Source organism: Pelobates fuscus, chromosome 7 (genome assembly GCF_036172605.1).
Source record: "Pelobates fuscus isolate aPelFus1 chromosome 7, aPelFus1.pri, whole genome shotgun sequence".
NCBI lineage: Eukaryota > Metazoa > Chordata > Amphibia > Anura > Pelobatidae > Pelobates > Pelobates fuscus.
Window position 1 is genome coordinate 167364546 of NC_086323.1, and position 72089 is coordinate 167436634.

The following is a 72089-nucleotide window of genomic DNA, read 5'->3' on the forward strand; positions in this document are numbered from 1 at the left end:
ACCCAAATGCTATATCTGTCATGTAATTATTTTGTAGGTCACTGTGTAGATTTAAATATGGCAATTATCTTACTTATACAAGTAAGCAAGGTGCATGGAAATGCCAAATGTCCATCTGGCAAGGCTGAGGTGGATTAGAAGTAAACAGTGAATTGAAGTAGTAGTAGGTAGTGTTTCCACATCAATTTGCAGAGAACTCTAAACTACAGGGTGAACAATGTTTGAAGATCATGATAGGCAAACTCTTCATTAAACTGGTAATTCAGAGAGAATTGCAAAAGAATAACAATTTTTAGACTGGTTGTATTGGGATTTTATTTTTTTCAATTTGGCTTTTTTGAATGACACAGTGAAATTCCCAGATAATTCCACCCAAATTTCCCAATTTAGTGAATAGTCATGTCACACATTTCAAGACTGGCTATTTTAACCTGAAATGTGCAATTGTCAGTATCTACATTACTATTTAAGTGAAAAATCCTTTTAATATCAAACAATGTTAAATCAGTCTGTGAAGAAAATTATTTGTTTTTTTAAATGAAAGTTGCCAGCACCTACCTAGATAATAGTACTCACACTAAATTTGTGTAATATAACCCTAGTTCGGCCATCCACTAAATGGTACTAATCCAAAAAAGAAGTAATGGTCCAACACATCACTTCAGGTGAAATGCATTTTATTGAGGTTCCACAACCAAACAGCAACAATTTGGCCTTAATGTCTTTAGCAAGTTTGATAAAGGTCTACTGTAAACATGACTTTAAAGCATGTGAATAACTGTTAAAAAAAAAAAAAAAAGCACATCTTAAAATTACGGTAATTAAAAAAGAATAGGTTTCAACTTTTACCTCTAATACAGCCTTAACTATTCTGGGAAAGTTGCCACTATATGTTGGAGGCATGGTTGAAAGTATTTGAAACAAATCATTCTCAGGAACATGTATGAGGTCCTTTTTGTGTTTGTTTGTTTGTTTTTGTTTTGTCTTGTTTGTTTGTTATGTTCGGTGATGTCCTATTTGTCTTTAATATTAATAAAAATGATGTCAATAGATAAATTGGCTTAAAGTTTTGTGTATGTCATCAAATGTTTCTATAATTGAAAATTTATTAAAAAAAAAGTATATATTTTAAAAAACTCTAAAACATCAAGAACTTCATATATATATATAGTCTTCAATATTCCATATTTATCAGTTAGCATCATGCTGTCCAACAAGTAGTACTCATCAAACATTAGCCAATTATTTATTGTACAGTGGTGAGGTGTAGGTCAACAAATTCCAGATAATATGTTTGACCTGCTTCATTCCCACATCTTGGCATTGTGCATGGTTATTTAAGACGTGTGTGCAGTTGTTTGGCAGTAGAACCCATTTCATGAAGCTCTAAATAAACAGTTCTTGTACAGAGCTTGCTTTCAAAGCCAGTCTGGAACTCAATAGTGAGTGTTACAATAAATCAGGGAACAAAAATCTCCACAAGCCATTGAATATGTTTCCCTGGCGAGCATAAATTCACCCATGGAGGATATACAGTGGCTTGCAGTGGCTAGTAACTTTTAAGGCCTGGGTAGTAGCATACGATCTCAAACTTTAAGCTGTTCATAGACAGATGCTCTTCACAATAAATGTGTCTATACTTTACATGTCAATAATAAAACACAAAGAGCAATGCAGAATGAGATGTTATACTGCCAAAGATTCTCTACTGAATTTGAATGGCTGTTTGTTAAATTGTAGAGTACAATGATTTTCAGCCAGCTACTTAGCCAGTTTTAAGCATTATGCAGCTATTCAGCTGTCTAAGCATCGTGGGAAATTTAGCAGCAACATCTGGACTGCCAGAATTGTTGAATCAAATTGTTACCAGCATTTATTTATCTCATGAATAAAAGATTGATATATTAGCTGCAATTCTATTCCTGTACGCACTGCAAGGTACACATTTTCAGATGATCCATGTTGCAATAATTAGAATTTTGATGAGAAAGGGGAATTATGTCCAATAAATCCGGATTGTAGGATTTGCTGTAAGTGTCCTATAATCTCTGCTATATCATTTGTTGATAATATCACGGGAGATCTGAGAAAATCTAAAGACAGCTCAGAAACTAGCTCAGCAGGACTACGACTGTGTCTGCACATCTCTGGGAGTTTTTCGACAGAGTGACCTCAAAAGAAATGGCTCGTGAAGAATCTCTGCAGAACCTCACCGCTGGAGATGCACAAACTGTCAAGGTTTTCATGCCACGGATTGGTTATACTATCCTGGCTATCATTATGGCAATATTTTGTACTGTTTCGCTGATCCTGAACATCACAGTCATTATAGTAACTTTTAAATACAGACAACTCCGACATCCCATTAACTACTCTTTGGTCAACCTGGCTGTCGCAGACCTCGGAATAACAATATTGGGAGGAATGCTGACTGTAGAAACAAATGCGGTTGGCTATTTTAATTTGGGAAGGGTTGGTTGTGTAATTGAAGGATTTGCCGTTGCTTTCTTTGGTAAGTACATTTAATTTCTAAAAATTGAAGTGTCATGCAGGAACTGATAAAGTTGCATGTTAAAAGTAATATGTCATCTATACATAGCGCCTCCAACTGGAAGGAAAAATATAGACAAAGAATTGGTTAATAATTGAAGATTCCAACTTTTCAAATGTTTTATAGGCTTTGTGTTTTGAAAATAATGGGGAACCAATGGACTGACTGATGAACAAGAATGAGATTCACTATATCACATTTGCTTATAAAAAAGAGTTGGAAAGGAAATATCCAGAAGGGCTAAAATAATGGCTCATATTTAACATTTTTTAATAATCTTTTCAAATTATCATAATCTGTAAGAATTTATTTTTCAAATTATGTATCTACAGAAGTCCCTAATAAAGTCTATCGGAATATTTGGAGATAAATAATTTTAAAAGCTTTTTTAACAGAGTATAACCATTTAAAAAGCGCATCCAAAAAATATTAAATCAAAGTTGAAGTAGTTTAAATGTGACATTATTTAAAGTATGAAGATGGATTCATGTTGTGAAGTTGAAGGTGGAGCATGGTCTTGTTTTTTTGAGACGTGAAGCTTAAAAGTAGCAGGGTCCATCAGGGAAGAGAGTATAGTGACTGGCACATGATTGTACTACGTATGTTGTGAGGTCAAGGCAGAAGATGTAACTTAGCGTTTCATCAGCATACATGATGATATGGGATTCCAAAGTTTTCTTTCTCATCAGGAGAAGATGCATAAACTGAGAAGAGAAGACAACAAGAATGAGGCCTTGAGATATCAACAACAATGAGAGATAGTGGAGAGGAGCTGTATTACAAAGCAATAGCTATAGGTGCCATATATTAAAGACGAAGGGTCGAAAGAGGATGTGTTTAAAATAGGGGTGATGAACACCTATTTGTAGAAATCAGGGTATGTTCGATTGGTATGAAAGAGATTGAAGAAATGGGGAAAAAAATTGTGTTAGTATGGTGGAGAAGGAGAAGGTGTGGAATCATAGAATCAGCATAGAATTTGCGAGATTAAATTGATTAAAGAAAGAGGTTGATTAAAGAATTGAGAGAATAAAAACAATCCTCTGTGTCTAAGGCAAAGCAGGTTATTTTACTTTTAAAATTAAGAGGAGGAAACATCTGATTGACTATGTGAATTCATTTTAAATTAATTTTGAGCATTAGGTCTTGGACTGGAGAAGTCAAGGCCAGAGGAACATTTTCTGTGGTTTGTGTAACTGAAATAAAGAGGATATAAAGTAAATACATTTTTATAGTGTCATATACTCTAAAGCACTGTAACGAACTCTGGTATTTCGTATACCCGTTCGTGTGGTTCCTCCCGAACTGCTAGGTATTCAGCGATTATAAAATCAAGAGAGAGCGTAACAATAAGGCTGCAACCCTTTAAGGGGATCCCTCAAAAACCCTTCAAATACAATAAGGATAGAAAGATAAAGGTTGCACCAAAATAGACAAATAAAATATAGTAAAATGAAATTAAAATATAAAAGTCTTAGGTGAACAGATCTTCTTTAGATCAAATAGTCTATAAAGTGCTTGTTCAGGAACAATGTCCTCGCTGTCCTTCCCCAGGGGGATCCAATGTTATGAAACGATAAAACAGATAAAAAGACCAAATAGTGAAGTACGTCCAATATGGTACAAGAAATAATAAAAGAAGATGGTAATGCACTTACATGTATTAGAGCTATAGCTAGCTCTAGTATGAAAAGCGTACAGCGGTATGATCCCCGCTTATGGGATATGGTGCAGGCTTCTTCTTTCAAGGGTATGTTCCACACTCAAATAAAATAAAAGAGAGACGACCAATAGTGCTCACTGGATAAAACAGTGTAAATAAAATAAATAGAAAGGTACTCACAAGAGTGGAGCAGGCAAACTGCTCCTTGACGACAGCGTTGGTGGTATGATCCCCACTTTGGATTACTGGCAGCTGCCTCCTGTGTTTCCCAGCACTGTATCCACTACCTCCTCCAGTACTGTTCATATACACACACACACACACAGACTGCTGAGTCCATACACACACAGACTGCTGAGTCCATACACACACACAGAGACTGCCTAGTCCTTACACACACAGACTGCTGAGTCCATACACACACACATAGACTGCTGAGTCCAAACACACACACACACAGACTGCTGAGTCCATACACACACACAGACTGCTGAATCCATACACACACACACAGACTGCTGAATCCATACACACACACAGACTGCTGAGTCCATACACACAGACAGACTGCAGAGTCCATACACACAGACAGACTGCTGAGTCCATACACACACACACACACACAAGCTTCCTCACTAGCAGACAGACAGACAAAAACGCCACCCCCAAATGCCGAGGGCAAATGCCTTGTTAGCCTTGCGGCTAACTGACATGCCGGCCGGGCGTGCAGGCTGCTGTGCACTGGCGGGCGGGCGGGTGGCTGACGAGGGAGCTCTTCCCCTGAGCATTCTGCTCAGTTCCCTCGCACGCCGCCCACAGAGTGAGGCTGGAAGCCGGAATATGATGTCCAGCAGATAGCCCGCCAGTGCCGCCCGCCTAGCAGCCACTGGACCACCAGGGAGAAAGAGACCCCCCCCCCCCAGCATTCCCAAAGGTAAGGAGGCTGGGAGGGAGGTTAAATAAAAATATATATATTTATATGTTAATGTGTGTGTGTGTGTCTGTCTGTTAGTGTGTCTGTCTGTTAATGTGTGTCTGTTAGTGTGTGTGTGTGTCTGACTGTGTATGTGTGTGTGTCTGTTAGTGTGTGTGTCTGTTAGTGTGTCTGACTGTGTGTGTGTTTGCCTGTTAGTGTGAGTGTGTGTGTCTGTTAGTGTGTGTGTGTGTGTGTCTTCTAGTGTGTGTGTGTCTGTTAGTGTGTGTCTGACTGTGTGTGTGTGTCTCTGTTAGTGTGTGTCTGACTGTGTGTGTGTGTCTTTGCCTGTTAGTGTGAGTGTGTGTCTGTTAGTGAGTGTGTGTCTGCTAGTGAGTGAGTGTGTCTGCTAGTGAGTGAGTGTCTGACTGTGTGTGTGTCTGTTAGTGTGAGTGTGTTTGCCTGTGAGTGTGTCTGTCTGTTAGTGAGTGTGTGTTTCTGTTAGCTAGTGTATGCGTATCTGCATATCCTAGGGCAGCACAAAACCAGGATACACCACTGCACCTGAGCATATCAAGCCTACCTGTCACTGGAGGCTGTTGCAGGGTGGTCAGACAGCCATCTTCTTGCCTTTCCAGCAGCAGCAAGGTCTGCTGCTTAATGGCAGAGGTGGGGCTTATGTGTGGGAGACGGTGCTTAATTTGGGGGCGGGGCCTGTGCCGGGGAAGCTGCTGAAAACACCCAGCACTGTTCCAGCCCCTCTGTCCTGCATTCCCTCGACTGTAACAGACTGTTACAGTCCGAGGGAATATAATTTAAACACATGGCCAGTAGGTTGCTGGCATTTGGGGGGGTCCAAGGGGGCGCACAACATGATGTAGGGGGGGCCATGGCCCCCTCTGGCCACCCCTAGCGACGCCACTGCATGCAAGGGGTCTTCATCCCAACCAAACAGGGGTCCTATCCCAGGATCTTCTATACCAAAGCACGGGAAAGAGGGTCGCCGTCCCTTTGTCTCCCAGGTATAGAAAGTCCGCCACCCCCAGCAAGGGGCCTCCCACCAAATCCAACAGGGGTTCTTTATCCCAGGGGCCTCCATACCTGGGAGCCAAAGCACGGGAAAGGCTCTAGTCACTTTGTCTCCCAGATACGGAAAGCTTGCCAAAATAGCCAGTGGACCAGAAGTGTACCCACCAACCTCAGGGACCCTCACGACGGTACATTTCCCGACCAGTCTCTGTTCGCGAGGTTCCCGTGCGAGAACCCCACAAGGGAAGCGTCTCCTTTAGCAATACAAATGCTCCCCCTGCTTGGCCACCCAGGGGAGCACTCATTAATTACTTCCCTTGCGGGTTCACACTTATTTGAGTAAATTTCTTAGCACTTTAATTGTATTCTGTGCCTTATGGTGCACACTATTTTGGTTTTTCTTTTTCCTTTTTCTCCTATATTTCTGGAGGGAAAATACCACCATCTATACTTACAAGTGGGCACTACACTATAATACCCTCAGCCCATATCTGCAGAGATACTTATGTTTCCACTATTTGAGTGACCACAACCACCAAGAACCACACTATATCCATAGGTGGGGATTGTTCCGCCCAGCCGTTGAAGTTGGAGCTGCAATTTTAGCTCCAGGAAATTGTGAGTGTGTTTCTTTTGTTTTATTCTATTTATTTGGACAGTGACATACTACACTATTTATTTTCGTTAAGGACACTTCAGGGGCTGCACCACTCCTTGCACTTTTATCTGTTTGTAGACGGGACAAAAGACCCTGACTCCGGTGATTTAGCTGCCATTTGGACTTTTCCAGTTATTGCTTAGCGCTGAATACCCTTTAGCTTTTTCGCCCGTTTCAAAAATGTAATATTTGGTCTGCAATATAAAAGGTCATAAAGTTAGCCTTTAAATATTGCTTTTCATGTCCCCTGGCATCAACATTTTCCATTTCACAAATCATAAAATAATTTAATAACACTATAATGTTTGCAGATGAATACTGGGCTGTACTATAAAACCCTGTTCATGTTTTATTTCACTATGAATGATTCCTAATTTTCTCTGTATTTAAATTTTAAAGATCCTTGTGAGCCTATTAAACAAAATAAAAATTGTAAATATAAAAGTCAAGTGATTACAAGTGGAACATTACATCCCATTTCACAGAGTAACACAGAGTAAAAAGACTGCATAAATAACTTCAACCCATCAGAACAGTTTCCTATAGACTTGGAGATTTGTTTTAGGATGAACTGCAATTTATCCGAATTTTGGCCAATTGAGTGATCATCTAAATTTCGTATTATCCAAAACGACATGTGCAAGAATCTCAGAACAAACAATTAGCACAAGCTCAAACATGCTAATTTCCATTTGGAATTCAGAGTGCATTTTCTAGCAGAAAATAAAAAGATTATAATAATTTGAAAAGCTTATCCAAAAAAATATTACATTTTGTTTTTTGTTTGTCATTATGGACAACAAGTTGACTGTACTGATACCGGAGAAACTGACGGAAGCGAAGCACAGAGAGATGGACACAGGTTTCTTCAGGAAGGAAGAGATTCTTTATTGGATCACCGATCGGGACTCAGAGGGACTAGCGTCACCAAAATACCACAAGTTCTGAGCCCCGGACAATAGTGCAGGCTCCTTATATAGGCACATAACTCCTCCCATATTAAGCTCCACCCGCACATTCTCTTGACCAATCAATACAAATAAGAATTAACTTCCTGCTTGACCGCATGGCTTGTCCAGCACAATGGAGGAGGGGAATACTACATCCTGTATTCTTGCACATGCTCCGTACACTACTGATCGTATCTTGCCTCGTGCAACCAACTGATCGATACGTCAGCATATGCACGTACACATGCCACGTGGTAATCTCGGCCTACTAAATTTATTTTTACCGAGATTCCACCACAGTACCACTGTTCATCTTGATGCAATAAAAAAGACTATTGATGGCTGGGGTACAGCCACTAAAAGTTGATGTTGTTTACATCTCAAGTGAAATTTAGCCATTAGATGAAAAAAAGGACAAAGAGTAAAAAAATCTATACTTCCAGGAAGAATTCTTTCAGACACTTTGACTGCAGCTATTGAGGAAGACAAATAAGCAGTGATACTTATTGTGCCTGTGTGGGAATGAGAGAAAGCCTGGGTCATTGATTCTAGTGTGAGACTAGGTTTAGCTTACTGCTGTATCTATCTAGCCACTACCAATGGCACTTGAAACAACTTTGAGTGACAGGTAGGAGATTGCTATTGTTTAATTGATCCCAGTCTAAGACTGGGATTATTGCACTGCTGTGTCAGTTAACTTTGCTAGCAGTCAGTGGCACTTAAAACAACTTTGAGTGGGAGATAGGACATTGTCATTGTGGCATTGATATCGGACTAGGTTACCAATATACCAATTTTAAAAAGGCTTTTTTGTTAACTATTTGTAGAAAGAAAATCTTTTGAGGGCAAGTGTGTTCAGTAGAAAGAAAGAAAAAAGTTAATTTGGCCTCGTTATGCTATGTAAACCCTGAACACGAACCAGGACTCGTCGGGGGTGTGATTACCTCCTAGAACCGGGGTATTTAATAGAGCTTGCCGCATTTGCTCATTGCCCTGTCGTGGTTCTAGCCAGTCTAGTCACTCAGTGCTCTTGTATGTCTATTGTCTCTTTGGTTCTGACCCGGCTTGTTTGTATCACTCTGCTTATCTCTGTTATCCTTTGACCCGGCTTGTCTCTGGCTTACCTGTCTTCTCGTTCCCTCGACCTCGGCTTGCCTCTGACCATTCTCTACTTACTCCTTACGTTAAGTCCGGCCATTCTAAGGTCCGGTATACGTACCTACTACACTTTGTACTCTGCGTGTTGGATCCCTGTCCCGATCCTGACATTACGACAGGGCCAATGGATCCTGCAGGTACAAGTAGTCAGCTTGGTCCTTCCGATCCTAGGTTTGACGCCATGGAACATAGAATGGATCAGATGGCCTTAGCACTACAGGCGTTATTATCTCGTCCTAATAACCCACCAGAAGAGGTGCGTAATAATTCTATCTCCCCTGTAAGTTCAGGTTTAGAGGTAGCCACTGTAGGTGCCTCCTCTCGTATTACCCCACCTGTACGTTATGGTGGTTCTCCTGAGAAGTGTCGAGGTTTTTTAAACCAAATCAGTATCCACTTCGAATTACAACCCCGTTCCTATCCTACAGATAGGGTGAAGGTCGGATTTATTATCACCTTACTCGTTGAGAAAGCTCTGAGATGGGCCAATCCGTTGTGGGAAAATGATAATCCGTTAGTATATAATTATAATGCCTTTGTAGCTGCTTTTAGAAGAACTTTTGACCCTCCTGGTAGAAAGGTCAATGCAGCCAGATTACTGTTGCGCCTTAGACAAGATAACCAAACTCTTGTGGAGTATGCACTAGAGTTTAGGTCCTTGGCGGCAGAAGTTAAGTGGAATGAACAGGCTTATATAGACGTATTTTTAAACGGATTATCAGATGTAATACTTGTTGAGGTTGCTACTAGAGAGCTTCCTGAGAATTTGGAGGATTTAATTTCTTTTATCTCTCGCATTGATGAACGCTTAAGAGAGAGACAGAACACTCGAGATAGAACCTGTAGACCTTCTTTCAAACTAGCTCCCTCATTTCTAAGTCCTGAGATCAAAACCTTACCTTTTCCAGAACCTATGCAGATAGGCAATACTCATCTCTCAGAAGAGGAGAGACAGTACAGGAGAAGGGAGGGGCTGTGTATGCACTGTGGAGTCAGAGGTCACTTACGCCTAAATTGTCCTAATCGATCGGGAAACGCTCGCACCTAAGTTTCTCTAGAGGACAGGCCTTGGGTGTTTCTATTTTGTCCTCTACTCATAATTATAAAGATCATAGGCTTGTGCTACCCGTTTCCTTAACTTGGGAGAGGGGAGTAGTAGAGACTGTGGCATTGATAGATTCCGGAGCTGCTGAGAGCTTTATCGACCAAGTTTTTGTCCCTAAACACACTATTCCATCTCAGTTAAGGGACACGCCCTTGGCCGTTGAGGCCATAGATGGTAGACCTTTAGTTGAGCCTGTGATTTTTCATGAAACCATACCCGTTAACTTAACTGTTGGTATTTTACACGAGGAAGACATATCTCTGTTACTCATTTCATCTCCTTCTGTTCCCATAGTCCTGGGGTATTCTTGGTTAAAGAGACATAACCCTATTATTGATTGGGAATTAGGGGAGATAATCTCATGGGGTCAGAATTGTCAGGAGAAGTGTTTACAGAAAGTCTCACCGCTTTGCATAGTTAATGCATCCACTCAGTCTACCGACCCTACAGAAGTACAAATACCTCCACTGTATCTGGACTTAAAGGCGGTATTTGACAAAAAGAAGGCCGATACTTTACCCCCACACAGGTCCTTTGATTGTAAGATTAATCTACTCCCTGGTACCATGCCTCCCAGGGGCAATGTATACCCTTTGTCTACTAATGAGAACTTAGTCCTAGAGGAGTATATTCGTGAAAATCTAGACAAAGGATTTATTAGGAGATCTTCCTCCCCTGCCGGGGCTGGTTTTTTTTTTGTTAAAAAGAAGGATGGTACACTGAGACCTTGCATTGACTACCGAGGTTTGAACAAAATAACCGTTAGAAATGCCTACCCGATTCCTTTGATTACCGAGCTCTTTGATCGTTTAAAGGGTTCCAAGATTTTCACCAAGTTAGATCTCAGAGGGGCATATAACTTGGTGAGGATTCAGCAGGGTCACGAGTGGATGACGGCGTTCAACACTCGATATGGGCACTACGAGTATACCGTAATGCCTTTTGGTCTCTGCAATGCGCCGGCAGTATTTCAGGACTTGATCAATGAAGTTCTTAGGGAGTTTCAACAGGACTGCGTTATTGTATACCTGGATGATATTCTTATACATTCTAGGGACATTGAGACTCACCACAGACAAGTCAGAAGGGTTTTGCGCAAACTTCTTCAACATGGCTTGTACTGCAAACTGGAGAAATGTAGTTTTGATCAGTCCCAGACAAACTTTCTTGGTTATGTGATTTCTGGGGAAGGGTTTAAGATGGATCCGGATAAACTCCAGTCCATTTTAGACTGGCCCTTACCTAAGGGTCTCAAGGCCATTCAGAGGTTTATTGGATTCTCCAATTATTATAGGCGCTTCATTAAGGGTTACTCGTCAATTATTGCTCCTATCACCAATATGACCAGACAGGGGGCTGACACTAAGAATTGGTCTACTGAAGCACTTCTTGCTTTCAAAACTCTCAAAGAACTTTTTGCTTCCGCACCAATTTTAGTTCACCCTGATACTACTCTGCCTTTCCTACTCGAAGTAGACGCCTCAGAGACAGGTGTAGGCGCTATCCTGTCCCAAAGGTTAGGTGTGGATAAACCATTACATCCATGTGTTTTTTTTTCCAAAAAGCTATCTGGCCCGGAGAGCAGATATGACATTGGTGACAGGGAACTACTAGCAGTTATCATGGCTTTAAAAGAATGGAGACATTTATTGGAAGGGACCTTACATCCTGTTACTATTTTGACGGACCACAAGAACTTGTCCTATATTGGGGAGGCCAAGCGATTGTCCTCCAGGCAAGCTCGTTGGTCTTTATTTCTCACCCATTTCAATTACGTACTCACTTACAGACCTGGTTCTAAGAATTCTAAAGCCGATGCTTTGTCTCGCCAATATGAACCTTCTACTGTGTCTGAGCCAGTGTTGTCCTCTATAGTCCCCAAGTGCAATATTATCGCCAACACAAGTCTTAAAATTCATTCTCCACTGCTTGACCGTATCATGAAGTTGCAACATCTGGCACCTAGGCAGACTCCTGTGGCAAGACACTTCATTCCCCCTGAACTCCAAAGGGAGCTCTTACAGTGTTTCCACGAGAGTAAGGTGGCGGGGCATCCTGGTATTCGCAAGACATATTCCTTAATCTCTAAAGATTTCTGGTGGCCTTCTTTACGAAAGGATATTAAGGATTTCATTGCAGTGTGTGAGATCTGTACTAAGACTAAGCAACCTCATACTCTTCCATGTGGTCTATTACAGCCCTTGGGCATTCCAGAAAGACCATGGTCCTGTTTGGCCATGGACTTTATTGTTGATTTGCCTATTTCTAAAAAACAGACTGTTATTCTCACTGTAGTCGATAGGTTTACTAAGATGGCTCATTTTGTGCCTTTACCTAAACTTCCGACTTCTCCTGAATTGGCGGAAATATTCGCTAAAGAAATTTTTCGTTTACATGGGATACCTTCCGAAATTATTTCTGATAGAGGTTCCCAATTTGTTTCACGTTTCTGGAGATCTTTCTGTTCTCAATTGGGCATCAAATTGAATTTTTCTTCTGCTTATCACCCTCAGTCTAACGGAGCTGCTGAACGTACCAATCAAAAAATTGAACAATATTTGCGTTGTTTTGTCTCCGAACATCAGGACGATTGGGTCGGTTTGATTCCTCGGGCAGAGTTCGCACACAATAATCTTGTTTGTGATTCCACTCGTTCTAGCCCCTTTTTCATGAATTATGGCTTTCATCCTTCCATTCTTCCCTCGGTCTCTCCTTCCCAAGGGGTACCGTCGGTTGATGTTCATGTTGCCAATCTGAGGAAGTTGTGGGATCAGACTCGACAAATTCTCCTACATAATTCCATGTTGTTCAAGAAACACGCTGATAAACGCAGAAGGGCGGCTCCTGTTTTTGTTCCTGGTGATAGGGTATGGTTGAGTACAAAAAACATTCGTTTAAAGGTTCCTTCTATGAAGTTCGCGCCTCGTTACATTGGCCCTTACAGGGTCCTGGCTCGTATTAACCCGGTTGCGTATCGTCTAGTACTTCCATCTGCCTTACGCATCCCTAACTCTTTTCATGTTTCCTTGCTGAAACCGTTAATTTGCAACAGATTTTCCTCCACTGTTTCCTCTCCCCGTCCTGTTCAGGTTGAGGGCCAGGAGGAGTACGAGATCAACTCCCTCATCGATTCTCGAATTTCTCGAGGGAGGTTACAGTATCTTGTCGACTGGAAGGGATATGGTCCTGAGGAGAGGACTTGGGTACCTCAGGAGGATGTTCATGCTCCTCGCCTCGGCTTTTCACTCCCGCTTTCCATCTCGTCCCGGATGCTTCCGCCCGGTGGGCGTTTCTGAGGGGGGGGTACTGTCAGGGTACCTGTAGTCTCTACCTCTGATAAGAGGAGAGACTTAGACGTTTTCCCGTTCAGAAGGGCTGTTTCCTCCGTTCCTCGCGGTCCCTCCGGCGATTACACGCCGGCCGCGAGGGATCCACGCCCTTTTATGACGTGACGCTCAGTAGCCGACGTCATGACGCCAAGCCGGCTCGACCTGCCACTCAAACCCTGAACACGAACCAGGACTCGTCGGGGGTGTGATTACCTCCTAGAACCGGGGTATTTAATAGAGCTTGCCGCATTTGCTCATTGCCCTGTCGTGGTTCTAGCCAGTCTAGTCACTCAGTGCTCTTGTATGTCTATTGTCTCTTTGGTTCTGACCCGGCTTGTTTGTATCACTCTGCTTATCTCTGTTATCCTTTGACCCGGCTTGTCTCTCGCTTACCTGTCTTCTCGTTCCCTCGACCTCGGCTTGCCTCTGACCATTCTCTACTTACTCCTTACGTTAAGTCCGGCCATTCTAAGGTCCGGTATACGTACCTACTACACTTTGTACTCTGCGTGTTGGATCCCTGTCCCGATCCTGACAGAGGGCACCCCTCCTTCTCTTGAACCCCCTCCTTCTCTTGAACCCCCCCTCTTTCCCTTCCCCCTTTTTTTTCCCACCCTACAAGGGCCCTGCAGACGTGGGCGGGGAGCAATCCCTCCCGCCAAGCCCCGCTACATAAGATGAACCTAAACGCGCGAACCCACACACCCCCTCCCGCCCAACCCTCCTCCCCCCAACCACCTTGCCTACAAACACATGGGGAACATCCCCCCACTGACAACTGCCCCCCCCCATGGCATGTACACAATACCCAACACAAATAGGCGTTTCCAGGGGACAACAGGCTCCTTGGCCACTGACGCACCATAAGGACACCTGTCCCTCGGAGGACAGCAGACCACTACACGCCCGCATTACATGGCACTATCAAACGCCCCATGCATCGGAGCGCACCGAATACCACCATCCACAACACGGTTGTGACCGACCGTCGACCGACAGTAGTGATGTACCCAACTGTCCGCCGGCGAACAGTTCCCGGCGACATTAGCGTGTTCGCGTTCGCCGCGGCGGGCGGACACATGCGCAGTTCGATCCGCCCCCTATTCGTCATCATTGGGCAAACTTTGACCCTGTGCCTCTTGGTCAGCAGACACATTACAGCCAATCAGCAGCACTCCCTCCCTTCCACACCCTCCAACCTCCCTCCCAGCATCCATTTTCGATTCATTCGGAAGATGCATGCTTAGTGAGAGGAGGGAAAGTTTAGCTGCTGCTGATTACATAGGGAAATTGATAGCTAGGCTATGGTATTCAGTGTCCACTACAATCCTGAAGGACTCATCTGATCGCTGCTGTAAGGACAGCACCCCAAAAAGCCCTTTTTAGGGCTATAACATCAGGCTGCTTTTTTTTTTTTTTTTTTCCTGTGTAATGTAATTGCAGGTGCCTGCCTGCCAGCTTCTGTGTGAGGTTCACATTGGATACTGTGCCTATTTGCCCAGTGCCACCACTCATATCTGTTTTAACAATAGGTTAAGCTTTACATTTAAAATAAATATTTTTTTTTCACTGTAATAGAAGAGCAGTTAGTTGTCTGCAAGCGTCTGTGTTTCAGGCCTACTTCAGCGTGTGCTCTGCAGACCTGTGCCAGCGTGCTTTGACAGTTGCCAATCATATCTGGTGTCTCTATAGCGTGCTTTTACAACCCAAATTTTGTTTCCACTGTAATAGAAGAGCAGTTGCCTGCCTGCCAGCTTCTGTGTGAGGTTCACATTGGATACTGTGCCTATTTGCCCAGTGCCACCACTCATATCTGTTTTAACAATTGGTTAAGCTTTCGATTTAAAAGAAATAATTTTTTTTCACTGTAATAGAATAGCAGTTAGTTGTCTGCAAGCGTCTGTGTTTCAGGCCTACTTCAGCGTGTGCTCTGCAGACCTGTGCCAGCGTGCTTTGACAGTTGCCAATCATATCTGGTGTCTCTTTAGCGTGCTTTTACAACCAAAATTTTGTTTCCACTGTAATAGAAGAGCAGTTGCCTGCCTGCCAGTTTCTGTGTGAGGCTCACATTGGATACTGTGCCTATTTGCCCAGTGCCACCACTCATATCTGTTTTAACAATTGGTTAAGCTTTCGATTTAAAAGAAATAATTTTTTTTCACTGTAATAGAAGAGCAGTTAGTTGTCTGCAAGCGTCTGTGTTTCAGGCCTACTTCAGCGTGTGCTCTGCAGACCTGTGCCAGCGTGCTTTGACAGTTGCCAATCATATCTGGTGTCTCTTTAGCGTGCTTTTACAACCAAAATTTTGTTTCCACTGTAATAGAAGAGCAGTTGCCTGCCTGCCAGCTTCTGTGTGAGGTTCACATTGGATACTGTGCCTATTTGCCCAGTGCCACCACTCATATCTGTTTTAACAATTGGTTAAGCTTTAGATTTAAAAGAAATAATTTTTTTTCACTGTAATAGAAGAGCAGTTAGTTGTCTGCAAGCGTCTGTGTTTCAGGCCTACTTCAGCGTGTGCTCTGCAGACCTGTGCCAGCGTGCTTTGACAGTTGCCAATCATATCTGGTGTCTCTTTAGCGTGCTTTTACAACCAAAATTTTGTTTCCACTGTAATAGAAGAGCAGTTGCCTGCCTGCCAGCTTCTGTGTGAGGTTCACATTGGATACTGTGCCTATTTGCCCAGTGCCACTGATACCGGAGAAACTGACGGAAGCCAAGCACAGAGAGATGGACACAGGTTTCTTCAGGAAGGAAGAGATTCTTTATTGGATCACCGATCGGGACTCAGAGGGACTAGCGTCACCAAAATACAGCAAAGTCTGAGTACTGAATACATAGAGTACATTCCTTATATAGCACTGTAGCTCCTCCCACAATTAACTACACCCACACATACCCTTAACCTATTTAATGAATAGAGTCTAAACTCATCCATCCGGTCTAACCACGTGGCTCATCTGATACAAAGGAGAGGGACGCGTAATTCCAGTTCTTACATTCCTGCACCTGGTCAGTACAGTGATGACAGTATCTTAGCTACGTGTTATTAACTAACTGATACTACAAACACATATACATACATATGCCTTGTGGCAATCTTAGCCTGCTAAACTTGTATTTTACTGGAATTACATCACATTCCCCCCTTTGATGCCTCTGATATTTCACAATTACTTGAGGCATCACTTAACCTTGGTTTGCATATACCTCAGGTTACCATGAACCAGACCAGACTTATCTTATGATGTGAATCTTCAACATTCATCTTCTTGCATTGGTTCTCCCTGATCTAGAGCCTTATACTTATATATCGCCATTATCTGTGCAGCAGCCTTCCTCTCTGCTATACTTCCTATCAGGCTTTGCACAGACCTAACTACTAAGGGTATAAGACACGGTAGGAGTAGACACAACAGTAAAATCAGTAGGACTCCACCTACCACTGCCTTAAGCCCTCCAAACCACTCATACCAGCTACCAAACCAACTACTTGGATTGTACCCTTTCCATACCTGAGTAGGCACATGCACTAGTTTAACCATATGGCTAGTAAGCTCAGCTATTGCTTGCCCTTCGTCATCTATTTGAAGACAGCAATTGCTCAGGTTAAACTTCCCACATACACCTCCCTCTACTGCCAAAAGGTAATCCAAGGCTAATCTATTTTGGTACACTGCTGTCCTCATCCTGGTGTTATGCTTCGCTAGAAGATTGAGCGCTTGTGATGTTTCATTAGTGATAATCTCAACCACCGCCTGTAACCTTATAATACGGTTGAGCATATAAATAGGGGTTCTATAACCAAAGGTACCATCCTCAGCCCACGTGGCTGGCCCATAGTAATCTATGATACGCTGGGGAGGCCATTCATTATCTTCCCAGGTGCCTATCTCTATGGGTCCCCTTTTCTTCCTATGATTCACATCATACACTTTAACACCTAAAGTCTCACCTGTTTCAATCGGTAACAAGAAGAAGGATGGTTTGAGCATACCCAACACACATGCCCCTTCCCAGTCCTGTGGCAACTCCGAATAGGCTTTCTTACCACAGATCCAGTACAAATTTGCTGGGGCTCTCCAGGTAGATGTGATGGATAAATCAAACCACACATCCTTTAAACAGGCATATCTAGCAAACGGGTTAGATGGTTCTGAGACATTTGAAGCCGACCACCAAGTTGTATTTTTAGTATCATCATCATAAGCTTTTTGCCCTAGACAAGTTAATTCTCCTACAGAAGTATTATACATTATTCCTTTCCTTGCTATGCAAATATAACCTATGATGGAGGTCTTTAATCTCCACTCAGATTTACCTCTAACACTCAAATGATAATCGGCTTGTGTAGATATTAGTTGGTCAACTGCCTCAGAACCGGACATTACCTCCTTTGCTTCCCAAGGCCATTGGTCTCCCATGTTAGTACCTCCACACACATAGCAGTTGGTAACATTAAGACTACCGGCAATACTTTCAGCTAGGTCAATGAACAGGTTTTTAGCGTTATGGGGGATCTTATTATCTATACTCATCTCTTCATAAAAGGAATGGTATACTTGATGAGTCTGGGAGGATACCGTATCAGTCTCTATCCCTATAAATAATATTGTCCCAGGGTCTAAACCCGTCCCGTATATTTGAAACCCAAATAAATTACCATATTTATCTAAGAACTTGTCGGGGTTATTTATAAGAATATGGACTGGATTGCATTCCATAGACTTACAGTATGGATTGGTAGGCAACTTAGTAACAATCATGTCTTTGTCTACTGTCTGTCCCCAAGTCGCCCACCCCACACAAGACCAATATGGACAAAAGTTATAGTCTTTATTTGGGCATCTAGGACTCACATATTTATTTTTACTACTGGGACAAATATATTTATCATTAGACCCATACGTCCTCTCCCATCTAAGATCCCCACATACATTCCACGGCTTTCTACCACTCGATATCGCTTTACACGCATCAAATAGCAGAACACCCGAAGAATGTACGGATTCTAACACCGTTTTATTAATTAGGGTCCCCTGAGGATCTCCATTCCTGAGAGTCAACCAAATTGTACGAGGCTGATACTCCGGACTGAAGCACTTAGGTTCTCCTACTCCTAAATGGCACACACTATAATCTATATTTAAGTATCTACATCTCGATACATCTCCTTTACATTCGTATTGTGAATGCCAAATTAGGGTTTGGGAAATATGGTTACCTGTTCTCGTAGTCTTAATGCATACCTCACAGCTAGGAGTGTCGGTACCTCTACCTTCCTGAATATAAAAACACATATAAATAAACACTATCAAAAGCACATCTTTCGCCGTCATCCTCAGTCTTCGTCCGTGCAATGGCGCCTCAGCTTCCAGGATGTGAGGGGCTGCAGGGAATGGAGTTCTGCTCATCTTCACAGGTGTCCCTTCGAGACTTTCCTGGCTTATACACTATGTGATGGTAAGCGGACAGGCTTTATTATGGCCTTCTCACTCACACCTGTAACAATAAAATTTGTAATCCACAATAATTCCTCGTTACTCCGACTGAGTAGTGCGTTTTAACCGGATCTTGCAGGGATTCTCTGGATCTGCTGTAACTTGCCAAGAATCGACTGCTGCTGGTTTAACCCTGGAGTGATGTATCCACGGAGTCACTTCTGCTACTTTTATCGCTGTAGGGGTAGACAAAAGAACAACATAAGGACCTCTCCACTTGGGCCCTAACGGTACATTATTCCACTCTTTAATCCACACTTGATCTCCTGGATGATAACTATGAACAGGGGGATAAATATTCACAGGTAATCTATCTTGTACCCATTTCTGTACCTCCTCCATAGTCTTACCCAACTCTACAACCTGCTGCCGGGTAATTCCTTCTCCCAACTGACTCAAGTCCCCCCTTAAGTTACCAAGTACGGGAGGTGGTCGCCCATACATGATTTCAAAAGGAGAGAGGCCCATCCTTCTGGTAGGGGTACTGCGGATTCGCAATAAGGCTATAGGTAAGAGAACGTTCCACTTAAGTTGGGTTTCCTGACACATTTTAGCCAACTGGTTCTTTATAGTTCTATTCATTCTCTCTACCTTACCAGAACTCTGGGGTCTATATGCAGTATGAAGCCTCCACTTTATACCAAGCATATGAGTCAGTTGTTGTAGGCACTGGTGAACAAAAGCTGGACCATTGTCCGATCCTATAGAACAGGGTAGTCCATATCGGGGTATTATTTCTCGTAGCAGGAATCTCACAACTTCTCCTGCTTTCTCTGTACGAGTAGGACATGCTTCTACCCAGCCTGAATAGGTGCACACAATTACCAACAGGTAACGATGTCCACCCGATTTAGGCATTACTGTAAAGTCTATTTGTAGATCGGACATGGGGAGTCCCCCCATAAACTGGACTCCTGGTGGCTTTACTGGTCCTTGTCTTGCATTATTCTTAGCACACGTTACACATCTGCGTACAATGGCCTGAGTCAAGTTGGACAATCTTGGTATGTAGAAATGTTTCCTGAGAGATTCTTCAGTACTGTCTCTCCCAGAATGTGTCCCGTTGTGATAATTTTGGACAATTTCTACCGCTAGTGATGCTGGTATGACTATTCTTCCATCTTCTAGCTGATACCACTTGTTCTCCAAATACTTTCCCGGTTCAGTCTTTAACCACTCCTCTTCTTGAGCTGTATAAACTGGAGTCCATTGGGACAGTGGAGTTGGTATAAGAGCAGCTATATGCCCCACATACTCCTGTCTTCCTGATTCAGCAGCACGCTTAGCTGCACTATCTGCCATCCGATTTCCCTTGGTTACATCACCATCTCCTCTCAGATGCGCTCGACAATGTATGATACCGACTTCTTTCGGCTCCCACACTGCTTCCAATAGTTGTAGGATTTCAGCTGCGTACTTGATTTCTTTGCCTTCTGAATTCAGTAGTCCTCTTTCTTTATACAAAGCTCCGTGGGCATGAGTGGTTAAAAACGCATACTTAGAGTCCGTATAGATATTTACTCTTAAACCTTCAGCCAATTGTAACGCTCGTGTTAGTGCTATTAATTCTGCCTTTTGTGCTGATGTTCCTTTCGCCAATGGCCGAGCTTCTATCACCTTGTCTATGGTTGTTACTGCATATCCTGCATAGCGGATCCCTTCTTTCACATAACTACTGCCGTCTGTATAATATTGAACATCGGGGTTCTGGATGGAAAAATCACGAAGATCTGGTCTACTTGAGAATACTTCATCCATTACTTCCAAACAATCATGTTGACTTTCAGTAGGTTGTGGCAAAAGGGTAGCTGGATTTAAGGTGTTTACAGTCTCTAAATGCACTCTTGGGTTTTCACACAACATTGCTTGATACTTGGTCATACGGCTGTTACTAAACCAATGATTTCCTTTGTAATCCAACAACGTCTGTACTGCATGTGGGACTCGTACATAAAGTTCTTGACCCAGAGTGAGTTTATCGGCTTCAGCTACTAGCAGGGCGGCTGCAGCTACGGCTCTTAGACAAGGTGGAAGTCCGCTGGCCACTGCATCCAATTGTTTAGACATGTAGGCAACAGGTCTTTGCCATGATCCCAAGTACTGTGTCAATACTCCCACAGCCATTCTTCTTTGCTCGTGTACATACAGGTAGAATGGTCGTGTGTGATCAGGTAGACCTAATGCTGGGGCACTCATCAAAGCCTTCTTCACATCTTCAAATGCCGTTTGCTGTTCTTGGGTCCATAGGAAGGGGTCGTGCTCTGTACCTTTGATAGCTGCGTACAGAGGTTTTGCCAGTATCGCATAGCTGGGAATCCATATCCTACAGAAGCCTGCTGCCCCCAAGAATTCTCGCACTTGTCTTCTATTCTTGGGTATTGGAATTTGGCAGACAGCTTCTTTTCTCTCTGGCCCCATAATCCTTTGACCTTCAGAGATATGGAATCCCAGATACTTGACAGTTGGCAAACACAACTGAGCCTTCTTCCTGGACACCTTGTATCCTGCCTTCCAGAGAATATGTAGTAGATCGTGCGTTGCTTGCTGACATTTTTCTTTTGTAACTGCTGCTATCAACAAGTCATCTACATATTGTAACAATACACATTCTCCTGGGATAGACTCGAAATCCAGTAGATCTTGACTTAGAGCTGAACCAAATAGGGTAGGTGAATTTTTAAACCCTTGGGGCAGTCTTGTCCAAGTCATTTGGCGTTTTGAGCCCGTTACAGCGTTCTCCCATTGGAAAGCAAAAATACATTGACTTTCTGCGGCAATTCGGAGGCAAAAGAAGGCATCTTTGAGGTCTAAAACTGTGAAGTAAGTAGCCCCGCCCGGAATTAAAGCAAGCAGGTTATATGGATTGGGTACAACTGGATGTATACTAACAACCGCATCATTGACTGCTCTTAAGTCCTGCACAGGTCGATACTCATCTGTGCCGGGCTTTTGAACAGGCAGCAATGGGGTGTTCCAGGGGGAAGTACAGAATTTTAGGATACCATACCGTATGAACTTATCCAGATAGGATTGGATGTTCTTCTTAGCCTTCTGCGGAATGTGATATTGTCTTAGGCTCACTGGATAAACCCCATGTTTCAGTTCAATTTTTATTGGTGGAATATTGCGGGCCAGTCCTGGTGGGTTGTTCTCTGCCCAAACTCCTGGTATGTTAAACAATGTCTCATCACTCCTAGGGTTTTGGCTAGTCAACACTGTATAAAGTCGCCACTCTTCTTCCTTTGGTACGGATAAAGTCATAATACCTGAAGGTCCATTAAACTTTAAGGATGTTGTTCCATTTGGTAGGAACGTAATCTGCGCTTGTAATTTTGATAGCATATCACGTCCCAGCAATTGGACTGGACATTCAGGCATATAAAGGAATTGGTGTTTTACTACGTGGCCTCCCAATGTACAGAGTCGACTTTTAAGAACCGGTTTTTCAGCACTTCTTCCAGTTGCTCCTATCACAGTAATAGTCCTTCCAGATGGAGGAGCAACTAGATTAGTCACCACTGAATGTTCAGCACCAGTGTCGATCATGAACGCACTCCTTTTCCCCCCTATTGATACATCGACCATAGGCTCCGCTCGACCAAGGGGGATGGAGCCCGGTCGGTATCAATAGTCCTCCATGACCGTGTCAGCCAATCCTACAAAGTCCCTACCTTCTCTATCGCGAGACCTTTGCGCTGCTGGAATATACCTGTCTTCCCTAACACTTCCTCTGTTCCCATTACTCCCTCTATAACCATTACTCCCTCCGGGGCCTCCTCTACCTCTCGCTCTACCTCTAAAGTTTCCGTAGCCTGCCCTGGGTTGGTCTCTCTCGTACTGCTCTCTTTGCGGACATTCGTTCCTCCAATGCCCTTCTTCCTTGCAATACGCGCATTGATCCCTACTCAAAGGCTCCCTACTCCATCTATTATTGCCTCTATCTGGGCCCCGTTTATCTACGCCTGCGATCGCTACCGCTAGCATATCAGCCTTTTTACGCATCTTGCGCTCTTCCTCTTTCTTACTTTCTGTATCCCTGTTCATATAGACCTTATTTGCTACCTCCATTAGTTGGGTGATGGACATACCTGCAAACCCTTCTAACTTTTGTAGCTTGCGCTTAATATCTCCGTAAGCTTGGCTGACAAAGGCGGAGTTCACCATTCGGGAATTGTCTGCGTCTTCCGGATTAAAGGGGGTGTACAAGCGGTACGCCTCCAATAATCGGTCATAAAAGACACTGGGCGCTTCATCGCTTTTCTGGATCACCTCAACTGTCTTCGACATGTTAATGGCTTTCTTTCCTCCGGCTTTCATGCCAGCAATTATAGCGTCTCTATAGGCTCTGAGTTGAACCATATCAGCACCATTTACGTTCCAATCGGGATCAGTGTTGGGATAATGTGTTGCGGCCCATGCTGCTGGATTAGCTTGGTTCAAAGCACGGGCTCTATCCTCTAATGCTTTAATGGCTGCTTGATTTATTCTTGTCCTTTCCTCATTGTTAAATAAAGTCATTAATAACTGCTGGCAATCAGCCCATGTCGGATTATGTGTCTGTACTATTGAGGTGAACAGATCAGTCATGGCTTGTGGTTTCTCAGTATACGAGGAATTATGGGTCTTCCAGTTTAAAAGGTCGGTAGTGGTGAAAGGGACATATACGAAGACAGGGTCAGCGTGTGCCATTTGACCTGCGGCATCGATATAAGCTGACCCGGGATTTAAGCGAAGAGGCATCTGATAGTGCTTTAATTGTTGGGCACCAGTCAACTGTCGGGTTTGGATGGGGCTACGTAGGGAAGCGTCAGTCATGGGTTCCGGTCGGGGAGAGATAGGGTATGGGGATGTGGGAGGTTGGTTTTGGGAAAAGGTAGTGAATAGAACACTTCGGGCCGAGCTAGATGAAGCTTGACCGGAAGTCTGAAGTGGCGCCAAATCAGGATATTCGTTTCTAATGGGGGTGGGTTCTGGTTCCGGAAGGGGAGATTTAGTACGAGGGGGGGTGGATCCTGTACTGGAGGAGGAAGCGGAAGTGGATGGGGGTAGTGAGGGAAGGGTTACAGGACTTCCTGTATTTGCGTCACTTCCTCTTACCGGAAAGTAAGGGGGCGGCAAAGGGATCTCGGACTCAGGGGGCGTGTCCAAAATGGGCCTAACACCAGCCCTAGTGGACGAACAAGTCCTAGCTACCATGAGGCGACACTGTTCCTCGTGGCATGTCCGGAGCCATTTTGGCGAGTCATTTACGGCCTGTCTCCAACAATCAATATAAGGAAACTGGCCGTAAAGTTCAGGCCTACCCGATACAGCCACGTGTAAGCGCTGTACCAGAGTTGGATCCAAACTGCCACGTGGCGGCCATGCCGCAACCAAAGTAGGCCACTCCCTAGTACACAAAGTGACCAAACGTACAGGAGACATCTTTACCCCAAAATCACAAACTTTGAATCCCTTTTTAAAATTCTTAACCATACATCCTAAGGGATCCGGAATCGTTGACTGCGACGCACCCATACTTAACAATGGAACGTCGTCGACAACGAATACTATACACGCGTACTATTCAACAGTCACACCCGTTTCCTCTGGCAACAGCACCACGTGGTACGGTTACCAAGTGAAACGTACACAATAACAATAAACACTCAGGGAATTCCCGTACACACACAGCTGTTACACCAGTCACTATATAATCAATATTATGCCCTTTGGCGTAACTATACAGTCACCCACGCTATAATTCTCTATATACGAATTACCCGTCTATAACACACCCCAGTAACATCGTCTTTTACAAATAGCGGTTACAGTACGGTTAGCATAGGTCAAAGCACAAGTTAAGGTCACAATACAATTATTAGTGGTTATGGTGTTAAAACATGCAATGGACGACAATGATTAGTACTTATTATATAATGTCAGTAAATATACAGGGTTATGGTACCGTGCACTATAATACAGCAACACACTATTAACACTCTCGCTAGACGGCTGAGCTCGCGCTATCTAACAAGATATACACTTTACTAAAACAATCGTTAACACATTTACAATTCCCAACTAAACTATTGGCCAGTACCTTGAATGGACTACCTAAAACTATATACACCCGTTTTGGTTAGCCACACTGCCCAATCACCACATATATAGCGAGCTAGAGAACCGAATTTACACAGGCGCCTCTTAGTCGCACTATCAAAAGTCTAGTGGGTTCCAAATTTACACGCCTTCCCACTTAGCCCAGATAGGATGAGAACTAGCGAACCGAATTTACACAGGCGCCGCTTAGTCTCCCGGTCCCTCCGACCTAGCGAACGTAATATACACCCTAGAACGCTAGTCTAGACAAGACACCGGTGTCCGGCTAGGGCTATCTTACACCAGGACCCCGCCTGACTAACCAAATCAAACGGTCTGACTAAAGAGCGTTCGATCGAGCGGTGCGCCTTCGCTCCTTCCCTCCGACAGAGGGGGCAGATACAGATTCAAAAACCCCTTTGGGCCTACCGCACAATCGGTATACCCCTAGCGGGTCCTGCCGTCTAAAACAGCAGTTGTCTTACCTCCTCGTTCCTGAACCTGAGTTCACACTCATCGACGGGGACACCCCAGCACTTCTCACGTAGAGGCCGATGATCTCCTGGACAACAGACCAGTGGCGCCGAGACGAAGGGAGGTCCACGCAGAAGTTCAGGGGTGCAGCCGTAGAGAACGTGGGCAAAGATAGACCGTCTCACGCCTCTGCCTCTCAGCTACCGTTGAACGATGAGCTTCCCGGCCAATGCACCAAATGATACCGGAGAAACTGACGGAAGCCAAGCACAGAGAGATGGACACAGGTTTCTTCAGGAAGGAAGAGATTCTTTATTGGATCACCGATCGGGACTCAGAGGGACTAGCGTCACCAAAATACAGCAAAGTCTGAGTACTGAATACATAGAGTACATTCCTTATATAGCACTGTAGCTCCTCCCACAATTAACTACACCCACACATACCCTTAACCTATTTAATGAATAGAGTCTAAACTCATCCATCCGGTCTAACCACGTGGCTCATCTGATACAAAGGAGAGGGACGCGTAATTCCAGTTCTTACATTCCTGCACCTGGTCAGTACAGTGATGACAGTATCTTAGCTACGTGTTATTAACTAACTGATACTACAAACACATATACATACATATGCCTTGTGGCAATCTTAGCCTGCTAAACTTGTATTTTACTGGAATTACATCACACCACCACTCATATCTGTTTTAACAATTGGTTAAGCTTTAGATTTAAAAGAAATAATTTTTTTTCACTGTAATAGAAGAGCAGTTAGTTGTCTGCAAGCGTCTGTGTTTCAGGCCTACTTCAGCGTGTGCTCTGCAGACCTGTGCCAGCGTGCTTTGACAGTTGCCAATCATATCTGGTGTCTCTTTAGCGTGCTTTTACAACCAAAATTTTGTTTCCACTGTAATAGAAGAGCAGTTGCCTGCCTGCCAGCTTCTGTGTGAGGTTCACATTGGATACTGTGCCTATTTGCCCAGTGCCACCACTCATATCTGTTTTAACAATTGGTTAAGCTTTCGATTTAAAAGAAATTATTTTTTTTCACTGTAATAGAAGAGCAGTTAGTTGTCTGCAAGCGTCTGTGTTTCAGGCCTACTTCAGCGTGTGCTCTGCAGACCTGTGCCAGCGTGCTTTGACAGTTGCCAATCATATCTGGTGTCTCTATAGCGTGCTTTTACAACCAAAATTTTGTTTCCACTGTAATAGAAGAGCAGTTGCCTGCCTGCCAGCTTCTGTGTGAGGTTCACATTGGATACTGTGCCTATTTGCCCAGTGCCACCACTCATATCTGTTTTAACAATTGGTTAAGCTTTAGATTTAAAAGAAATTATTTTTTTTCACTGAAATAGAAAATCAGTTAGTTGTCTGCAAGCATCTTGGTGTCAGGCCTACTTCAGCGTGTGCTCTGCAGACCTGTGCCAGCGTGCTTTGACAGTTGCCACTCATATCTTGTGTCTCTATAGCGTGCTTTTACAACCAAAATTTGTTTTTCACTGTTATAGATTGAATAGCAGTTACTTGTCTTCAAGCGGGTGTCTCAGGCCTACAGTGTGTGCTCTGCAGCACTGTTCCAGTGCACATTGCCAATCATATCTGGTGTCTCTATAGCGTGCTTTTAAAAACAAAATTTGTTTTTCACTGTTATAGATTGAATAGCAGTTACTTGTCTTCAAGGGAGTGTCTCAGGCCTACAGTGTGTGCTCTGCAGAACTGTTCCAGTGCACATTGCCAATCATATCTGGTCTCACAGTAGCTTGCACGCATAGTACCACAAATCCCCCAAAAAATGACAGGCAGAGGCAGGCCACCCCGCAGGGGCCGTCGTGGTCGTGGTGCTGTGATTCCCTTTTGCCCTAGAATAATGCCCAGTTTTCAGCAGCCACGTACCCTGAACTTGAAAAGTTCTGAGGACTTAGTTGACTGGCTAACACAGGACACCCAATCTTGTACAGCCTCCGCTCGGAACCTTGACGCGCCATCCTCCTCCAGCTTAGCTTCAGGCACCTCTCAAGATAGCACTCACCCGCCTGCCGCCACCACCAAAACTAGCACCACAGCCGCTTTACTTGGTATGTCAGAGGAGTTATTCACACACCCGTTTGAAGAAATGAGTGATACGCAACCATTATTGCTAGAGGATGTAGATAACAGGGATATGTCTCAGGCAGGCAGCATTAAACACATGGAGGTACGGTGTGATGATGATGATGTTGTACCCGCTGCTGCTTCCTTTTCTGAGTTGTCAGATACAAGCGAAGCGGTTGATGATGACGATGCGTCCATGGATGTCACGTGGGTGCCCGCTAGAAGAGAAGAAGAACAGGGCGAAAGTTCAGATGGGGAGACAGAGAGGAGGAGGAGGAGACCAGTTGGAAGCAGGGGGGGTCGTCGCAAGGAGCTAGTGGCACAGTCAGACAGCATGCATCGGCACCCGGGGTCAGCCCGACAGCACGCCAATCAACGCATGCTGTGTCCACCACCAGAATGCTGTCATTGCAGAGCTCAGCAGTGTGGCATTTTTTTGTGTGTCTGCCTCTGACAACAGCGATGCCATTTGCAACCTGTGCCAAAGGAAACTGAGTCGTGGGAGGTCCAACAGCCACCTAGGTACAACTGCTTTGCGTAGGCACATGATCTCACATCACAAACGCCTATGGGATCAACACATGAGTACAAGCAGCACGCCTACTCTAAGCCGCCATCCTCCTCCTGGTCCAGCATCTTCAGCCACGTCAACCACTGCTGTCCTTCTTGCCCCCTCTCAACCATCCGCCACTCCGTCTCCCGCCTTGAGCAGTTCCCGCTCATCTGCCCACAGTCATGTGTTTCTGTCAAGGACATGTTTGAGCGTAAGAAGCCAATGTCACCAAGTCACCCCCTTGCCCAGCGTCTGACAGCTGGCTTGTCCGAACTATTAGCCCGCCAGCTTTTACCATACAATCTGGTTGAGTCTGAGGCGTTCAAAAAATTTGTAGCTATTGGGACACCGCAGTGGAAGGTACCTGGCCGGAATTTCTTTTCACAAAAGGCAATCCCCAACTTGTACTCGATTGTGCAAAAGGAAGTCATGGCATGTCTGGCACACAGTGTTGGGGCAAGGGTCCATCTGACCACTGATACCTGGTCTGCAAAGCATGGTCAGGGCAGGTATATCACCTACACTGCGCATTGGGTAAACCTGCTGACGGCTGACAAGCAAGGAATGCGTGGCATTGCAGAGGAGTTGGTGACACCGCCACGAATTGCAGGCAGTCCTGCTGCCACCTCCTCTACTCCTCCTACTCCATCCTCTTCCATAACCTCCTCGGCTGAGTCCTCTTGTGCCGCTGCTTCTTGCTCCACATCAACGGCACCCCCCCAGCTCCCCAGGTACTATTCCACATCCCGGATACGGCAGTGTCACGCCGTCTTGGGTTTGACTTGCTTGAAAGCAGAGAGTCACACCGGACAAGCACTCCTGTCCGCCCTGAACGCACAGGTGGAAAAGTGGCTGACTCCGCAGCAACTGGATATCGGCAAAGTGGTGTGTGACAACGGAAAAAATTTGATAGCGGCATTGAAGTTGGGCAAGTTGACACATGTGCCGTGCATGGCACATGTGTGTAATCTGATCATACAACGCTTTGTGCATAAGTACACAGGCTTACAGGACGTCCTGAAGCAGGCCAGGAAGGTGTGTGGCCATTTCAGGCGTTCCTACACGGCCATGGCTCACTTTGCCGATATCCAGCGGCGAAACAACATGCCAGTGAGGCGCTTGATTTGCGACAGCCCTACACGTTGGAATTCAACACTCCTAATGTTCGACCGCCTGCTCCAACAAGAAAAAGCTGTTAATGATAATGAATATTTGTATGACCGGGATGCTAGGACAGCCTCTGGGGAGCTGGGAATTTTTTTGCCACGTTACTGGACGCTCATGCGCAATGACTGTAGGCTCATGCGTCCTTTTGAGGAGGTGACAAACCTAGTCAGTCGCAGTTGTGTGTGTGCTTGTGTATGGCTGTCTGCCTGTGTGTGTGTGTGTGACAGGGTGAAGATTTCTTGCACATGGGTGTGACAGGGTGAAGATTTCTTGCACAGGGCGCCCAAAGGCCTAAGGCTGGCCCTGCGCATGGGTCAGTGGCTCTGCACCAGACTTCCCTCCAATTGATCAAAGTTAAAGGATTTCAAGTGGACTGATTACAATTACAGGGCCTCTAAAGAGTCCTGTATTGTTATTTGTCGTCACTACCTTCCCGCATCGGGAAGATTTCTTGCACAGGGCGCCCAAAGGCCTAAGGCTGGCCCTGCGCATGGGTCAGTGGCTCTGCACCAGACTTCCCTCCAATTGATCAAAGTTAAAGGATTTCAAGTGGACTGATTACAATTACAGGGCCTCTAAAGAGTCCTGTATTGTTATTTGTCGTCACTACCTTCCCGCGTCGGGAGTGGGTCATTTGCGCCCCTGCTGCCTTCCTTGCATGTGGTAGCTGTTTGTCAGGGATTTGTCAATCCATATCTGCCAAGTGACCCTATGTAGGGGGAACAGTCTCTATTCTGCTCTGTGTCAGTGTGTATCAGGGATCATTAGGATAGGTGTCAATCCATATCTGCCAAGTGACCCTATGTAGGGGGAACAGTCTCTATTCTGCTCTGTGTCAGTGTGTATCAGGGATCATTAGGATAGGTGTCAATCCATATCTGCCAAGTGACCCTATGTAGGAGGAACAGTCCCTATTCTGCTCTGTGTCACTGTGTATCAGGGATCATTAGGATAGGTGTCAATCCATATCTGCCAATTGACCCTATGTAGGAGGAACAGTCCCTATTCTGCTCTGTGTCACTGTGTATCAGGGATCATTAGGATAGGTGTCAATCCATATCTGCCAAGTGACCCTATGTAGGGGGAACAGTCTCTATTCTGCTCTGTGTCAGTGTGTATCAGGGATCATTAGGATAGGTGTCAATCCATATCTGCCAAGTGACCCTATGTAGGAGGAACAGTCCCTATTCTGCTCTGTGTCACTGTGTATCAGGGATCATTAGGATAGGTGTCAATCCATATCTGCCAAGTGACCCTATGTAGGAGGAACAGTCCCTATTCTGCTCCGTGTCACTGTGTATCAGGGATCATTAGGATAGGTGTCAATCCATATCTGCCAAGTGACCCTATGTAGGGGGAACAGTCCCTATTCTGCTCTGTGTCAGTGTGTATCAGGGATCATTAGGATAGGTGTCAATCCATATCTGCCAAGTGACCCTATGTAGGGGGAACAGTCTCTATTCTGCTCTGTGTCAGTGTGTATCAGGGATCATTAGGATAGGTGTCAATCTATATCTGCCAAGTGACCCTATGTAGGAGGAACAGTCCCTATTCTGCTCTGTGTCACTGTGTATCAGGGATCATTAGTATAGGTGTCAATCCATATCTGCCAAGTGACCCTATGTAGGAGGAACAGTCCCTATTCTGCTCTGTGTCACTGTGTATCAGGGATCATTAGGATAGGTGTCAATCCATATCTGCCAAGTGACCCTATGTAGGGGGAACAGTCCCTATTCTGCTCTGTGTCAGTGTGTATCAGGGGTTTTGAGGACAGGTGTCAATCCATATCTGCCAAGTGACCCTATGTAGGGGGAACAGTCCCTATTCTGCTCTGTGTCAGTGTGTATCAGGGGTTTTGAGGACAGGTGTCAATCCATATCTGCCAAGTGACCCTATGTAGGGGGAACAGTCTCTATTCTGCTCTGTGTCAGTGTGTATCAGGGCTGGGCTTTGAGGACAGGTGTCAATGTTAGGTGATTTCTGCCCTTTATGAATTAAAAGCAGACTCTGCATCAACTGTGCAATTTTCCATGGGAGTTTTGCCATGGATCCCCCTCTGGCATGCCACAGTCCAGGTGTTAACAAAATAGAAAAGTCGAGGCACTCCAAGGTATAAATCAGGCAATTTTATTGAACCCACTCCATCGCAACGTTTCGACCTACACGGTCTTTGTCAGTCCAGGTGTTAGTCCCCTTGAAACAACTTTTCCATCACTATTGTGGCCAGAAAGAGTCCCTGTTGTTTTTAAAATTCGCCTGCCCATTGAAGTCAATGGCGGTTCGCGCGGTTCGCCGGTTCGCGAACATTTGCGGAAGTTCGCGTTCGCCGTTCGCGAACCGAAAATTCCGGGTTTGCGACAACACTAACCGACAGTAATGCAATGAGGTGCACAAACGTATATACATGCCAACCCACCCCTCTTCTCCTGTCTCAGTCTCCCTCATAGATGCTCACATATCGAAAACACAATAAAGACCCAATAAGGGGCAAAGCGACCACAGGATAAGGAGTAAGAGGGAAAGGAGGGGAGGGGAAAGGAAAACGGGAGGGCGGGTGAATGAGGGAAAGGAGGGGAAGGGAAAAAACCCAATAGGGCTTTAATTTTATGTACAGAGCAATATCGGACAAGCAACTGATAATACAACTGAAGTAAGATCACCAAACAGGTTTCATAAGCACGATTGTCATAACAAATAAAAATGAGCTCTACGTATTATGTAACAATACTCTTACTCCCTCGTTGTCTTCTGTACCCTAACTCCAATGAAAATGAAAATCTTAAAATAAAGAATAAAAAAAAAAAAGGTTAGATACACATTAATTGTGCACTGAGACAAGTTGAAGGTTTAAATAGATGGATCCATGAACTTTAATTAGACTTTTAAAGATTGGAAACTGAACTGAACTATTTAAAGGAACCGTTACAGTAACCATCCTAGTTTGAAATGTAAATTTTATTTACAAAAGAAATGACCACTAAAGTCATCCAGACCACTTCATCTCAATGAAGTGGCCAGGGTCCTGTGATCAATCATGTTAACACTACTGGTGGCTGTTAAACTGACAGACACTAGTGGGACTTCCTGCTTCCGTGACCAAAGCAAAACTGCAGCCCACAACGCATGCGCATAAGGTCCCCAAAGCTCCCCTATGAGGAACATTGGGTTGACCTGATTCCGGAGAAGGCCATGTTTCCTCCATGATGCCACAGGAGGAGGAGAGCTAAGTAGCGCAAAGGGAGCCTCAACGATGGAAAAATTATTATTTTTATGGCAAACTGGGGGGGCTGTATGGTTAAGCACAGGCACACTAAAACATTAGGGATTCACGTTTGTATTCCTAACACCTTAGTGTTCCTTTAAGGGAGACATTAGCAGTAAAAGGAAAAACAGAAGGAAATCTATATTTGTATATTTAAAAAATACATAATTTATAAATGTAGATTTTGTTTATTGCTCCTCCTGTTTTTCCCTCTCTTGGTTACTTTTTCTCTGTTGATCTGTGAACCAAATGTCTTGAAAATGCTCTGATCAGTGTACTGCAAAACATAAACATAATATATCAGATTCTGTGTGTATTTTGCAGCACACTACGGTACTTGGCCCTTGTTTGCTACTTATTTGTTAGTACTTTGGATTCAGTTCCTGAATCAACATTTGGCCTAGCTGAATTGACATCCCAAAAATTTTCAGTGTTAGGAAAAAATAATTTGACAGAAGCAGAATTTTGCTGAATAAGGTTGTGCTAGTGTACACAATTATTCATATATTACATTCATTGTAAAAAGAAAAACAAACCTACCCTCATCAATGTTGCTTCCTCATCCCAAGAAGAAATTGAGTTAGGGTAGATGAAGGGGTCATGTTCCCCAATCCACCCTTAGCAGTATTTATGTGGCTTCTGAGAGATTGAACAGCCATGATGTCTCCCCTCCACTACCATTATTATTAGTGTTCAGCCCTACGATAGTGGGATTTGCAGCATGTCCGTTAAGTATGATTCACCACCCAGGAGACAATTTTTATTGCTGCAATAACTTATGCTGCTGCCAGCATAACGGCTAGTTACAGCTTCTGTGTTTTATAGTGCTTGGTGCAAGGGATGGGTGAAACCAATGGGCTTGTTGTTGTTGCCTGTGTTATCCCCTGCAAATACACCACAAGTCTGTGTTACCGAGGGAAGAATCAGAAGGTACCAGGGCAGAAGGCACACTGGTATTGTACTGGATTCTGCACAACCAGCTACCATCTCCACTGCTACCACCCTTCAGCAAAGCAGGGGGGAGGTGCCTAGTATCACTAGGTGACAGGAACAGATGGAATCCAAATCCACATCATCCCAGGCATGCCAGCCCACCCTTGAACATTTTGTTGGATTTTACTCCAGGGAAATGTCCGCAAAACAGTCTAACAAATACAGCTACCTGATTGTGATACCGGAGAAACTGACGGAAGCCAAGCACAGAGAAGTGGACACAGGTTTCTTCAGGAAGGAAGAGATTCTTTATTCGATTCACCGACCGGGGCTCAGAGGGACTAATGTCACCAAAATACAACAAGATCTGAGCCCAGAACTGACTGTGTAAATGCATAATATAGACATATAGCTCCTCCTATAGTTAACTCTACCCACATATACTCTTTACCCAATCAGCTGAACAAAGCCTAACTTCCCTTACCCATTAGACCACATGGCTCACCCAGAACAATGGAGGAGGGGAAGTGTTTTCAGTTTCTGCATTCCTGCACTTGCTCAATACAGTGTTGATTGTATCTTAGCTACGTGTAACTGACTAACTGATACACCAACATTTACACATATGCCACATGGCAATCTTGTCCTAGTAAATTTATTTTTACTGAGATTCCACCACATTCCCCCATTTGATGCTTCTGATATTTCACAATTCCAGATGCATCACTTAACCATAGTTTGCTTACACCTCAGGTTGCCATGAATCAGAACAGACCTCGTAAGCATCTTAGCATCATTACAAATTCCTTCAGCACTCCTCATTCTGAATATTCTCTCTGGGCTAAGGGTTCATACTTGCAAACAGCCATTACATGCGCAGCTGTTTTCCTTTCTGTCGTGCTCTCTATGACACTCTGTATGGACCTAATTACCAATGGAACCAAACATGGTAGAAAGAGACACACTATAATCAACATGACTCCTCCTACCAATGTCTTGATCCCTCCAAGCTGCTCGTACCTACTTCCAAACCAACTACTAGAATTGTACCCGTTCCAGGCTTAAGTCGGTACATGCGTCAGTTTAGCCATGTGGCTTGTGAGATCAGCCACTGCCTGCCCTTCATCATCTATGTGCAGACAACAGTTGCTGAGATTGAACTTTCCATATACACCTCCTTCTATTTGCACTGCAAGTGAATGGAGGACTTTATCAACAGCCCAACTGGTTTACCTGGTAAGAAGGCTATGTGCTTTACAGAGGAATCCATAATTGCATAATGGTAGAATGAGGCTTGAATCCCTGTATTAGAATACAATAACACTTCATGGGCATACAGTTTGGCTGTTAACCAGTTCCCTCACATATTACATCCCTCCTATTGGCAATGAAGCGCGCTAAGGTAGCCAGTGCCACTCATTATCTTCCCAGCTACCTACATTCAAGGATGCTAGCTTTTTTTTTATGATTCACATCATAAACTTTAACTCTCAAGGTCTCTCCTGTTTCAATTGGCAACAAGAAGAAGGATGGTTTGAGCATACCTAATACACATGCCCCTTCCCAGTCCTGTGGTAACTCCGAATAGGCTTTCTTACCACAGATCCAGTACAAATTTACTGGGGCTTTCCAACTAGATGTAGCAGATAGGTCAAAGCACACATCCTTTAAATTGGTATAACTTGCAAACGGGTTAGGTGGTTCTGAGACATTTGAAGCCGACCACCAGGTTGTATTCTTTGTAGTATCATCATAAGCTTTTTGCCCTAGACAAGTTAGTTCTCCTACAGATGTGTTAAACATTATTCCTTTTCTTGCTATGCAAACATAATCTATAATGGAGGTCTTTAATCGCCACTCAGATTTACCTCTAACACTCATTTGATAATCGGCTTGAGAAGATATTAACTGTTCAACTGTCTCAGAACCGGAATACATTACCTCCTTTGCTTCCCATGGCCATTGGTCTCCCATGTTAGTCCCTCCACACACATAGCAGTTGGTTACATTAAGACTACCAGCAATACTCTCGGCTAAATCAATAAACAAGTTCTTAGCATTATGGGGGATCTTATTTTCCACACTCATCTCCTCATAGAAGGAATGAAAAACCTGATGAGTCTGGGTTGCCACAGTATCGGTCTCTATTCATATAAATAATATTGTCCCAGGATCCAAACCTGTTCCATATATCTGGAACCCAAATAAGTTCCCAAACCTATCTATGAATCGTTCTGGGTCATTGATAAGTATATGGACTGGGTTACACTCCCTAGACTTACAATATGGCTTGGTAGGCAACTTAGTAACAATCATATCCTTATCTACTGTCTGTCCCCAAGTTGCCCACCCCACACAAGACCAATATGGGCAACAACTATAATCCCTATCTGGGCATCTTGGACTTACGTACTTATTTTTACTACTGGGACAAATATACCTATCGTTAGACCCATACGTTCTCTCCCACTTAAGATCCCCGCATACATTCCACGGTTTTCTACCACTTGATATCGCCTTACATGCATCAAATAGCAGAACACCCGAAGAATGTACGGTTTCTAATACTGTTTTATTTATTAGGGTCCCCTGTGAGTCTCCATTCCGGAGGGTCAACCAAATTGAGTTTGTTTTCCTGGCACTATAGTTTCCCTTTAAAGCAGGTGATACAGGCCCCTGCTCCTCAATATAAACATCCCTCACATAGTCTCATCACTGCACCATTCCTGTATGCTACTATTTTTTTTTTTTTTATAAATTCTTTATTTTTGCAGTGCAGGTGGTTACAGAATATAATCTTACGCCACAACAGCGTTTGTCAATACAGAAATGGAAATATATTAAGCAGTGGCTTTGAGTACATGTGCACATTTTTTTTAAAGAATCAGTATTTTTCACTTTTAAACATTAAACCATATGAACAGTTGTACAGAAGTGAGAGATACGGGGTTAGTTATGATAAAAACAGGGGTAACAATGGTAAGGTACGACCTTGCGTTATCTTTGGATTAATCTGACATTCAGTTTTGTTATTTTGTGTTATACCATCTATAGGAGGCCGGGATTGTTTTGCGGTCGTGTGTCCGACCTCTAGGTACAGGTTGAGTGTCTGTGTATCTGAATGGTGGGTCTCGGTGGAGACGTACGGTTCCCTGCTGGGTAGCGGGCCGAGCAGCCGGTCTTTTTATTGTTGCGCGTTGTGGTATGGCTCGTGAGTCAGTGATGTCAGGGGTTCTGATGGTGGTCGTGTTTGGGGGATTTCTGGTGTAGGGGTTGCCTATGTAATAATATTTGATGATTGTGGTTGCGTCGGCAAGGTCTGGCAGTTGGGCATGGTGCAGAGGTCATGGGGTAGTTGGGTAGGTGGTAGTGGTGGGTGCCTGTCGGGTGGGGGGAGAGGAGTGGAGCTGCCTCCTCGGGACCCAACCAGACCCCCAGTAGGGTGGGAGGGGTGGGGTCTAGTTGGTGGTCGCTGCAACAGGGGTGGCGGTTTAGCTGTATGGGATCATGGTATGTTACCATGGAAGAGAGCTGTGTCCTTCCAGCCAAGGGTCCCAAACTTTGTGAAATGATTTTGGGGTGTCATGTATTTGTGCTGTGAGCCTATCCATGTCGATGTTGTCAATTATTTTAGTGTGTATTTGGGGATGGGTGGGAATGTGTTGTGTGGACCAGACTTCAGCGATTGCTCTCCGAGTGGCTAAGGCCACTCTTGCGATGAGTTTGTTTTCGTTACGGGTGAAGGTGTCCAAGGGTTTAGAGAGTAGTAGGGCCCATGGGTCTAGGGGTACAGGTTTGGTGAGTATTCTGGATAGGAGTGTCGTGATTGTTGTCCAGAGGGGGGAGAGTTTGGGGCATGTCCACCAGCAGTGGAGGAAGGTGCCGGTGTCGCCACACAGCTTCCAGCAGAGGTTAGTGGGGATTTGTTTCATTGCCTTTAGACGGCAGGGGGTGAGGTACCATCTGAAGAGCATCTTATATGCCTGCTCTTTGTGAGTGACGCAGGTGGAGATGGATTTAATGGATGACCAGATGTCTGTCCAGTCGGTTGATTCTGCTGGGGGCCCCAAGTCGGACTCCCATGCTGTGATGTATGGGAGGGCTACTTGAGTGTGATGTGTGGTTAGTGTCGTGTAGAGGGCCGAAATTTGGCTTTTCCTGGTCGGTGAGCGGAGGGTGTCTCTTTCGAACCCGGTCAGGGTCGAGGTGGCTGCTATTCGAACTGTGTTTGTTGTGGCGAAGCTTCGGAGTTGAAGGTATCTGAAATAATCGAATGTGGTTAGGGTTTCTGGGTCGGGAATTTCTGCGTATTGCAGGAGTTTGCCATTGGGATAAAGGTGGCCTAGTCTAACTATGTCCCTGTCTTCGAAATGGGTGTAGTGTTGTGGTGTAAGACCAGGTGGGAACATTTTGTTGCGAAGTATTGGGGTGAGGGGGGATATGCCTGTGGATAAATCGAATTTGTCGCTAAGCCGGTCCCAGAGGTCCAGGGAGTGGGTGATCGTTGGGGATGTGGGTGGCGGTAGTGGTCTGTGCTGTCTCGGGAGCCACATGTATTGGGAGGGGTGGTCCTTGCCAAATATAGAGTGTTCTAGGTCTACCCACCTTTTGTGTGCGGGGGGAAGATGCCAATGTTGGATTTGCGTCAGGTGGGCTGCATTTAGATAATGTGTGAGGTTGGGAAGGCCCAGGCCTCCATATGGTGTAGGTACGTATAAGGTGGCTCTTCGGACTCGGGGTTTCTTCCCGTTCCAAATGAATCTGTCTATAGCTGTTTGTAGGAGTTTAAGGTCGTTTTTCCTACAAGGGATGGGTAATGCCTGGAATGCGTAAAGGAACTTTGGTAGGAGATTCATTTTGATCGAGGCTATTCTCCCGAGCCAGGAGATAGCCATCGGTTTCCAGCGTTCGAGATCTGAGAATGCTTTTTGGAAAAGGGGGGGGTAATTGGCTGAGTAGAGAGCGGCGGTATCGCTGGTAATTTGGACACCTAGGTATGTGATTTTTGTTGGGCGAATGCGGAAAGGGAATTTATGTTTCAGAGTGTGGATGGTGGAGTCAGTGAGGTGGAGCGACATGAGGTCTGATTTTGTGGCGTTTAATTGATATCCTGAGATTGCTGAGTAGTCTTGGAGGATGGATAGGAGGGCAGTCAGGGTTGGGATGGGGTTGGTTAGGGTGAGGAGGATGTCGTCAGCGTATGCGGCAACGGTGAATGTTTCGTCTCTGATGTGGAGTCCTGTGATGTGTGGGTTGGTTCGTATGGTCTCTAGGAGGGGTTCGAGGGATAAGGCGAATAAGAGGGGGGAGAGGGGGCAGCCCTGACGGGTGCCGTTCAAAATAGGAAAGGAGGGGGGGTAATGTTGGGGATCAGGAGTTGTGCGGCCGGTGTGTGGTACATTGCTTGTAGAAAGTGTGTGAGTTCTTGTGGGAATCCAAACTTGTGAAGCACTGCAAAGAGGTAAGGCCAGAGAAGGCGGTCGAATGCCTTCTCGGCATCTAGGGAGAGTATAGTTGTCGGGAGGTGTTTGTAGTTGGCGTACCAGATTAGGTCTATTGTTCTTCTCGTGTTGTCTTGTGCTTGTCTTTGTGGGATAAAGCCTACTTGGTCCGGTTTAATGAGTTTCGGTAAAAGGGGGTTGAGTCTCATCGTCATAACTTTGGTCAGGAGTTTTAAGTCAATGTTTAGGAGTGAGATAGGGCGGTAGTGGCCTGGTTCGTCATGGGCTTTGCCTGGCTTGGGTAGGAGGGTGATGTTGGCTTGAGTCATGTCTGGGGGTAGTGGGTTGCCTTTGAGCATTGTGTTAAAGACTTTGCAGAGTCTTGGGATGAGAATGTCGCTGAATGATTTGTAGTAAATGGCCGTTAGACCGTCGGGTCCTGGGCTTTTATTGGGTTTTAAGGTTTTGATTGCTGTTGATAGTTCTTCTGGGGAGATGTCTGATGAAATTAGCGATCTGGCTGTGTCCGTGAGGGAGGGGAGGGAAAGCTTCTCGAGGAAGGCGTCAGTTAGGGATCGGGTTATGTCAGTGTCTGGGTCAGGGGTATGGTTGTAGAGGGTTGTGAAGTATTGTTGGAAGATTTTCCCTATCGTGTGTGGGTCATTGCTCATTGTGCCGTCCGTATTGCGAATTTGGGAGATTCGTTTAGTTTCGGTTAGGTTTTTGAGGCGTTTTGCTAGCATTGCGTCCGCTTTGTTACCCTTCTCGTAATATTTCTGCTTGGTCCACGTGAGTGCTTTTGTCGTGGCTGAGAGTGATAAGCGTTTGAGTAGGGCTCTAGCTGTTGTAAGCTGTTCGAGGAGAAAGGGGGTTGGATTTAGTTTGTGTAGGGTTTCTAGGCGGCCTATTTCGGCAATGGTGTCTAGCAGCTGTTTGTTGTGTTGTTTTTTGCGGGCAGTTGCTATAGCTATCAGCCTACCCCGTATTACCGGTTTGTGTGCTGCCCAGACGGTGATTGGGGAGGATACGGATGGGTCGTTGAGGGTGAAGTATTCTTTGATGTCGTTGGCGAGGGACATGGTCGTTTGTTTGTCGTGTAGGAGTTGTGAGTTGAGTTTCCATGTCCATGGGCGTGTCATGTTAGGGATTGAGAGGGTTAGGGATATGTCGGCATGGTCTGACCAGGTTATGTGTCCGATGGAGGAGTGTGTGATTCTTGTCGTGATGTTGGGGGAGATGAGGAAGTAGTCGATGCGGGAGTATGTGTTGTGAGGGTGGGAATAGAATGTGTAGTCAAGGGTTGAGGGGTGTTGGGCTCTCCAGATATCCAGTAGGTTTTGAGTGTTTAAGAATTGGGAGAAAAGGGCATCATTTTGTGACGGTCTTGAGCCCTCCTGAGATTTGGTGGTACGGTCCAGGACTGGGTGGTGAGTGGCATTGCAGTCGCCGCCTATAATGGTGAATGTTGTGTTAAGTGCTGATAAGTGGGTCGAGAATGTTCGCCAGAATAGTGAGTCCGGGGTAGTGGGGGCGTATAGTGATGTGATGGAGTAGGTGGTAGGGCCTATTTTGCCCGTGAGTGTTAGAAATCTCCCTTGTTTGTCTGGGAAAGCTTGGATATCTGTCAATGGGCAGGATGATTTGAGTATGATGGCCACCCCTTTGGATTTGGCATCTGGCGAGTGGGCGAAGAAGCTGCGGTTGTAATGTTTGTTCTTGAGTGGGAAGTGTTTGTTATGGGTGAAGTGGGTTTCTTGAATCATAAGGATGTCTGCTTTTAGGCTGTGGGCCCATCGTAGTAGGGAGTGTCGTTTTTTGGGGCTGTTTAGGCCCTTCGCGTTGATGGAAGTGCAGTGTAGTTTTAGCGGCATGGCCTGGGAGAGGGTAAACTCTTGCTACAGTGGGGGGTGCGGGGGGGCGTTAGGGGGGGGGGTACCGGGGTCTGGGTGGTACCGAGGAGGCAGCAGAGGAACTTGGTGTTTTGTGTAGGGTGGGTTGGGTTGGTAATGTGCTGGGCTTACTTTTATTGCCAGCGAGGGTAGACTTGGTTGCCGGGGGTCTCTCTGGCCTGAGTGGTCGGAGACCGTCGGCACTTATCAAGTCGTGTGTGGGGGGGAAGTGGTCGTCTTTCTGGGAGCGGGCGGCAAACAGTGTGCAGTATCTTGCGGGCAGTTTCAGTTTAACATAGAACCTGAGTAAGTGTAACTTGGGAGGTAACTGTTGTAAGTCAGGGCGTCTCTAGTCTGGTGTCCCTTCGGTGGTGCTTGAGGTCCTGTAGGAGGACTTGGGTATGTGCGCTGCCGAAAGGGGAAGGCCAAACCCGTGGGTCGTCCTGAAACTATATACATGGGTGTGTGTGATGGTGTTGTGCCGCACCCCGGCACGGTGGATGGTCTGTTGGAGTGGATCGCTATGGGGGCCCTCGGTTCGGGAGTCCCAGATTGGCCCGGAGGCCGGGTCCCCTTAGGTCTAATCTTATGGCGGGGTGTTGTCGTGGGTGTTAACAGCGGCATAGGAGTGACATATTTATCTGGGTGCGCTAGTTGCACCGGCGTCGGGACCATCGCGGCCAGCCGCCCCCCCCCCGTCCCCGGAGGGGGGGGGGGGGGAGGGCCGCCAGGGCCCCGAGTCATTTAACATCTCTCCCCCCTCGTCCCCAGTCAATGGGGGTTGTTGGTGCAGTAAGTTGCTGGTTTGTGGTCGTAGAGGAGCCACATCCCTTTCGGTCCCGGGACCATCACGGCCCGCCGCCCCCCCGCCTACCCGGAGGGGGGGGGGGGGGAAGGCCGCCAGGGCCCCCGGCATTTAACATTTAACATTTAACATCCCCCCCACCCGGCCACACCCAACGGGAGCCGCCAATGCGATGACTGTTTACATGTGGTCGCTGAGGAGCCACTACCCTCCCGACTCCGAGGCCGTCACGGCCCCCCGCCCCCCCCGCCCCGGCGGAGGGGGGGTGGGGGGAAGGCCGCCAGGGCCCCGGGTCGCCCCCCCCCCTCAACCCCACAGAGTGTCCCCAGTGCATGTGTTAGCAAGCCATTCAGCAGGAGCGATCAAACAGTTCATGTGCAATATTCAAAGTGTAGACTCTCCCCGCTGGGCCCGGCGCCATCGCTGCCCGCCGCCCCCCCGCTCCGCAGAGAGGGGAGGGGGCCGGCCGCCAGGGCCCCGAACCGCAGCCCCCCCAATCTCCCTCCCAGCCCTGTGGTAGGCAAAATGAGTGGCCCCATTGTGTTCTTACGGTTTTCCAGAGTCAATAAAGTTCTTACAGTTCTGTCACCGCCATGCAGGTGGCGGGGCGTCGATCTGTGCATTCATCGGCCATGCGGGGTCTCTGTCATAAGCGGCCATGAGGTGTTGGGCCGCGTGCTTGGGTTTGCCATGTGTCCTTGGTGCTGGGTTCCAGGGGCCCGAGCAGGCGTGGAGAAGTTCGGTCGGGTCCCAAGGCTGTCGAGTATTTCCCCGGAGCCGAGGGCGGAAAAAGTGCTTGAAGTTACTGTTTGTTCGATGCTGTATAAAGTTTGTGTCCAGGTCCCGTTGTGGTCTTTAAACTGGGTGCTTCATGCGGTGTGACCGCTTGCTAGGGCCTGAGGCTGCGCCGTGGAGCCGGTCTGTTGCTGAGGCTATGTACGTGTCGGGGTGCGGCAGCGGGGCTTGTCGTGTTTAAGCGTGGGCTTGTGACGGGCGTTGTCACCTGTCTCGATCTCTTTGAGGCTGTGGTTCCCATGTGCGGTGTTGGGTGGAAGGCTGCTGTATAGTTACAGCTAGTTCTTGGGTGAGGTCTCGGAGGCCTAGTTGTGCGGCGAATTCTCGGGCTTCAGATGGCCTGTGGAGTGTGTATGTGTGGTTGTCGTGTCTCACCACAAGTTTGAAGGGGTGACCCCAGGAGTAGCGTATTCTCCGCGCTTGCAGTGCTTGGGTCAGTGGTCTTAGTTCCCTGCGTTTACGGAGGGTAGTGGGTGCCAGGTCCTGGTACAGTTGTACTGTATGGCCTTCAATTTGTAGTGGGGTCTCCCTTGTTGCGCGCATAATCGCCTCTTTAATGTGGAAGTAGTGGCATCGGATAATGATGTCTCGAGGCTGCGTGGTGTTTGTGGATGGAGGGCGGAGGGCCCTGTGTGCTCTGTCGAGGAGGAGGTCTGACGGCGGGGCGTCAGGCAGCAAGCTGCTGAAGGCCTCGTGTAGTATGGCGGTTAGTGCCTCTGGTGCTGAGGATTCTGGCAGACCCCGTATGCGAATGTTATTACGCCTTGACCTGTTATTCAGATCTTCTTGTGTTTCTTCCAAGTATGTAATTTGTTCTTGTAAGTCTTTGAGGGAGGCCTCGTGAGTGGAGGTGGTGGCGGTAACCTCATCCATTTTGTTTTCAAGCGCATGTGTGCGTTTAGAGAGGTCAGTCAGTCCTTCTTTGAGTGGGGTTAGGTGTTTGGAGAGTTCTTCTGCCACTAAGGACTTCATGTCAGTCAGCAAGTCCTTTAAGTCTTTTTTGGTAAGGGGAGATTATTCCCTTTTGTGGCTAGCTATGCTTGTATCAGAGTCTGAATCTGAGGCCTGCTGGCTGTGGGAGCATGGTGTCTCCTTCTCTGACCTTGTTTTGAATATCGGAGCCACGGCTGCTCCGGTCTTCGATTTTCGTCCTCCGCCCATTGTGCTGTTGCCTGGTGTGGGTCAGTGCTGTGGGAGTCGGTCCAGGGCTAATGTTTCGGTTCCGGTGCCCTTATTATCTGCTGATGTGCCGTTTGCCGCCTCGGAGCTCACTCAGACTGCGGCCATCTTCGTCGGCGGTTAAGCTCCGCCCCCCGTATGCTACTATTAAAGGTGCAGCTGGCTAGGCTGTAGGTTAGTGGGTTCACTTCTTTGATTTAAGAGGTGCTCCTAGTGACAACGTATTAAATATAAATATGTCACTGTAAACTAGACTGATATTGGTTTGAGCGTACAGATACAATGTCTGGATGTCGAATCCATATACCTGTTAGTGAAAAGGGATATAAAGCCAAGCATATATTACAAAGTGCATTTTATCACTCAGATCATGAAATTGGCATGATATTGATGTCAGACTTAAAATTTGGGGTTCTGCACAGGCGAGCTGTAAGTGAAAGAAGTTGTAATGCTAATTTTGTCTAATTTTTCTTATTTGGACTTATAAAAAAATGTGATACACATAATTATGCACAGTTAAAATATCACTTGCAGACCCTTCCTTCCAAAATGTTGCAAAACAAATTCTAAACAACAGAGTGTAAAAAAAGGGACAGTGACTTTATATGTCTTTCATTACCAGCCCTTTAATACATAAAGTTGTAATCAAAGTTATTCAATCCCCATTGAAAATCAGGTTTATTGTCAAAATGTATAGATTTGCAGCTGTTTGCAACGAACAAATCAAACAAATGCCTTAGCTCAACACAACGTATGCTTCAAGTGGTTTCCCCAAATTCAACTGAAAATTAAACTTATAATGGCTTCTCCTGTCTCAAAATTATTCAACCCCATGAATAGAAGCCCTCAAAACAGCACAAATATGCAAAACAAGTGTTGTCTCAAGCACGCCTGATGCAACTAATCAAGGGCTTCATTACTTGCACCAGGTGTGCTGATCTGGAAACACTTAAAATACCTGAACTGGCTTAGGGTTTGTTGAGTGTCAAGTTTGACTGCATGTTAAAAATGTCAAAAGAATGGGCCACAAAGTTAAGAGAAGAGATCATCACCCTTCATAAACAAGGAACAGGATACAAAAAAGATAGCAAAGGCAATGAATGTTCCTAAAGACACCGTTGGAAGCATAGTTTGCAAGTTCAAAGTGGTTACACTACCTGAACAGGGCAGAAAAAGGAAGTTATCAATGGCTGCAACCAGATTTCAAAATACTAAATGCAGAAGGTTTCCATGTGTCAGGGGTGGTGGTCCGGTGACCGGGACCCAGACACTGTCTGGGCGGCGGTCGGACGACCGGGACCCAATATGCCTGATGTTGAAAGTAAAGGAGTCACAGCGTGGAAGTGGATTAGCAGGGTCTGGTGCAGGGTAACCGCACACCCCCTGGCGTTGAGCACCAGCATTTGTGCGGCCACATACCAGGACTCTGATGCAGCTTCAGCGGATCCCAGGAACCAGGAGCTTGGAATTAAGCAGACCTCCAAGGAGCTGAATAGGAAGGCTCTGCAGCAGGAATGTATCCAGTACAGAAACAAGGCAAGACTAGAACAGACACCAAACATGAAAACAAGACAAAACTAGTAGAACCCAGAACCAGAGAAGGATAGGAAGCTAAACCCAGAACATGTACACAATACATAAGGGAAACATTAACATAACATGGGCAGGACAAGGCAGGACTGTGCATGGACTTGGAATACAAAATAAAACAAGACAAGATATAATAGGCAAAACAAGAGGATAAATAACTAAGTACTATATGTGAAAACCATGGGGATTTAGCTACATTAAATGATCATACATTGCATAAGCCTGCCACAACGCCAATGAACCCCATATTTGGCAGGTCCTACTCTGCGTAATGTCTGCTAAATAAACCATAATAAAGCACATACAGCACTTACCTGCAAGAAAGGGGCAGATGGCTCGAGCAACTGCCTGCAGGAACCAACTGAAACAAAATGAATAATGGAAAAGGAACAGGTGTGGCCAGGGCCGGCGCCACCTGTAAGGCGACCTAGGCAGCCGCCTAGGGCGCAACTTATCAGGGGGCGCCGGATCCCTGTCCCCCGCTGTGCCTCCTCATGCTGCGCCGCCCCAGGTTGGGCAGCACTGCTGCATGGAGGGCGGCCGGGTTTCAGTGACCGGCAGGAGGGAAGCGCAGAGCGCTCCCTCCTGCCGGTCTCTCCATGTAGCGTGGACGGGCGGCGCGGAACCCGGGACAGGAACCTCTGTTTCCTGTACCCGGCCGCCGGCGGACTGAAGGGAAGCGCTCACTGAGTGAGCACTTCCTGTCAGTCCGCCGGCGGCTGGGTACAGGAAACAGAGGTTCCTGTCCCGGGTTCCGCGCCGCCCGGCCACGCTACATGGGCAGGACCATGGGTAAGGACATGGTACATGGGTAAGGACCACTATGGGAGGGGGGGGAATATAGGACCACTATGGGGGGGGGGGGGAATAAAGGACCAATAGGGGAGGGGGGAGGGAAATAACAGACCACTAGGGGAGGGGAATAACGGACCACTAGGGGAGGGGGGGGAATAACGGACCACTAGGGGAGGGGGGGGGAAATAACGGACCACTAGGGGAGGGGGGAGGGGGGGAGTAACGGACCACTAGGAGAGGGAGGGAGGGGATAACGGACCACTAGGGGGGATAAGGACCACTGGGGGTGGGTAAGGACCACTGGGGGGGTAAGGACCATGAGGGGGGGAAAGGACCACTAGGGGAGGGAGGATAAGGACCACTGGGGGTGGGTAAGGACCACTGGGGGTGGGTAAGGACCAGGGGGTAGGTAAGGACCAGGGGGGGGGTAAGGACCATGAGGGGGGGAAAGGACCACTAGGGGAGGGGAGGGAGGATAAGGACCACTAGGGGAGGGAGGGAGAGGGGGGTAAGGTCCACTGGGCGGGGGGGTAAGGACCACTAGGGGAGGGAGGGAGAGGGGGATAAGGACCACTGGGGGGGGTAAGGACCATGAGGGGGGGAAAGGACCACTAGGGGAGGGGAGGGAGGATAAGGACCACTAGGGGAGGGAGGGAGAGGGAGGGATAAGGACCACTGGGGGGGTGGGGGTGGATAAGGACCACTGGGGGGGTAAGGACCACTGGGGGGGTAAGGACCATGAGGGGGCGGTAAGGACCACTAGCGGAGGGGAGGGAGGATAAGGACCACTTGGGGAGGGAGGGAGAGGGGGGGATAAGGACCACTAGGGGAGAGAGGGGGGTGGATAAGGACCACTGGGGGTGGGTAAGGACCAGGGGGTAAGAACCATGGAGGGGGGGGTAAGGACCACTAGGGGAGGGCAGAGTAAGGACCACTAGAGGAGGGGGGGGAAGGACCACTAGGGGAGGGGAGGGAGGGTAAGGACTACTAGGAGAGGGGAGGAGGGAGGAAGGACCACTAGGAGAGGGGAGGGTAAGGACCACTAGGGGAGGGGTGAATCAGAACCACTGGGGGAGGGGGGTGAAGGAACACAGGGGGAACGGGGGTGGGAAGGTAAGGACCACTGAGGGAGTAGGAGGGGAGGTCCACTAGGTGTTTGGGAGAGGGAGGACCACTAAGGGGGGGAAGGACTACTAAGGAGAGGGAAGGAGGGTAAGGACCACTAGGGGGGGGGAGATTACCACTAAGGGGGTGGTGGGAGTAGGGGAAGGTCTACTAAGGGGTTTGGGAGAGGGAGGACCACTAAGGGGGGAGAGGGGAGTGAGAAGATCACCAAGGGGGGACTGCAGAGGGACAGGGGGCCAAGGGAGAGCACTAAGTGACACACACACACACACAGAAACATACAATGCATTCCTACTCACATACAATACATCCCTTACGTTCTCTTACATAATTAATGCACCCCTTACAGACACACACTGCATTCAATTACATACACAGAAACAAACCTTGCACCCCTTACACACACACACACACACACACACAGAAACATACAATGCATTCCTTACACGCAAACACACACTACATCCCATATAAACACACTACATCCCTTAAACAAATTGCACACATAAAAAATCCCCAACTCATGGATGGGCCATGTAGGTGGTTTTATGGGTGGGCATTGTAGGCGTATGCCCCCTGGGGGCCCAGACCTTGAGCTGTGTAAGGGGCCCTAAAAATGGAGCTGCTTCCTGTTCGTTAATTGTTGTGAGCACTGTTAAAAACAGTCTCCAGAGAGCCTCTTCTACACCAGACCTGTGGAGCCAGACTGAGCCCATCATCAGCCTCTTGTCCTCATCTGGTGGTAAGTAGGCAATCCAATATATTATTAGTGGCACTAATCTCTAATTTACCTCACATTAAATGGATACTATAGTCACCAGAAGCACTACAGCATAATGCAGTGGTTCTGGTGTCTATAGCCTGTGCCTGTAGGCCTTTTAATGTAAACACACTGTCTTTTCAGATAAAAGACACTTTGTGAAGACTGACGTTGGCCCATATGGCAGAGCATATGGGCGGGGCATTGTGATGTCACATGGTGGGCAGGACATATGGGGGGGGCGGCAAAATGTTTTTTGCCTAGGGCGGCAAAAATCCTTGCACCGGCCCTGGGTGTGGCAACTCAAAACAAACATTTAAAGCATTCCTGGAGACTGGGAATTCCAGGAATGGAATACAGGAATGAACCCAGAAAACCCAGCATGAAGAAAACCAGACATAGAATAGAAAACCATAAAAACCAAAAAAAACTAAGCAAGCAATTGCCAGAATGATCCGCAGCTTGGAACAGGATGTTACACCATGCCAGAACTCCACGACCTACACCACTACTGACCCAAAAGAACAGGAAAAGTCAGCTTCAATATGCTCAAAATCATATAAATAAGCCACAGAAGTAATTGAATTCTGCTCTGTGGACTGATGAAACATAACTGGAACTTTTCAGCCCAATGGATCAGCGGTATGTAATAAGAATAAAGGATATGCTAAAAAGAACACTCTGCCTATAGTTAAGCATTGTGGTGGCTCAGTGATGCTTTGGGGCTACTATGCATCCTCTGGCACTGGAAACCTGCAGTGTGTGGAATGCAAGATGGATTCTTTGAAGTACCAGAAAATTCTAAGAGAAAATGTCAGGCCGTCTGTGAGGAAGCTGAAGCTTGGGCGTCATGGGACCTTCTAACAAGGCAATGATCCCAAGCATAAGTAAAATTCCACCAAGGCTTTGTTGCAGAAGAAGTCTTGGAAAATTTTGCAGTGGCCATCACAGTAACCTGACTTGAACCCCATAGAAAATCTCTGGTGGGATTTGAAGAAGGTGGGTGCAGCACGCAATCCTGAGAATATTACTGAACTGGGCTAAGATTTCTCAGGAACACTGCCAGAATCTGGCTATGCATCTCGTTTGTAGAAAGCCATTACAGCAAAAGGGTGCTCTGCTAAGTACAGAAGATTATAAAATACAGGAGAGCGCACCTTTAAAAAGTAAATATAAATAAGATACAAATAGTAAATAATAAAAATGTTGCAGTATAAAAATTAGCAGCTAGACATAAAGCAAAACTCCTTAATGATCATGCCCTAGTATATGAAATAAAAAATGTCAGCGCTATATATGGTAGCCTATACAGTGAGGCAACCTATAAAAATGTGCAAAAAAATCAAACAGGTCTCTGTGAGTTAGTAGTATACAGATAGAAACACTTAAGTCCCACAGTAGTTTAGATTTATGCACAAAAAGATAGAAAAAACTTGCTTAAGAGTCCATATAGTCTTATAAGAGAGTCTTGAAGGGGTTAATCCTGTGTTGTAGTGGGAGATACACTGTAGCTTTTACCTTCAAAAGATACAAAAGAAAACTTTCATAGTGTAAAACCGTTTTAATAAATCACAAGATACCCTTCCCCCCAAATAGGAACCCTTACTTTAGCAAGTTGTGATATTTGTTTCCAAGATATCACGAAATACACATTTGTAAAGTCAGAGGCTGTGCAGCCGTTTACCGTCCGCTGCTCTCAGCAGTTTCAAAATTCCCGCCCGATCTCAGCGCTGATACGGTGGGTTCTATCCTGCAGAATGGGAGCATCAGCGTGTGGACGATTCTAAGCTGGCTGTGAACATCAGACCTCTGCACCCGATGACACTTCAACGCGTTTCGCCCGCTTTGCCGGGCTTTTTCAAGATAGTGTATCGGATAAGAACAGCATCTTTAAATACATTTTCTTTTGATCAGCTAATAATCAACTGCTGATCGACTAATAGTCTTTAACATATTAAATGCAGAGGATAAACAGGATCCTGTCATTGCTTAACAATTTCAAAATGTATATAGCATACACATACTTCATATTAGTTAAAAATATTGAAACAACATTTTAAAAAACATTGTGGAGGAAACATTATAATACAAAGGTTGTGCTAATGCAAAGAAGATTAGAGTATATTGTGAAACATGAGGTAGATATAAGTCATTTAAACATTTATACAGTTGCTTATAGTAGCTATTGGGCTTCCCTCATTCACACCCGTTAATGAAAAAGGGCGCATACATAAATGGAGTGAGGGGAAAAAAAAAACCCATAATAATCTAAAAAGATCAGCGCAAGAAAAAAATCATATTATTAAGAAAAATATTAAATGAAAGGTGAATAGAGAGACATTCTCAAGAAGCAATCCACAAAAAGAAAAAATACATCTAAAAAGATTTTCTTTTGTGGCAATGCCTTTTAAGGTATTCCCTTTAAAAGTATCAGTTCCGGAAATACTGTTAATAAAGATGTAATAAATCTAATAAAATTACATAGGGAAATCTATTGCCCATATTCCTATTCTGAAAGTGTACATATAGTAGAACAGTATACCTGTACCCTAAAACAGGCAATGATAATCAGGAAAGAATATATTATAATGATATTCCCTATATGCAAATGAAGGGAACACAAAGTCCCATATGATAATAAATCGCTACCAATCATATCCAAAAATGGAGGAGTCTCAAAGATGGAAAAATGGGAACCAAAAAATTCTTAATATGCAGTGGATCCCCCTTATAGACAATTATTCAAATATGACTCGCCTTAAGTTAAAAGATTCCGAGTCTATGTGCCTTATATAGAAGTTGGTTACAAAATATTTAAAAGTTCTAGGTCCACATTTAGGCCTAGAGGGGCCAAAGATTTTAAATTAAAAATCCACAGCATTTCTTGATATATTAATCTCTTAGCCAGTTCTCCCCCTCTCCATGGAACAATCACCTTTTGTATTCCACAGAAAGTGAGACCGCCTGGGTCACTCCCATGGTGTTCCATGAAATGTCTAGACACAGAATGTTTATCAAATTTCCTTTTTATGTTGTATATATGTTCATTGATTCTCGTCTTTAACATTCTTTTAGTTTGTCCTACATATTGTAGTCCGCACGGGCAGCACTTGTTTGGAATGACACGTGATACACTCTTTAATGCTGTATGACTTCTTGGTGACTAAAGATTCAAAAGCAGAAATTCCTCTATATGGGGGACCTGTGGTTTTGCATACATTGCAGTTCCCACACTTAAAAAATCCTTTCTCCGTATTCAAAAAATGTGTTGTTGGTTTTATCTGTCTATAACTATGCACCAACTGATTTCTAATTGTGGGTGCCCCCCTAAAAATAATTCTTGGTTTCTGAGGTAGAAGTGGGGCTAGAATAGGGTCTTTATGTAAAAAATGCCAATGCTTGTTGATTGTTCTCCTTAGAAGGTGTGCCTGACTGCTGTAGTTAAAAATAATGGGACACTTAAAATTCTGTGGATTCTCCTTGTCTTTCTTGGATGGGTTTATAAGAGTGGTTCTCTCCAAATCTTTCACTCTATTAAGTGCTAGCTCTAAGAGTTCGGGTTCATAGGCTTTCTCTATAAATTGTTGTTTAACTAGTTCTAGCTGTTGTTCGCATGTTACAGGATCTGTGCAATTTTTCTTTATTCTTTGAAACTGTCCATATGGGACATTGGTCAGCCATGGTGGATGATGGCAACTGGTTCTTAGGATAAAGCTATTAACGTCAACCATCTTAAAGAAGGTTTTTGATTTTAAGATTCCCTCTTCCACATAGAGGACTAAGTCCAAGAAATCCACACTGGTGGTACTATATTTAGAAGTGAAAGATAAGTTGGATCCATTGTTGTTCATGTGGCCCAAGAACGTGGAGAGTTCAAGTTCCTCCCCTTCCCAAATAAAAAAGCAGTCATCGATGTACCTTCTATAGAGGACCAGGTTCGCTACCCATGAATGACCGCTCCATATGTTCATGTCCTCCCAGTCTGCCATGAACACATTGGCATAACTGGGTGCGAACCTGGTCCCCATAGCAGTTCCCGTGACTTGTAAGTAAATCTCATCATCGTGCCAGAAAAAATTATGAGTCAAGATGAAGTTGATGCACTCAATTAAAAACTCAACTTGTTCCATTTGCAGTTCTGAGTCTCTATACAAAATATTTCTAATTGCTTTTAATCCCAATTCGTGTTGGATGACTGTGTACAATGATGTTACGTCACATGTCACCAACCAATAGTTCTTTTTCCAGGTTATGTTTCCTAATAGACGGAGTAACTCACTGCTGTCCTTTAAGTATGATTTAGTAGTTCTAAATAAGGATAAGTTCGAGGTCAAAGACCCAATCCCTGAAATAATGGGTCTACCTGGTGGCCTAGTTATGTGCTTATGGATCTTAGGAAGGAAGTAAAAAACTGCCCTCCTAGGATGTAAATTGTGAACAAAGTCGTGTTCTTTCTTAGTCACTAAGAAAGAACACGACTTTGTTCACAATTTACATCCTAGGAGGGCAGTTTTTTACTTCCTTCCTAAGATCCATAAGCACATAACTAGGCCACCAGGTAGACCCATTATTTCAGGGATTGGGTCTTTGACCTCGAACTTATCCTTATTTAGAACTACTAAATCATACTTAAAGGACAGCAGTGAGTTACTCCGTCTATTAGGAAACATAACCTGGAAAAAGAACTATTGGTTGGTGACATGTGACGTAACATCATTGTACACAGTCATCCAACACGAATTGGGATTAAAAGCAATTAGAAATATTTTGTATAGAGACTCAGAACTGCAAATGGAACAAGTTGAGTTTTTAATTGAGTGCATCAACTTCATCTTGACTCATAATTTTTTCTGGCACGATGATGAGATTTACTTACAAGTCACGGGAACTGCTATGGGGACCAGGTTCGCACCCAGTTATGCCAATGTGTTCATGGCAGACTGGGAGGACATGAACATATGGAGCGGTCATTCATGGGTAGCGAACCTGGTCCTCTATAGAAGGTACATCGATGACTGCTTTTTTATTTGGGAAGGGGAGGAACTTGAACTCTCCACGTTCTTGGGCCACATGAACAACAATGGATCCAACTTATCTTTCACTTCTAAATATAGTACCACCAGTGTGGATTTCTTGGACTTAGTCCTCTATGTGGAAGAGGGAATCTTAAAATCAAAAACCTTCTTTAAGATGGTTGACGTTAATAGCTTTATCCTAAGAACCAGTTGCCATCATCCACCATGGCTGACCAATGTCCCATATGGACAGTTTCAAAGAATAAAGAAAAATTGCACAGATCCTGTAACATGCGAACAACAGCTAGAACTAGTTAAACAACAATTTATAGAGAAAGCCTATGAACCCGAACTCTTAGAGCTAGCACTTAATAGAGTGAAAGATTTGGAGAGAACCACTCTTATAAACCCATCCAAGAAAGACAAGGAGAATCCACAGAATTTTAAGTGTCCCATTATTTTTAACTACAGCAGTCAGGCACACCTTCTAAGGAGAACAATCAACAAGCATTGGCACTTTTTACATAAAGACCCTATTCTAGCCCCACTTCTACCTCAGAAACCAAGAATTATTTTTAGGGGGGCACCCACAATTAGAAATCAGTTGGTGCATAGTTATAGACAGATAAAACCAACAACACATTTTTTGAATACGGAGAAAGGATTTTTTAAGTGTGGGAACTGCAATGTATGCAAAACCACAGGTCCCCCATATAGAGGAATTTCTGCTTTTGAATCTTTAGTCACCAAGAAGTCATACAGCATTAAAGAGTGTATCACGAGTCATTCCAAACAAGTGATATACCTTTTAAGTTGCCCGTGCGGACTACAATATGTAGGACAAACTAAAAGAATGTTAAAGACGAGAATCAATGAACATATATACAACATAAAAAGGAAATTTGATAAACATTCCGTGTCTAGACATTTCATGGAACACCATGGGAGTGACCCAGGCGGTCTCACTTTCTGTGGAATACAAAAGGTGAATGTTCCATGGAGAGGGGGAGAACTGGCTAAGAGATTAATATATCAAGAAATGCTGTGGATTTTTAATTTAAAATCTTTGGCCCCTCTAGGCCTAAATGTGGACCTAGAACTTGTAAATATTTTGTAACCAACTTCTATATAAGGCACATAGACTTGGAATCTATTAACTTAAGGCGAGTCATATTTGAATAATTGTCTATAAGGGGGATCCACTGCATATTAAGAATTTTTTGGTTCCCATTTTTCCATCTTTGAGACTCCTCCATTTTTGGATATGATTGGTAGCGATTTATTATCATATGGGACTTTGTGTTCCCTTCATTTGCATATAGGGAATATCATTATAATATATTCTTTCCTGATTATCATTGCCTGTTTTAGGGTACAGGTATACTGTTCTACTATATGTACACTTTCAGAATAGGAATATGGGCAATAGATTTCACTATGTAATTTTATTAGATTTATTACATCTTTATTAACAGTATTTCCGGAACTGATACTTTTAAAGGGAATACCTTAAAAGGCATTGCCACAAAAGAAAATCTTTTTAGATGTATTTTTTCTTTTTGTGGATTGCTTCTTGAGAATGTCTCTCTATTCACCTTTCATTTAATATTTTTCTTAATAATATGATTTTTTTCTTGCGCTGATCTTTTTAGATTATTATGGGTTTTTTTTTTCCCCTCACTCCATTTATGTATGCGCCCTTTTTCATTAACGGGTGTGAATGAGGGAAGCCCAATAGCTACTATAAGCAACTGTATAAATGTTTAAATGACTTATATCTACCTCATGTTTCACAATATACTCTAATCTTCTTTGCATTAGCACAACCTTTGTATTATAATGTTTCCTCCACAATGTTTTTTAAAATGTTGTTTCAATATTTTTAACTAATATGAAGTATGTGTATGCTATATACATTTTGAAATTGTTAAGCAATGACAGGATCCTGTTTATCCTCTGCATTTAATATGTTAAAGACTATTAGTCGATCAGCAGTTGATTATTAGCTGATCAAAAGAAAATGTATTTAAAGATGCTGTTCTTATCCGATACACTATCTTGAAAAAGCCCGGCAAAGCGGGCGAAACGCGTTGAAGTGTCATCGGGTGCAGAGGTCTGATGTTCACAGCCAGCTTAGAATCGTCCACACGCTGATGCTCCCATTCTGCAGGATAGAACCCACCGTATCAGCGCTGAGATCGGGCGGGAATTTTGAAACTGCTGAGAGCAGCGGACGGTAAACGGCTGCACAGCCTCTGACTTTACAAATGTGTATTTCGTGATATCTTGGAAACAAATATCACAACTTGCTAAAGTAAGGGTTCCTATTTGGGGGGAAGGGTATATTGTGATTTATTAAAACGGTTTTACACTATGAAAGTTTTCTTTTGTATCTTTTGAAGGTAAAAGCTATAGTGTATCTCCCACTACAACACAGGATTAACCCCTTCAAGACTCTCTTATAAGACTATATGGACTCTTAAGCAAGTTTTTTCTATCTTTTTGTGCATAAATCTAAACTACTGTGGGACTTAAGTGTTTCTATCTGTATACTACTAACTCACAGAGACCTGTTTGATTTTTTTGCACATTTTTATAGGTTGCCTCACTGTATAGGCTACCATATGTAGCGCTGACATTTTTTATTTCATTTAAGTACAAAAGATGCTTGCTATAAAGAGGCTGAATAATTTTGAGACTGGAGAAGTCCATCTAAGTTGCATTTTCAGTTGAATTTGGGGAAACCACATAAAGCATTCATTGTGTTGTGCTATTTCAATTGCTTATGTTTGGTTTGTTCATTGCAAACAGTTGAAAGTCTGTTAATTTTAACAATAAACCTGATTTTCAGATTGGAGGTTGAATAATTTTGATTACAACTGGAGATTCACTACTGGAGGCAGGGATTGGAAACTGAACCAAGTGGCTTTTAACTTTCCATAACTAATTCAGATTTTGGCTTCTTTGCTCTAGGAATTGCGGCTCTGTGTACTATTGCAGTCATTGCTGTGGATCGAGTTGTTGTTGTATGTAAGCCGATGGGAACTCTGACATTCACAGCCAAGCAAGCCCTATCTGGAATTGCCCTTTCTTGGACATGGTCACTTATCTGGAACACACCTCCACTATTTGGCTGGGGCAGCTATCAACTAGAAGGGGTTGAAACATCGTGTGCTCCTGACTGGTATAATCCTGACCCAGTGAATATGTCCTACATTATTTGCTTCTTCTGTTTCTGCTTTGCAGTTCCATTCATTACAATTGTAGTTTCATATGGATACCTAATGTGGACATTACGGCAGGTAACAAAGTACATTGCGCCCTCATTTGTTCTTAGCAGTTATTTCATCTAAATTTAAAAAAAAAAAAATCTACTGTTCTATCAATGCAGTTTAACCATTGCTAGTAGATGAGTTGATGACTCACAGAATTTGTAGATCATAGAAGTATATTTTATAGGTCGGTAAGTGCTGTCCTTCCATTCTAGGTGGCCAAACTAGGAGTTGCAGAAGGTGGAACCACAAGTAAAGCCGAAGCCCAAGTATCAAGGATGGTTTTGGTGATGATAATGGCTTTCCTGGTCTGCTGGCTTCCTTACGCAGCCTTTGCTATGACAGTTGTGATAAATCCTGGTGTTTATATTGATCCCATTATCGCAACAATTCCTATGTACCTCACAAAAACCAGCACCGTCTACAACCCTATCATCTATATTTTCATGAACAAACAGGTATGTTTCTTTGTTCAATTCACTAGTTGAGGTAGTGAAATTTTTACAGGATCTTATTAGTCATTGAGACATCTCTTTGTAGCTTGATGACATTTAGCAGCTGACCATTTATAATACAGGATGTCAGAGTGTATGTGGATTGCAGAACGCTAGGCTGTGGTACCTTGGTTAGTTCCTGATCCAATGTTGTTGTCACATGGTACCCCAATTTCTATTGATCCCAGCTTTGTGTATTTTTTTCACTGAACGAGTATTTAATGCTGAAAACTCTATATAAAATCTACATATGTAACAAATCTGTGTGAACTCTTAATGTTCTTTATTCTGTCTTTGCAGTTCCAGGAATGTGTGATTCCTTTCCTCTTCTGTGGCAGAAATCCATGGGCTGTTGACAAGTCAGTGTCTTCGGCTGAAACTAGTGTCACTACTGCAAGTAGTTCATTTACTAAACGCAGCAAAGTTGTTCCTGCATGAAGTTTTTCATTTTCAGAAGATTTAACCAGTATGTTCATGGAGTTTTGAGATTATTGAGATCTACCATCAGTTCATCAGTTAATTATTGGAGGAAACACTGTAACCAATATATCCACTGTCCACTGGCAACAATGTAGTAGCTACAGCAAAGTACAAAAAATTTGATGTAAAGAGACACTTATATTTAAACACAGGACCCAATGTTTCACATTTGCATAAATTATTCCTTTAAGATGAGCATGTTTTTTGAAGTGCTGCTCCAAAATGAATACCTTCTGTCCCCTTGCATTACTACATGGACATTGTAAATGGTCACCTCCTTTTCTAAAGTACCTTTGTGTATTCAAATTCAGTCTTTATTGAAATTCACTTTGAATAACCCCAGAAATTTAATCAAACGTCTTATCTGTCAACAGTAAAGCAAAGTTTCACAAATTAAAATGGATGAACTTTTCTGTACAATATACACAGATGTGTTGAGGTACAGGCTTATAACAATTAAAGGAGATTTGTTTTTGACGAAACCTGGCATTATGGTACCTAACGAGAAAAAGATTTAGGGTAAGATAACTGTAGCGGAGCAGCAATATTAAATCCCACGATCTCCGCTGGTATTAAAGGTAAATCTACAGTCAGCGCTGAAAAGTTAGGCAATATCCCAAATCCCCCAGTAACCGGACGAAACACAGTTCTGGGAGTCAACTGAGGTCTTTATTCACAGCTTCCAGTATTTATGCAAGTCCCCATGCAAGGGGTTTCCTTACTGACATAGCAGGGGTAATACAGTAGGGGACTAGATGGGAGACTTACAATTTGGAGCATTTCTCCCATCAGGCACTGCTGCACGAGAGGGACACTCCCACTGAAATACACCTTTAAGTGGATTATCCCTCCGTGCAGCAGAACCGGCATTTTACATTTAAATTCGCCATTCGTACAATATTCATGTGATTCTGACGAACGGACGTTTGGTAGATAGCTGGGGTCTGAGTGTACCTTTCGTGAGAGTATCGCTCAGATCCCAGCTAAAACAACCGAACGCCGCACGAAATACACTTTACTATTAAAGTCGTCTGAAAGTACCGAACACCGATGGGGAACCACAATAGGAGAAGACCGGAGCTCCCGAACGTCCTAGAAGTACAGCGGTGTTCGTGCCGTCGAGTAGCCGTTTTCAGTTCCAGGCACTCGATGACAAAACACCGCTGGGGAGACAAAGGATCTAAGATGGCCCACCGCTGCGTGGGCCCTCAGTTTGTGGGCTTGGGTTCGGTACTTAGCTCTTTTCACGAACAGCCGGTAAAGTTGCTGTTCGTGAAACAACCATGTAAATGCTAGCAGGTTTCGGCTGCTAGCATACGAATACTATAGGAATACAGGCAATCATACATTTCAATACAGAATGCAAATTACATTCAAACACAATATGGCAGCAGTGTTTAGGACAACCTTTAGAGACACAGTTCTATAGTCTGAAGTGGCTAGGTTTGCCACAATACCCAAGTTGGAAACAATTATAACAATTTAAGGAGATTTGGTTTTGTCGAACGCTGCTGGCATTATGGTACCTAACGAGAAAAAGATTTAGGGTAAGATAACCAAGTTGGAAAAATTACAGAATTTAACAAGTTTGCTATTGAAAATATGAATTCTCTCTACTTCTTCTTCTCATTTCAAGTATTGATGTACCTGCACAAAGGGGCACTGCTACTGCTTCTTCTATTAGTCTTACATATAGTTACATAGCTGGAAAGAGACATGAGTCTCACATTTGTTTTTGCTGGCAAAAAAACCCAGTCTGAAGCGCTTTTTAATTTTGCAACAAACTAGGGGGAAAAAATCCTTCTTGACTCAAGAATGGCAGTCAGACATCTCCTTGGACGAAGAAGCTATTACCCACACTAATTAAAAATTATATCCCTGTATATTATGTGTTTTGCAAGTAATTATCCAATTGCTGTTTAAACATCTGTTAAACATGTTTAAACTCTGATAAAACCTTCAGGCAGAGAATTCCATATCCTTATTGTTCTTACTGTAAAAACAAAAAACAAAAAAAAAAACCTTTCCTTTGCCTTGGAGTAAATCTCCTTATTTCCATTTTAAAAGTGTGACCTTGTGGCCTATTTATAGCCCTGTTTATTAATAGATTTCCAGACAATGTTTTGTACTGGCCCCAAATATATTTGTATAATGTTATTATATCCCTTCTAAGGTGCCATTTTTCCAAACTAAAGAGATTTAAATGTTCTTCATAACTAAAATGTTTCATTCCTTTTATCAATTTTGTAGCCAGCCTCTGCACTCTTTCTAGTGCCATAATATCCTTCTTTAGAACAGGTGCCCAAACTTGCACAGCATATTCAATATGTGGTCTTACCAGCGATTTATAAAGAGGCAAATTTATATTTTCATCCTGAGAATTAATGCCCCTATTTATACATGACAATACCTTACTGGCCTTAGCAACTGCCGAGTGACATTGCGCATTGTTACCTAGTTTGATGTCCTTCCCAAATCCTTCTTGTGTGTTGTTATCCCTAATTCACTGCCATTTAGGGTGTAAGTTCCTTGTGCATTCTTGACCCCAAAGTGAATATTTTTCCACTGATCTCGCCCACCGGCTGTGGGGACCTAATGCGCATGCGTGGCAATGCCGCGCATGCGCATTACGTCTCCCCATAGAAAAGCATTGAAAAATAATTTCAATGCTTTCCTATGGGGTTTTGAGCAACGCTGGAGGTCCTCACACAGCGTGGGGACGTCCAGCGATGCTCTAGCACAGGTTTCCTGTGCTAGAACCCAGGAAGTGGCTGTCTAATAGACAGCCACTAGAGGTGGAGTTAACCCTGCAATGTAATTATTGCAGTTTATAAAAAACTGCAATAATTACACTTGCAGGGTTAAGAGTAGTGGGAGTTGGCACCCAGACCACTCCAATGAGCAGAAGTGGTCTGGGTGCCTAGAGTGTCCCTTTAACTCCTAAATGGCAGAGGATTGAGCAGTGAGGCTGCAGGGGCATGTTCTATACACCAAAACTGCTTCATTAAGCCAAAGTTGTTCAGGTGACTATAGTGTCCCTTTAAATCCCTCTGCAGCAAAGCAATATCCTGCTCACATTACAGGAAGAGCTCAACTGGAATAGGTGATACGTAATGTGGCATAAAGGTTCCCCAAATATATATATATATATATACACAGAAAATAGAAAAGAACCCAAGGCACCCCAGAGTTTGCACATAACAAATGTTTTTATTAATGCAATACAATACTGGATAAAACAGACTTGACAGAAGAGAAAGTGCATAAAACAGTGGGATACATGTTAGAACAATAGTCCCCAAACCACTACTAAGCAATAATAAAGTGCTAAGAGTAACTATATACACCCATACAAAAATGGCATACTAACCGAGAGCAGGAGAAATGGTAGCCCCGACATTTCGGGCCTAAAGCCTTCCTCTGGTGTGCCTTGGGTTATTTTCTATTTTCTGCACATTGTATTACTTTACAGAGTTTTGTGTCACCTGCAAACACCGAAACATGACTTTTAATACCTTTTTCAAGATCATTTATAAATATGTTGAATAGAAGCGGTCCCAGAACTGAACTCTGAGCAACACCACTTACCACTTATGTCGAGTTGGTAAATTTACTATTAATGATAACTCTCGTTACTCTAACGTTAAGCCAATGTTCTACCCAAGAATATTCATCTAGACCGATTTCTTTAATTTTGAACATTGACCTATTATGTGGATCCATATCGAATGTGTAGTGAGATTTAAAGATGCTACAAGTGGTTAGGATGAAGGGGTGGGGGCAAGGTTAGAGAGGGGTGATGTCAGAGCTAGTTTACATGGGGTGTTTAAATCCTTGAGAGTGGTTAGTAGTAGTTGTAGTATAAAAGGTGTTTAGGATTTAGGGTTTACAGTTAAAATGGGGTTAAAATTAGTATTTGGATACATGGGGTGTTTAGGATTGTTAAGTTTAGGGTTTAGTTAAGTTAAATTTAGCAATGGGGTACATGGGGTGTTTAACCCCATAATGATGAATGACGGAATTATTCAGTCATGGTTGTCCGTCCCTTATGGAATAATTATGCCCTGCTGTATTTTACCAGCAGGGATCGGAAGCAAACCATGCTCGGTTTGCAGTGCAAAGTGAATGCCGCATACAGGCACCTAAAAGGGACCTGCCATGCCCCAAATAACTTATGCTCATTCGATTGAGGATAAAATTATATCTGTACATTGTTTTAACAGGTTTACTAGCAAGAAATTAGCAAGATTAGGAGAAAAATCTATTTAAAAAAAAAAGAGAATATTTTCTTCAAGGTGTTAGTCAATGCCTCTCTGTGTTAAGGCATTGATTGTCAAGGAAGAGCAAACAAGTCCTACCACAGGAGCATGTGCTGTGATTATTATGCAACCTCCCTAGCCAGCGTGCTGTCACTGAGAAGGAATCAAAGAAAACAGCAGGATGACTAGAGGATGGCTTGAAGTGATGGAGGTGGGTGTTACATGAAGAGTAACGCCCACAAAACAGCACAGGAACATGCGGAAAGGTGAATAAATCTCTAAATTTCACATTGAATAAATCATGTATCTTTGTGGTATATGGGAGTAATTTCAGATAAGGTAATTTTCTCACACTTTAAATGTTTATTTTTCACACATTGCTACAATGAGGTATGAGCAGGGTTAAATCATAACTGCTCCAAATCAGTGAAGTGGTCATGGTGCTTTGAGTAATCTTTTAATATGCAGAGTGTCTGTCCACCTGCTTCACTAATAATGCTACAGATGGTAAAGCAGGTTATTTTCAGTTTTCTTTGCAAGCTGGCCATCTATTAGAATGGTTGGGAGGGAATCAGGTACAACTACGGCATCTGTTAAATATGCAAAACCTATACTTTATATAGGATTCACATTTGAGAATTGTGTCGATGATTGCAGCAAAAAATTTTTAAGACATTTGGTTTAAATCATTGAATTTCCCTTTTAATTCTAAATATGTGATTTGCACCACATTTTGCTATTGTGGGCTACATTCATAGACTGGCTTGCAAAGCATGATGTGAATTGAAGCCCATGGAACAGCGCAGTCAGGGGAGTGGGCCTTGACAGAGCCAGGAGTAGGCAGGGGAGTAACCAGTTAAAGGGGCGTGGTTATCTGTAAGTGGGGGTTGGAAGATAGGAGTATATTAAGCAGCCATTTTATGAGTAAGGGACATTTTAACTAAACTGACACTTACCTGGTAATTGTTTTGGCAGGTCTGGGTTGTTTTTTTTTTTCTTTTAGGTTATGGCATCGATGGAAGAAATCCTGGAGGGAGTGAGAGCTGCTGTGCGGCATAGAGGACTGGCCTGGCTTCATGAGCAACTGGGGGCTCAGGGTCCCCCCCCTACAACCCCTGCGGCGGCTGCACGGCGTTCCATGAGGAGGGCGAGACCGCCCCAGCGGCTGAGCCCAGGCGTGGAGCCCGAAGTCGGCAGACGGAGGAGCCCGTCAGCGGAGTCTGTTGGGGCCCTGGATGAGGTAGCGGGCCCCAGCGGAGTGGAGGTACCGCGGCCGGCACCGTCTGTTCGACGCGGTGCTGGCCGGGCGCGGGCAACAGCTAGGCCGCGGCCTGCCACGCGGTGCGCGCCCCGCCAGGCGGGACGGTTGCGGCTGGAGCCAGGACCCAGAGCGGATCGGATGGAGGGAGCAGTGAGCAGATGCGGCCAGGTACAGCGTGTCGGGATAGCTCCCAAGAATCAGCCCAGGGCATGGAGGCAGGACGGGCTGGGAGAGAGCGGGAGGGCCACAGGGGCGGCGGGGTTTCACACACAGCCCTAGGCCGCATCGCAGCAGGGAACAGCGCGGCGTCAGTGCCGGGCGCGACAGGAGGCGGGCGGACGGGTGGAGGGGCAGAGAGAGGAGCAGGTCAACAAGCAGGCATAGTAGGAGGAAATCAGTTTCGGGGGAACGGAGGAGGAGGCAGCGGCGCAGCGCGTCTGGGTCCTCAGGCAGGAGCTCGCCAGGTCAGCGGCGCAGCGCTTACGGCCAGGAGGGCCAGGCAGGGGGACGGGACAAGGTGCGGAACTACAGGCAGGAGCGTAAGGAGGTTGGGCGGGTATGTGATCATGTGGACACACTACCCAGGTGTCGTTCTCCTTGCAGGTCACGCAGCCCTACACCCGCGGTCCTGAGGCAGGGCCAGGCTGACAGGAGTCGGCGCCAATAGGATGCTCCGGAGCCAAGCATGGCGGACGGAAGGGAAATGAACCCACGGCCTTCTGCGGCTTCGGGCTCAGGCGGTGAGTCAGCTGTTGCACCACACGCAGGAACACTGTTGAATTGCTTAAAATCTTTCTTAGACTCATGGGTGGGTGGGGAAGTAGCTTCACCTCAGTTTGGGAGAGTGTGGACGTGTGAGAAGGGCCAAGGGTCGTCGGGTAGGGCCGTGGGTCTGGCACAGGATAGCGAGGTGGGTTTATCTGTGTCTGAAGCTAGTAAGGAGTCAGGGGAGAAGGTTGGTGTAGGGGGCGAAATTACCGACGCTGCGCGGCAAAACGTGCACGTTTCTTTCTCGGGCCCATTAGGATGTCATCTGAAATTGGAGGTAAAGGAAAAGATTTGGAAGGGTGAGTTTGTGGAGGTTTTTTCCCTCCTCCCGTTGGAGGAGTTTTTGGACATGAAGGAGGAGGACAAGAAGGACGCGAAGAAGGAAGAGGAGGAGAAAAAACGTAGGTATCGGAAGATTCCCAAAACATTTGGGAACTGGCTAAGGGCCTTTTGTATCCTGGCCAGTGTAATAGGGGAAAAGTCCCCGGATAAATGCTCCCAACTGTTTTGCTATCTAGATGTGATTGGGGAAGCGTACCGGACTTACGGTGGGGTCGCCTGGTGGCAGTACGACGAACAATTCCGCCAGAGGTTAGCGGCGAATCCCAGCATGCGGTGGGATCAAATGGACCTCCCCCTCTGGATGCGGCTCATGATGGCGCAGAAGGCTGCGCCCTTTCACGGGACGGCCGGTGCGGCCCCTGGGGCACCTGCATCGGCCGGGCAAAAGAAAGGCTTCTGTTGGCTCTTTAATGAGGGCCAATGCAAGTGGGGAACGTCGTGCAGGTTTAAGCACGAGTGCTCCGGTTGTGGGGGGGCCCATGGAGAGAGTCGGTAAGCGAGGTAAGTCTGCACCAGGAGTGGGAGCCAGTGGAGCGTCGGCCCCCTCCGCTGCCGCGGGGGGCAACCCCGGTGAAAATAGGCGAGATGCTACCGTGGCTAAAACAGTACGGTAACCACCAGGACGCCGAATTCTTATGGCAGGATTTTACAGAGGGTTTTACAATTCCGTTTCAGAGTAGGGATGTGGGGAGGTTATGCAGTAACCTCAAGTCGGTGGGGGAACACCCGGGGGTTGCTGAGGGAGGTGCAGCTGGGTAGAATGGCAGGGCCGTACGCGGTTCCGCCGTTGCCTGACTTGAGGGTGTCCCCGCTGGGGGTAGTCCCCAAGAAGGAGGCGGGCAAGTTTAGGTTGATCCATCATTTATCATACCCGAAAGGGGCGTCAGTAAATGATGACATTGATGAGGCCCTGTGCTCCGTATCGTATGCATCATTCGACCATGCTGTCGAGTTGGTTCGGAGAGCAGGGCGAGGGGCTTTGATGGCGAAAGTGGATGTGGAAGCAGCATTCCGGCTCCTTCCTATCCACCCAGACGGTCACCATTTGTTGGGGTGTTTTTTCGAGGGTAAATTTTTCGTGGACCTATGCCTACCCATGGGTTGCTCCATTTCATGTGCGTATTTCGAAAAGTTTAGCACGTTCTTGGAGTGGGTAGTGCGTAAGGAAACGGGCGGGGGTACAGTGGTCCATTAACTGGACGACTTCCTGTGTGTGGGCCCGGCGGGGTCCGACAGATGCGCCCAGATACTACGGGTTTTTCAGAGGGTAGCGCAACAGTTTGGGATTCCTCTGGCTGAGGACAAGACAGTGGGCCCGACTGAGTGCCTGAGTTTTCTAGGGCTGGAAATTGACTCGGTCGTGGGGGAATGTAGGCTGCCGGAGGAGAAGTTGAGGGTGCTCCGCCAGCAAGTGAGCGCGGTAAAGGGTGCTAAGAAAGTTACGCTGCGGGGACTGCAGTCCTTGCTCGGAAGCCTTAACTTCACTTGTAAGGTGATCCCTATGGGTATGGTTTTTTGTAGATTGCTGGCTAGGGCTACCTGTGGTGTTCGGCTGCCGAGTCACTACATCAGGGTGTCTGTGGGCATGAGAGAGGACATGGTCGTCTGGGACCGTTTCCTCACTAAATTTATCGGGCGGGTGTTTTTCAGGGATGCGACAACGGCATCTGGCGATGCTGGGCTGTTTACGGACGCCTCGGGGAGCGTTGGCTTCGGGGCATACCTTGGGGGCAAGTGGTGTGCCGAGGTTTGGCCTAAGGCTTGGTTCGAGAGCCCCTTGATTAGGAACCTTGCCTTCTTAGAGCTTTTTCCAGTGGTGGTAGCGGTATCGCTCTGGGGCAGGGAGCTCAAGGACAAGAAAGTTATCTTCCACTCTGATAACATGGCAGTGGTACAAGTAATTAATAGTCTATCGGCGTCGTCCCTTCCTGTTGTAAGGTTGTTGCGGCAGCTAGTGCTTTTGTGTATGTCTTGGAACATTGTCTTCAGGGCGCGGCACGTGCCGGGTCTGCTGAATGTGGTCGCTGACGCTCTGTCTCGTTCGCAGTGGGAGCGGTTTCGGGAAGCGGGGCCGGATGCGCAAGCGGAAGGGCAGGCGTGCCCAGAGGAGATGTGGCGGCTCGGGACGTCGTGCTTGGGCGATACATAAGGAGCTCGCTAGCACCGGGAACTTGGGCCGCTTATACAAAGGTTTGGAGTGAGTGGGAGGAGATGATGGCGCAGGCTGGAGTGGGCGATTCCGCAGCAGGTAGGTTGGATACGCTGTTGTGGCTTCTTGGAAGGTTGGTGGCAGGTGGGTCGTCCCCTTCTAGGGTGGAGCGCTACATGTCTGCTCTGGCTTTCCTGTTCAAGTTTAACGGGTGGGAGGACTTGACAAAACATTGTTTGGTGAAACAAACATTGAGGGGATTCAAGAAAGGCAAGAGGTCGGTGGATGCGAGGAGGCCCGTGTCCTTTGCCACCCTTCAAGGGTTGGTGGGGTTGTTGAACGACGTGTGCATATCGGCATTTGAGGTAACTTTGTTTTCTGTGGCTTTCGTATGGGCTTTCTTTGGGGCTTTTCGAATTGGGGAATTGGTGAGCGCCAATAGGTCAGGGACAACGGGTCTCCGGTTCGAGGATGTGGTGGTCGAACAGGACAAGGTCGTGATCTGGCTCCAGCGCTCGAAGACGGACGTCTTCGGAAAGGGTAAGAAAATTGTCCTGTCCTCGCTACCAGGGTCTACGGTGTGTCCGGTGGTATGTGGGGACATGTTTTTGCAGATTCGCCCGAAGGTTGGTGGTTGCTTCTTGATACACGAGGATGGGAAAGCGCTGTCGCGCTTCCAGTTCTTGCGGGTCTTTCGCATGGGTTTAACGAAATTGGGCATGCAGCCCGGGCAATTTGGTACACACTCCTTCCGTATCGGGGCTGCGACTGAGGCGGCGCGTCTCGGGCTAGGAGAGGAGCGGATAAAGCGGATTGGGAGATGGGAATCCATCAGGTTCCGCGCATATGTAAGGCCGGATAGGTTGGTGTGAATGGAATGTTGTGGCTGTGGGAAACAGGTGCTCTGCCGGATAACTGAATTTGTTTCTTTTCAGGCTTGGTCACTTGGCTGGTGGGTCACTCGTTTGTCTACTGGGCGGAGAAGAGGGCCGCAGTTCGGAGACAAGGCACACAACTGGGTTTTCTTCTGGACACAGTGGACCTTCGGTGGTTTGGTTTTCGGGGTTTCAGCTGGCAGAGCATAAGTGGGGAGATTTTCGGGATGTTATCGAGGGGGTTTGCCCCGGATGTACTTTTAATTCACGGTGGGGGCAATGATTTGGGTTTGGTCCCCCAAAAGGTGTTGGTCAGGAGAATAAAGAGGGACCTAGATAGGGTACGGGAGCTGGTCCCTGGCGTGGTAATAGTGTGGTCTGAGATGGTGCCGCGGTTGAACTGGAGGCATGCCAGGGACCCGGCGGCTGTGGCACGTTGCCGAGGTAAAGTGAATAAGGCCATGTCTGTCTTTATTAGGAGGATAGGGGGGGTCCCGGTGAGGCACTTAGAACTGGAGGGTATGTTGCCCGGTTATTTTAGGCGGGATGGTGTGCACCTGTCTGAGGTTGGGTGTGATCTCTTAAATTTAGGTTTCCAAGAAGGTATTGCTAAAGCCCTATTTATGTGTGGTGGGGGTCGCTCGAGACATTAAGGGATCAAGTCTCTTGCTATGGCGGGATAGGGCTTGGGTAATTCGAAGGTAGGAGGAGTATCAAGTGGTTAGGCTAAAGTTAGGTTGGATTAGGCCGGAGTGTTAAATGGTTTGTGGGTTCGAGCTCATCGGTGGCTCCGAACCAGGTGGTGTAGGGGGGTCTCGGTACACCCCTACAGTTAAAAAAGTTATGGATATGGGGCCTCTTTGGTAGGCCATGTGTTATGTGTTACTTGTTATTTATAATGTTATGTATTGTTATTGGTCGGGGTCATTGCCGGGGGTAATTTATGTACGGTGGGGGATGGGGGTAAATTTATATTATGTGGCAATGACCCCAATTTGTTACCTTGTTTATAATAATAAATAAAGCTGTGGACTTCTATATTCCAACAGAAATACGGTGTCTGTAAGTTATTGGGGGTTGGGGTAAACAGCGCACCTGCCGAATAACGACTGTGCGCATGTCATGAAGCCCATGGAACAGCGCAGTCAGGGGAGTGGGCCTTGACAGAGCCAGGAGTAGGCAGGGGAGTAACCAGTTAAAGGGGCGTGGTTATCTGTAAATGGGGGTTGGAAGATAGGAGTATATTAAGCAGCCATTTTATGAGTAAGGGACATTTTAACTAAACTGACACTTACCTGGTAATTGTCCCTCCCACCCTCCCTGTAGTTTTGGAGTTCCCGTTTGGTCACAGCGGCGGGATAGGGCAGGGCTCGAGTCCTGCAGGAACGCGTGGGAACGGCGTTCCTGCACTTTTTCCACAGCAGGAACGCCGTTCCCATTACTAGTCCTGCAGGACCCAGGGCTGGCACAAGCGGCTGCCAGAGCAGGGGGAGCACAAATCCGAATCCCCTGCCTCTGACTGGGGACTCGGATTTTTAAACTCACCTCTCCCCCTGCAGTCAGTGGAGTCGTCCAGCCTCTCCTGATGATGTCAGTAGGAGGGGGGCGTGACTTTCTCTGCTCTTCTCACAGGACTGCTGGGGAGCAGAGGAAGTCACGCCCCCTCCTACTGACATCATCAGGAGAGGCCTACTCCACTGACTGCAGGCTGCAGGCTCCACATCCTGTCCCAGCCCTCCTGGCCCAAGGTAAGCCTCAGGGAGGGGGGAAGGCACTTTAGTTTGTTTTTTTGTTTAGTTTGTTTCCTCAGTCCCTGTCCCCCTATTTAAGGCCCTGCCCCCCCTCCTCAGTTCCTGCCCCCCTCCTTAGTCCCTTTCCCCAGTCCCTGTCCCCCTCCTCAAGCCCTATCCCCTTACTCAGTCCCTGTCCCCCTCCTCAGGCCCGTCCCTTTCCTGAGTCCCTGTCCCCCTATTTAAGGCCCTGTTCCCCTCCTCAGTCCCTGTCCCCCTATTTAAGGCCCTGTCCCCCCTCCTCAGTCCCTGTCCCCCTATTTAAGGCCCTGTCCCCCCTCCTCAGTCCCTGTCCCCCTATTTAAGGCCCTGTCCCCCCTCCTCAGTTCCTGCCCCCCTCCTCAGTCCCTGTCCCCCCTCCTCAGTCCCTGTCCCCTTATTTAAGGCCCTGTCCCCCCTCCTCAGTTCCTGCCCCCCTCCTTAGTCCCTTTCCCCAGTCCCTGTCCCCCTCCTCAAGCCCTATCCCCTTACTCAGTCCCTGTCCCCCTCCTCAGACCCTGCCCCCATCCTCAGGCCTGTCCCTTTCCTGAGTCCCTGTCCCCCTATTTAAGGCCCTGTTCCCCTTCCTGCCCCTCTCCTCAGTTCCTGCCTCCCTTCCTCAGGCCCTGTCCCCCTTCCTCAGTCCCTGTCCCCCTTCCTCAGTCCCTGTCCCCCTTCCTCAGTCCCTGTCCCCCTTCCCCAGTCCCTGTCCCCCTCCTCAAGCCCTATCCCCTTACTCAGTCCCTGTCCCCCTCCTCAGGCCTGTCCCTTTCCTGAGTCCCTGTCCCCCTATTTAAGGCCCTGTCCCCCTCCTCAGTCCCTGTCCCCCTATTTAAGGCCCTGTCCCCCCTCCTCAGTCCCTGTCCCCCTATTTAAGGCCCTGTCCCCCCTCCTCAGTCCCTGTCCCCCTATTTAAGGCCCTGTCCCCCCTCCTCAGTTCCTGCCCCCCTCCTCAGTCCCTGTCCCCCCTCCTTAGTCCCTTTCCCCAGTCCCTGTCCCCCTCCTCAAGCCCTATCCCCTTACTCAGTCCCTGTCCCCCTCCTCAGGCCTGTCCCTTTCCTCAGTCCCTGTCCCCCTATTTAAGGCCCTGTCCCCCCATCTCAGTCCCTGTCCCCCTATTTAAGGCCCTGCCCCCCCCTCCTCAGTCCCTGTCCCCCTATTTAAGGCCCTGTCCCCCCTCCTCAGTCCCTGCCCCCCTTCTCAGTCCCTGCCCCCCTCCTCAGTCCCTGTCCCCCTCCTCAGTCCCTGTCCCCCTGCTCAGTCCCTGTCCCCCTCCTCAGTCCCTGTCCCCCTATTTAAGGCACTGTCCCCCTCCTCAGTCCCTGTCTCCCTCCTTATTCCCTTTCCCCAGTCCCTGCCCCCCTCCTCAAGCCCTATCCCCTTACTCAGTCCCTGTCCCCCTCCTCAGTCCCTGCCCCCATCCTCAGGCCTGTCCCTTTCCTGAGTCCCTGTCCCCCTATTTAAGGCCCTGTTCCCCTTCCTCAGTTCCTGCCCCTCTCCTCAGTTCCTGCCTCCCTTCCTCAGGCCCTGCCTCCCTTCCTCAGGCCCTGTCCCCCTTCCTCAGTCCCTGTCCCCCTTCCTCAGTCCCTGTCCCCCTTCCTCAGTCCCTGTCCCCCTCCTCAAGCCCTGTTCCCTTACTCAGTCCCTGTCCCCATCCTCAGTCCTTGCCCCCATCCTCAGGCCCTGTCCCTTTCCTGAGTCCCTGTCCCCCTATTTAAGGCCCTGTTCCCCTTCCTCAGTCCCTGCCCCCCTCCTCAGTCCCTGTCTCCCTCCTTAGTCCATGTCCCTTTCCCCAGTCCCTGTCCCCCTCCTCAAGCCATATCCCCTTACTCAGTCCCTGTCTCCCTCCTCAGTCCCTGTCCCTTTACCGAGTCCCTGTCCCCCTATTTAAGGCCCTGTCCCCCTCCTCAAGCCCTGTCCAATTACTCAGTCCCTGTCTCCCTCCTCAGTCCCTGTCCTCCTCCTCAGTCCCTGCCCCCCTCCTCAGCCCCTGTCCCTTTCCTCAGCCCATGGCCTCTTCCTCAGCCCATGGCCCCTTCCTCAGCCCATGCCCCCCCCCCTCCTCCTAAGCTCCTGTCCCTCTTCCTCAGCCCTGCCACCTTACTCAGCCCATGGTCCCTTCCTCAACCCATGCCCCCCCTCCTCCTAAGCTCCTGTCCCTTTTCCACAGCACTGTCACCTTACTTAGCCCCTGTCCACCTTACTCAGCCCCTGTCCACCTTACTCAGCCCCTGTCCACCTTACTCAGCCCAGTGCTCTTACTCAGCCCCTGCATACAAGCATCAGCCCCTGTCCCCCTCCTCAGTCCCTGTCCCCCTCCTCAGTCCCTGCCCCTCTTCCTCAGTCCCTGCCCCTCTTCATCAGTCCCTCCCCTTCTTCCTCAGTCCCTCCCCTTCTTCCTCAGTCCCTGCCCCTCTTCCTCAGCCCCTGCCCCTCTTCCTCAGCCCCTGCCCCTCTTCCTCAGCCCCTGCCCCCCTCCTCAGCCCCTGCCCCCTTTGTCAGCCCCTGTCCCCCTCCTCAGCCCCTCAGTTCCTGTCCCTTTCCTCAGCCCCTCAGTTCCTGTCCCTTTCCTCAGTTCCTGTCCCTTTCCTCAGCCCCTATCCCTTACCTCAGCCCATGTCCCCTTCCTCAGCCCATGCCGCCCCCCCCCCCCCCCAAGCTCCTGTCCCTCTTCCTCAGCTCCTGTCCCCCTCCTCAGCCCCGTGCCCTTACTCAGCCCCTGCATACAAGCGTATCATTTTTTTTCGGGTGGGGGGGGGGGGGGGTGAGGGGGCGGGGAGTGGATCTTGGGTGAGTTCCTGCACTTTTTTACCCAGGACTTGACCCCTGGGATAGGGCTTGGGTAATTGGAAGGAAGGAGGAGTATCAAGTGGTTAGGCTAAAGTTAGGTTGGATTAGACCGGAGTGTTAAATGGTTTGTGGGTTCGAGCTCATCGGTGGCTCCGAACCAGGTGGTGTAGGGGGGTCTCGGTACACCCCTACAGTTAAAAAAGTTATGGATATGGGGCCTCTTTGGTAGGCCATGTGTTATGTGTTACTTGTTATTTATAATGTTATGTATTGTTATTGGTCGGGGTCATTGCCGGGGGTAATTTATGTACGGTGGGGGATGGGGGTAAATTTATATTATGTGGCAATGACCCCAATTTGTTACCTTGTTTATAATAATAAATAAAGCTGTGGACTTCTATATTCCAACAGAAATACGGTGTCTGTAAGTTATTGGGGGTTGGGGTAAACAGCGCACCTGCCGAATAACGACTGTGCGCATGTCATGTAGTTTCACAGCTGAGTGCCTACGTTTTGGCTCCCACTCATGTATAGTTTAAAGGAACACTAAAGTTTACTGTAGTGGTTGTGGTGTTACCAGCGCCCTGCTATCGTCCCATAGAAAGTAGTCAGACAATTTAAATTTGATTTAACAACATGCCTATGCCCCTGTGCCACATTCTTTCTTCTTCTGCAGTAAATACTAGATGTCTATGTAGATAAAGCTTGCCAATCCAGGACGGTGTTCATTGGATAAGCGCACTCAGTGCACGCTTTCAGCTAATGAGCAAGGTCCTGTAAGGCCCTACTTATCCCTGTACAGTGGATTCTCTTAAAGGG

At 46.1% G+C, this 72089-nt stretch overlaps 1 protein-coding gene across 1 annotated transcript; it reads left to right on the forward strand.

Moving 5' to 3' along the window:
- Nucleotides 1–2181: 2181 nt before the first annotated feature.
- LOC134569248 (parapinopsin-like) lies at nucleotides 2182–57015 on the forward strand. Its single transcript, XM_063428163.1, has 4 exons — nucleotides 2182–2512; nucleotides 55785–56113; nucleotides 56299–56541; nucleotides 56878–57015. Exons 1-4 carry the CDS (start codon nucleotides 2182–2184, stop codon nucleotides 57013–57015), a joined length of 1041 nt encoding a protein of 346 aa, XP_063284233.1.
- Nucleotides 57016–72089: the final 15074 nt, after the last annotated feature.

Bases quoted from the DNA above. Each gene is read 5' to 3' on its own strand.
- LOC134569248 (XM_063428163.1), top strand. From the start codon at position 2,182: ATGGCTCGTGAAGAATCTCTGCAGAACCTCACCGCTGGAGATGCACAA. The intron at 2,513-55,784 runs GTAAGTACATTT...TCTTTGCTCTAG, and splicing joins ATTTGCCGTTGCTTTCTTTG to GAATTGCGGCTCTGTGTACT. The intron at 56,542-56,877 runs GTATGTTTCTTT...CTGTCTTTGCAG, and splicing joins ATATTTTCATGAACAAACAG to TTCCAGGAATGTGTGATTCC.